At 40.6% G+C, this 72,089-nt stretch overlaps 1 long non-coding RNA gene across 1 annotated transcript; it reads right to left on the reverse strand.

The window, feature by feature from the left end:
* Positions 1–10,581: 10,581 nt before the first annotated feature.
* Positions 10,582–34,542, reverse strand: LOC134142280 (uncharacterized). Its single transcript, XR_009958812.1, has 4 exons — positions 34,439–34,542; positions 32,571–32,729; positions 30,764–30,929; positions 10,582–11,151 (listed from the first exon to the last, which is right to left on the reverse strand). It is a non-coding gene; the product is annotated as an uncharacterized LOC134142280 (long non-coding RNA).
* Between the last annotated feature and the right edge of the window lie 37,547 nt (positions 34,543–72,089).

Raw genomic sequence — 72,089 nt, forward strand, 5'->3', positions numbered from 1 at the left:
ATCCCTCTCCACTACTTGCTGGGACCAGCTAATAGGAACAGAGTTCATTGAATTACCAGGCCACAGACTTACATAACAAGCTAGCAATTGTGAAGTACTTCAATGACAAGTCATTGAATTAACTTCTGTTGCTTACATAAGAGAGGCTGTGTCCAACAAACATTGGAGGAGGAACATAGGCTTTACTAATTTCATGGGTATTTGTTTGGGAAGGAGGGAATCTTTCAAATTTGTTCTTTTTTCTCTGCATCTTGATAAAATACCTAGGAATGCACAACATCTGATTCTGAGCATGTTTACCTCAATTTAATATCCTTAGAGCTCCATAACTGGTGTCAGTAAGTCCTCGTACAAGCAAGATGTGACTCAGACACTTGACTTTACATGTGTTGCCTGAGAGAAGACAGGCACCTTGTACTTAAAAAAAATATTAAAATAAATAAAAATAAATAAATCGTCTACACAGAAGTTGCCTCAAGCTGGAGCCCTCTTCAAGGCTCATGTTTAAGGCAGAATTGAGCAATTGGAGAAAGAAAATAAGCCCCCAAATACAGAGGCAACATCCCACAGGACTTCTTAACAGAAAGTGTCCTTCAAGAGTCTCAGCAACTGTTGGACAAATACTGATACTCTCACTTCAAAAGGAGATTCTGACCTGAACAACAGCAGCCTAGTTACTGAAGAAGAAAAATACTGATATCACTTCATAGAAATGCTTGACCTGAGAGGTCAGTCTGAGGGAGAGAGAGAGGGCTGAATAAAAACAGGTGAGGCAGAAGGATATGGTAGAGGATGATGGGGGGGGGGGGGGGGGAAGCAAGGCTATGGGGTGTGAGGATAGAGCTGGTCAAAGAATGAAGTGGAAGGAGGCATGGTAAGTCTGCTTTTATAGCCTTGTTTATGGGCAAAGCAGCTACACCTGCAAAGGAAACAATTTTGCTCCTCAGTGAATGGTTAGAGGAGCACAAGACACAGTAGGTACACTTGAGAGGAGCTATTAAATACACCCATGTGGAAAGAAAAGGAACACTATGTTGACAGATCATAGATTAATTTAGTTTTAAGCCCAAAAGAAACAAATGCTCTGCTTTCCTAGGTATTGGGAGACTACCGCATTTCATCTGCTTGCTCATTTATGGAGCCTTCAAGACCCTTGTCTTCATCCTAGCTAAATTTTCATTACTTTTTATGGCTCTCTCTATTGTAGCCTTTAAGGCAGAGAGGAATGTATCTGCTGGGTCCTGCAAATTAATAGACAAGAGAGAAAGAGCCTGTAGTCCAAAGCGGAAAGAATAACTTTTATCAAGGCTGGGGGCTGCCCTGAAAGAGATACTTGAAGTGGACTGCTTCACAGCTGCTACAAATCAAGGCATTCTCAGGTCTCACAAGGCTTGACAAATAGAACTGGGGAATAATCAGATTTTTTATGTTTCGTCACCAAACAAAGTATTGCTGGAAAAAATATTTTAGGGGGTTTGAGCTAATAATTGACAGAGGGGAGGAACCCTAAACAAATTTTAGACCAATAAGAAATATTTGGTTCTGTTATGAAGTAATCCAATAGTTTCTAAATCTTCTTTTAAACTTTTTTTTACATGTTGACTTTAATATAAAATATGATTTCAAAATAAGAAATAAAATATTTGCATTTGCTTATGTCAAAACACATTTTTTAATCAAATTTGAAAGATGCCCACTTCCTTTGACTGAAACTATTACCTAAATTGGACTCAGGTTCAAAGATACCTTGTATTTCCCCTGCGAACTTCAAGTCTCAGTGAAATTTCCTTTTTTTCTTACATAATTTACCTCATTCTACTGAAGAAAGCAAGAGTGTTGATGCCATTTGCGTACACATTTTGTTATGCATAGTCAGCACTTTACTTTTCGTAACCACTCCTCTCTGTACTACTATAACATTCATTGCATTGTTTCTTTTATTAAAGTGTTAATAAATTACAGGACTGACAAGGATTTTAAGATCTTTTTCCTCCCCATCTACCTGGCCTAATTCAGGATCGATTCCAGCTGGTTTATTCCTACAGATGTTTCTCTAATTTGTTCTTTAAGACCTTCAGCAGTCCTCCAAGGAGAACACCATCCCAAGCAATACACTCGAGTGATTCGCTGCCTTCTGACGAGAGAGGATTTTTCTCACTGCTTTCTGGGATCATTCCTCCTGTTGTTTAAGCCTATGACTTTGGTCTGTCATGAACATGGAGAAACATATCATTCACTTCCTTCCTGCATCATCCTTTTATTTACCTTCAGTCTTTTCTTCTCTAGGATAAACAACATCTCCTCTGTCTCCATGGTCATGTTTTCTAGACTTCTAATGTTATCTCTTGTCTCTGAATTTCCTCAAGTTGATCTACATCTTGTTTGGCATTGGATGTCCAAAATAACCCATAGGACTACGGAAAAGCCTCCAGCTGAGGCTTTATCAATGTTGAGCTGTGGGAAAGAATTACTGCACATATTTTACAGGCAATGCTTGTTTTTATACATCCCCCATGCTGTTCGCCTTTTTTTGCAACGTTATGACACTGTTGACTCATGTTCATATTATGCTCCATTGCAATCCCAGATCCCTGCTAGCCTGCCAGCGTTACCTACCTAATATTTGGGAAACTGATCATTGCTGCCTAAGGAATTAATCATTTTACTCATTCCTACTGAATAGCACCCTATTTTTTTCCAGACCATTTCTCTTGTCAAAATCATTTTAAACTCCCCTTCTGCCTTCCCAAACATTCACAGATACTCTCAGCTCAATGTCATCTGCACTCTTAACAAATAAACTGTATTCCATCATCCAATCGTTAATGAAGACATTGAACAGCACAGGAAGCAGGAACAGGTACCCACAGAACTTCACTCCTATATCCTTCCATTTTCTCAGTAAACCATTGATAACTACTCTTTGAGTACAATTTTCTCACATGTTGAATTGCTTGTCCACTCTGACTTTCAGAATCACCATTTTCCAGAAAGTAGTCTTCTGCTCTGAGAGTATCTCCCTATTTTTTGTTTTTTCCACATAGTCTTTTATTAAAACATGCTTTATTTTAAGAGATGCGGTTTATCAAGCATCTCCATCAGTACTTCTCTACCTTTTTGAATCAAAGTCTGATTTCATTTTTAGGGGAAAAAATATCCACCAAATTTCTTGTGAGGGGCTGGAATACTGTTTTTCCTGCTCAACCAAGTTAAAATTAGGATAAGATTCAGATTTTCAGCTATTTTTCATCTTTTTCATTGTTTTCTAGCATGACAGGAATATTTGTATGTGGGAAGGTTGTTTTCCTTGAAGAAAAACAAAATCTTAATTGTCCTTTGCAGTTTTGTCTGAAAGTTTCATCTTCCCTTTCAGATCACTGATGAAAATACTGGATAACACTGGGATTAGATTTGATCCTCCCAGAAGATTTCATCTCCCCTTCCTCTTCTTCTTCCAGAAATCCTTCACTTGTAAAAATATCCTAATTCGTAAGTGTTCTTTACAAAGCTGTTTAATCAGTTCTCATTTAGTGTTGAATTGATTCATATTAGATAGAAGATTTTTTTTTTTTTTTTTTGAAATGATCATATTGGACAAGCTAAAGTCATTACAACAGCAATTGCAATCTTTCCACAGTAGCATTTACTAACAAACAATGAACAAATTGCTAACAAAATTTGCAATCTCATCAGCGAACTCAATTGTGTTGGTTCTGCAAGGCTCATTTCTGCTAAACCATGTTTACTGACATTAAATCGGTTTCCTCCTCTAATTTTTAATTATTTGACTGCTGGTTCTGCTTCTTTTATTTTGTTTTGCCCAGTGTGGTGTCAAACTAACCCACCTACCATTAACTGGGTCATTTTACTTGCCCTTTCTGAATACTGGCACAACATTAGCTCCTCTGATCTCCTGGAATTTCCTGGGTAGGACAAGATTTATTTGAAACTAACATGAGTTGGCTAGAGATTTCTTCAAACAACCTTTTTAGGACTCTCGGGTACAACTTATCCAGACCTATCCAAAATGTTTATCCCTCACTGAAGTTGTTTAACATCATGCTTAGTTACTAATGGACTGGGAACTCAGTTCATTATTCTCATGTGATATGAGTGCAACATCCCACTTCTTTCTAAATGTAGAAATATTTATCAAACATGTTTGCTTTTTCTACACTGTTGCTAGCAAAAATTTTACTCTGATCTAGTCATTGGCCTATAGCTCTGTGATGGCAGTGCTATGATGTTGTGAAACCCCTGCAGTTCTCAATGCACAAGAAAAATTTTTTAAAAAGTTAATTGTTTTCATTACTGAATATAATTTGTTTCTGCTGGATCCCATCTTCCTGTATTTTCTTCAAGCGCATTTGTAAATGGAAAGGTATTGGGTCCATACTGTCTAAACATACCACCACTTGCTTAGAAGTGACTTCCTCAAATCAGAGCCGGGATCAGTGACGTGGAGAAGTACTGGGCTACTGTTGTCTATAATTGCATCTCATTAATAGATATGCACTCCCACTGATACCCAAGTTCCAGATTGTTTGTGGGTATAACATTCACTGAAAGGGCTAAAATTTTCATCTCTTCAGTCAAACTGACCTCATAAAGAAATGCAAATCCCTCCTATCTTTCAATGACAGAACTGTTCATGCAAGTACTTTTGCAGATGAATGGCTCTTTCCATGTTGCAAGATCTGCAAAACAGGTCTTCTCAAGAATATTGTTCTGTGATGACTCGTGTTTTCCTACAATGAACATTATGAGCCAAACTTAGGCTTTAGGCAAAACGGACAATATGCTGAGGAGAAAAAGAAAGCAGAGACACTAAACTGGACTCCACACATTTAGGACCTTGCCATTAAGGACAAGAACCTGGTGGGTATCATAATACAAAGTTGAGATTTAAGTGAAAAATATTCATGAAACAAAGCTAAAAGGATTTTGCTAAGTAATTTGCAAAATCAGACTAGCTCATATCACATCACTAGCATATGTCCAGGCTGGACATGGCTTGTGCATGGCAATGGATGTAGAAAATGAGAAATAGGGAAGTGTAGCACTTTGACTAGTCTAGGATGGGAGAAATACCTGTCTGGATGACACTCATTGGTTTTATACTTTTCCCAGTATTGGGAGATGTTCTACCCTCAATTACCACCACCTAGCATGCAAGCTGTTTCTTAAACTTCTTGAAGTTCACTAGCTCATGAGACTTTTGAAGGACATGATGTTAGTGAAAGGAGATCAGAATAAAGTATCTCTTACTCCTCCTGTGACCTTGCCTATCCTTATTATTACTTTATGGTCTCTGGAGATTCCTCCAACTCAGGAGAAACTCCAGGTGCTTTCTTAGGGCAAACTGCCAGGTGTTTTGTGCGGTCTGAGCACTATAGGCAGGGCTAAAGATCTCATCCAAAAGCTGGTTATTCTCCATGGGGAAAGGAGGCGGTCTCTCTGGGTTTGGACTTCACATTAAAGCTGATGCTGAAGGCTCACCTGGCTTTGTTCAGCCAGCTGCACTGTTTTTGCAGGTGCAGAGTATGGAGCCCTGAAGGGTGGAAGGGTAAACAGCCAGTTTTGAGCAGGGAAACAAGTGCTTCATAGAGATGGAAGGGTTAAACAAAGTGAATTCTCACAGGGAGAGGGAAAGAAAAAGGAAGCTGTATGCTGTGTAAGTTTCTCTTGGTGTTTTATACATGAATAATGGGTCCCCCTGGGGTTATCTCCTGGGTTTGGAGAAGGATGTTATCTTGTCTAGACATACGATCTGAACATCCCAAAGAGTTGGCGCCTGAATCTCACATGAGACAATGTTTTCCCCACAGACTCCCATGGGATATATCCAAAGATTTCCATTTCAGAAGTACTTGCAGGTACATGAGAGGAGAGAGGAGAAGTGGGAGCAGGAATTCAGACTATCTTCTACTGGTGTCATTGCTTTTTAACGTAAGTGATATCTGGCCTCCTGGATCACTGCAGGCAGAGACTATGAAGTTTTAGTAGCCTCAGAGATGCCTAATACTAGGGAATATGAACAGAATGTCCTCTAGGGAGCCTGGTGCCAGCTTCATATGAGTTCAGTTCATGTTTCAGGTGAGCTTTGGACAAATTTTAAGAGACTTTTGACCAGTTTATGATGTCAGGCAGACAGGATGCAATTCTCAGTGGATCAAGTCTGTCCTAGTGATTCTCAGGATCACTTTTACTAGCAAAATCTGGGGACTGGGAAACCCAGTGTTACCCAGAGAAGATCACTGAATCCTCTGTGCTTCTAACTACTCATTTTTAAAGGTAAAGGGAATCTATTACCCATTTTATTTGAGAACTGCTTACTACTGATTTTGTTTTACTCTCTTTCTGTTAAGCCTACTCCAAAAAAAATGCACAGGAAAAATTTCTTTCTGCTTCACAGATGCATTTGAGGAATGACATTAAAGCAATGTATTGCGATGAATGGAAAAAAAATGCAATGCAATTTCTTGCAGCAGTTTTCCTTCACCTGCATGGTTCAGTGGAAAGACTCAAGGGTGCTGTGAAGCTCAAAGGATTCAAGGGTGATCAGAGAGTGTCTAATGTTGACGCTGACCTTGTTTTACCATTAGCAACTTGTATCCTTTGAGCTGTACCCAGGAGAGAAACACCCTGATACCTGTGGCTGTTGTGTCCTCCTTCAACATGCCACGATTAGAGCTTATTCACAACTAACCGGTTGCTCCATTTTCAAAAGGTTGATTTGATATTTGAAGCAAAACTCTGATGAACTGAGCTAGGAATATACAAGACATTTATGTGTGTGAATAGGTCTCAACATCATGTTTCCCCTCAAACAATTATTTAATGTCAGCTGAAAAATTAGCAGAGAAAAAAAGGGTAGAACAAGGTAGGAAGTCCTCAACTATGAAATCAAGCTTTAGTAATACCAGAAATTTGTCATTCATGATGCTGCAAAAAAGGAAGAGCCAGTGGTTAAGTTTAGGGTCTCTTATGACTTTAGAGATTGGAGTTAATTTCTTGTTCTCTTCATATAGACAGTTGCTCTCTCTCTCATTCATTCTCTCTCTGCCTCAGTTTCCCCAAATGAGTATAACAGCACTTCCATGCCTATATGTTTCCTACTTACATGCCAAAGAGAGGGACCCTTTAAAAAGGTCAACAGAAAGACTGCTAGCCTTTAAAAGAAAAAGAAGGCAGGCAGTTCCTTGTGTTCAGGTCATAGAACCACATCAGAAAGAAGAGTTCAGAAACAAGACAGGATCAGAAGTGAGTTGCTGATACTGAGTTGAGAACAAAATTCCAGCGGGCATGGCAGGATGATGCCACAGGGATATAACAAAGCAATAAGCCTGAGTGAAAGGCAAGATATAACACAGAGTTAGAGTATAATGAGTAAGTCTCAAAAGTGAGGATCCAGGAAGGATACTGTGAAGATGTTAGCCACGTGAGCACATGAAGAATGAGAATGTGCTAAGATATGATGAAAAAATGGCAAAATGCTTGGATATTTCAGTGTGTCTCACTTTCTCTGAAAATAAAACAACTTATACAGCTGAATATCTCCAAAAATCTGGGTCACCGTTTCTATGATTCTCTATACCTCTGCTGACTAAATCAGGAAGTCTATCAGTCATGTGCTTTTGCTGTGGCAACTGCTTTTAGCAAAATAAAGAAAAGCAGCTCTATATGTTTGCACCTGAACAGCCCTCAAGTGCTTTGTCAGCGATGAACTCGGAGTGTGCATTCACATAGCCTGGACTTCATTAAACATAGCTACCACCAGTGATACTGTGAAATGAATTAGTGAGCTCAGCACAGTTCCCACTGAACAGGTGTCCACATAAGAAGGCATTGCATTAAGACAAAATGACCTTCAGGGCAACTAAAAAGTGATCTGGCAAAGGAATTTTCTCTTTTTTTATTGTCTTTTTTTTTGTCTTTTTGCTTTCTTTTGATGGTGAAAATCACTTCATAAACACAAAACCAGATCAAATCCGACCTTCCTTGATTTTTCCCACCTCTTAGGTAGCATTAAGTTCTTCGATCTTCATCAGAAGTAGAGAGACATTATTTCTTTAACAAAGTGTTTCCTCCATTCCACTGAAAACAACAACATTTAAACATTCTTACGAGTCAGCCCTCAGTCTGTTTTTTTTGTGACCAAAGCAGCTCTGTGGGCAGAGGGGTGTTCTCAAGAGCTGATTGTTGAGAAACATTCTGCATTGCTTCCTGCCACGCTGTAAGGATTAGTTTTTTGGTTTACATTAAAGCATTTTTCTTCTATCTATAATATGTATAATTCTTCTAATTTTTTATGTAAACCTTCATATACAATCTTGGCTCTTTGCCTGCCAACCCTTCACAGTTCTGTCAACTTTTTTCTTCTTACAGTTGTAGGCTTACCATCCAGACATCCTTCTGAAAAACAGGTGTACAACAATCTTCCCCAGCTTTTACCTTTCCCCTTCATGAACCATATTTATGAAGGTCAGATCCTTGTGTTTTTGAACTCCATGGACAAAATATCAGGGGAAGGAGTATGCTTGTAACAGTGCCATATGCTACCCGTGCATGAAAGATCCTTTTAGCTTCACATGCCATTCACCTGGCTACTGTGACTGATTCCAAGCAACATATGTAGCTACAGGTACTTCCTTCTTCTTTTCTCTACTTCATCCAGGTTTCTAACCTATAACTGGAACATTTTTCTTTACATCCAATACACTTGTATTTTCTAACAGCATGATAGGGGAAGGATCTCTGACAGTGAAGATGAAAGCACAAACAATCCACAGCTCCCAGAGACAAGGAAACACTTGAGAGGCCTCCTGGGAAAAAACAAAATCAAACATTGTGACCTATCTCTCCCTGTTTTCCCCTTTTATTTTTTCTCTTCCTTCTTTGCTTGATTGCAATGAAAGAGTAAAACATTACATTGCAAGAAGATTCCTTCCTGCCATGATTCTTGGAGATTTTACAGCACAAGTGCAGATTGGTTTTAAGTAAGGGAAAAAGACAGCAGGATGAGGCTGTTTTGCAGGAGTGGGTTTTCTTAATCTGTTTATGTTTACAAATGCAGTCCCTGGAGAAGCTGTTCACTAAACCCATGGCCTCAGTCTAACTTTAGACTTTGCAAAGATATTGAATTTCCTGTCTTTGTTCCAAGAGGGTTTATTACTGAATGGCTATTTTACTCCTGCATTGCTGGATTAGTTTCTAAATTTGCCAATTAGCACTTGCCAATTAGTGCTGTCATATAGCCCACAAAACCTGAAAGCTTGCTCGTTCAGCTGGAAAATGAGCACCTTCATACTTTGCAAAGATGTCTTCCCACATCTTCCATCCCTTCTAGGTTCTCTGGCTTTTTGTTTACATTTTAACTTTGTGAATGGTCAAAATCTTGGCTAATTTGATTTATTTATTAGAAAAATAAAAACAACAACAAATGGTTCTTCCTGGTGAGAATACAAACCAATGCCCTGGAGGTCAAGTTCAAAATAGATTTATCAGAAAGCAGTGTGAGTAGCCATGTTCCCGTGCCAGCCATGCCCAGTGCATGTATTAATGCATATGTCAACCTCTGTGTGGAGCCATCTCTCCCATCCAAGCCCACATGACTGTAAAGTCAGTGCTTCACAGCTCAGGAGCACTTTGAGGAAGACTTTCCGCTCGAGTTCATGAAGGGAGATCATCTGTCTAATTGACCCCGTTCCCAAGCAGTGTTGTTTTTTTAAGTGTGTAGCTCATACTGGGAAACAGGAAACTGGACAGGTATCAAATTAAACTGATAGAAGACTGATTCAAAACAAAAAGAAGTGGTTCCTCTCATAGCAGGTAATTTAGCTATGGGACTCCTTGTCTCAGGAAAAGGTGACTGGATCAGTCTACGAGAAAAAAAAAAAAAAAAAAAAAAGAACTGTGGAAAACCATTAAATACAAAGTCATCCATCTGGCCACAGGCTGCAACAACAGTCTGAGGAAAGAGTGAGGAATGGGTTGCCTTCTCCTCATACTCTTCTCTAGTCATCCTCTGATGTCCAGTCTTAGAGTAGACCTACTGTGGATGGGACAGTCGTTTTTCTGAGAAGTTGTTTGGCCTGAGCGGCTATGATTGCTCTTCTGTTCACGACGTGTTCACTGGAACGACAGATCCTGTCTCCAAACATCAACAGCAGCAATTCCAACCCTACACAACACAAATCCTCTAATCAATTTTCACCCAGCAGACAAAGATGGAGGTGGAAGTAGCTGTAGCAGTAGCATCCCTGCAGTGCTTCTGCTGCACGTCAGTGACCTAGGAGAAAAGCTTGTCCGGCACAGACCTTTGTCTGCAGGAGGGTGAACTTCTGTTCAGGCGGATGGTTAAATGCATTAAAGCGTACAAGCATGAATGTTCCAGAAACGGTTTCCAGAGCACAATGTTTACTACCTCTTTTTTTTCTTTAGATAGTTCTGCCTGAACAATCACTGTAAAGGCATAAAACAAGAAGCACTCTAGATTAGAAGAATGAAAAAAGAAAACTTAATTTTGAACAAATGAGGCAAGGCAGAGCAGAGGGTTTTTTCATGCTTTGACAGAGTGACAGTAGTGTTCACAGTAGTAGTCTTTTAGACCAAATCCTCATCCCTAAACATTGCAGATGACACTGTTATAAAGCATAGACCCAGCTGCAATGCTGACATTCACTATCAGTTTATTCAAGTGTGATATGGAGTTATTACAAGAAAGGGCTCTGAACCTGCAGAACTTGAAACAAGATTTTACTCCAAAGCTAAAATATCCCCAGTGGGCCAGGAAGTTTCAGTTTAGCATTCTGGTTCAGCCCCCCTATTAAAACAAGCCCAAACCTGGGAAATTCTAATCTTGATTGAAATCTAAAGATGACCTTTATTTTTACTTTTTTGCAAAGGTGGCTGGATCTGGGTGTCCTGGCTCTGAATCACCCTGTTACTTCCTTTGCCTTGACAGGCAGTTTGTCCTTTCCAAGGTGGGCTGAACGCTTGTCCTCCAAGCGAACAATCCAGAGAGCTGGGTCACCGTGTTTATTGTGCAGCAAAGCAGTGTTAGTCATTGTGCTGGAGATGGATGGAATGTCTCAGTGAGAAGGAAATCAAGGCGCCAGATCTAATATTAAGTGGGGAGGGGCTTTCCCACTGGAAAAAAAAAAGTAAAGAAAAAAGAGAGAATATTAATATTTAAAAAATGTACTTGGCAGGTATTTCTCTGCATCCCCTTCACTGTTATTGCTGATCTGCGTGTGTGAATAACTTACTTTTTCTCCCTTGGGCCTGGTGTGTCTTTCTGCTGAGTTCTGCACTGAAGTTTGAATTCTAGATGGGCCCAAGCCCAACCCCACCACCCCCAAGCTCTGAAAACAGATTCTGCTCTTGTGTTTCAGGCTCCATCTCTTGCTATAATCCTGGGCTAATGAATTCACCATCTACAGTCATCACACCCGTGCCTGGAGCTCCCTCCTTTGCTCAACATGCCAGACACATGCTCCTTCTCCTTTTCACAGCCTTCCAACCGTAAAGCCCACACAGGCAAAAGAATGTCAGTAAAACCATTGTCACCTACACTCTGGCCCTGTGCTTAGGCTGGGAGGGCTGAGGGGGTTGTGTTGTGCAGACTAGTATATTGAAACAACATCGCTGGAGGAGAGATGACCACAACACCTCTCCATGGCACAGGATTCCCCTTGCTGACATCCTTGCCAGCCTGCAGCTAGAATAGCGAGCAGGACTAGGACACGGAGGGTGTGATCAGGTCTCTCATATGCCCCAGAATCTCAGATTACTTTAGCGTCGCCTGGTGGCTATTGCTAGCCAGTAACATTTAAAGATAATTTTGGGCAGGAAAAAAGAATCTAGGGTTAGGACTGAAGATTGCAATGCTGTCTCTTGAAATATATAACATGTTTCCGAAGTATAACTGAAAACTAGGTTTAAATAAAAAATCTACACCATCTTCCTGTTTCAGAATCAAACTTTTTCCAATGTGTTCCTGCACATGATCATCTAGGCAAAGCAAGAAAACACATGCCACACCAAAGCTCCTTGGAGCTTTGTAAATAGACTCCAGCAGTAATGTGAACTTTTATAGTAATGGAGACAATCACATCATTACAGAGTGATCACTATAGTATCATTAAAATATACTGGGTCTTTAGTAGACTACTGATAGGAGAATTAAAAGGTAGCCATTTTATGGGTGAGGGAAATGAGACAGAGAAAAGGACTGTCTTTCCAGCACCTCACAGCTTGTGCAAGCACAGGCAGAAGCTAAGCAGCAGGTGACGAAAGCCTTTCCAAGAGTTTCTCCTCATCCCAAATCAGCTAGAAGGTGATGGGCTCAATTTGAAGCTGGCAAAATATCACAAGGCTGGGAAAGTTCATGAAGATAACGGATGGCTGGCCACCCTGCCAGGACCACTGTAGCCTGCTGCCAGTCCACCTTTCACCAGAGGTGGAAGAGCCTTACAGGAGATGAGTCCTGGTTGCCTCTCCTCAGAGATGATGGACTTGAGCTGTGAAGAAGAAACTTTTTTTCTTCTAAACATTGTCATTTTGCTCTTTGCTGATCTAACTCTGTTTTTTATTGGCACACCTAGAAAAGACCTATTTCCTTCCCAGCCTTGAGTCTTGAACCCTATGGTGTCTTTTTGGCACAGGATGTCCAAAGAGAGTGAAAAGAGCTCTGCTATTTTATGTTACCTCTTAATCTGGCTTTTTTCTGCATCTCATGGTACCAGTCTCCATAGGAGTCCCTGATACTGTCAAGGCCAAACCTTCCTCTATTGGTAAGCCAAGTCCTCACAGAGGTGAAATGCCTGAAGACTGGCAAGTTGGTATCTCCTATGACCAAAGGAAGAGGTGAGTAACAGCCTAAAAAATTGGGCCACATAGAGCTGCATTTACAAAAGTGGGCATAGAGTTTGACTGCAATGTCATAATCTCTTATTGCATTGCAGTAAACTAGCAATGTGCTAACAACAATTAAAGAGGAGACACTCATAGAAACATCCTCTCTTTGCTAGGGACAATTGCCATTCAACAGGGCTGTGTATAAAACATCAGAAACTGGAGTGCTTATGAGGCCCACCATCTCAACAACTTCCCCCTTGGTATGAAAATTTAGAAGGGTCTCCAGAGGGGCCCCTCTACAATATTGCACTTATAATCCTTCATGCAGTCACAGCTCTGCTGCCTGGATCCTCTGAATGTACTGTTCACTGCTAGGCCACCAGTTCAGCTCTTCTCCAGGCCAGAGTGAGTCAAACTTCTCCTAGCCAAAATGAAAATGAACTGAAATCACAGCCTAGTTCTGAGAGGACAGATATTCATTACCTCAAATGGCCTGCAGACTGTCAGGCCAAGGAAGCTGATTTCCCCAGCTTTCAGCCTGAAACATGCAGAAAGTTCCCATTGTTTTGCTCTGCAAATAAAATCAGCAAAATCTGCAGGATTTGGGAGTAAGTTGCACAAGAGACCAAATGTGCTGTGCCTAACAACAAAACGCACAAAGCTCTAGCCAGCCCTTTTGTGCACATGTAAAGGAGATCCGCTGCTTCCACAGTCATCCTTGCTCTAGCATCCCTCAGGTAAAAAAGGGAGCTGCTTCCAGAAGCTGGAACACTATGGGGTTAGGCAGGGTCATTGTGGGTTGCGTGCTAACATTTGGAAACCTGAGAGGATGAAAACCCTCCAGGGACCTCACCCATCTCAGGAGCCCTGCACCAGGCTTAACTAGCATCCTATGACATCCTTATCTAAGTCTGGACTGAGACTCTATGAAAGAGCAGAGAGAGGAGGTGCTGGGACCAAAAACTATTTTGAAAAAATCTCTGTAAATAGTATGAAGCAAAATAATCAGAAATGGAAAAAAAGGACCTATACAGACTGCTTTTCCTAGTTCTAGCATTGTAGTACCTAGTTCCCTTCCAAGGAACATATACACACATTTTTATTTACATATTTAATTTTACATGATGTTTACTTGTTTGTTTAAATAGTTAGATGGCCGGCTGTCCTGCCTTGCTTGTTGATAGCAATTCAAAAGACTGCCAACATCAAATGTCTTTCCAAGTCTGCTCTTGCAGTTGACAAGGTTTCAGAGAATGCCTTACCCAATGCATGTATGTTTGCATCTGTTTCTCATGCCTTTCCAAAATAGAATTCCATTCATTTCTGTCTTTGATCAGGAGGAGGGTACAAAGGGAGAGAAAGAATAAAATAAAAATATGCCTTCAAAACCACTCAAAAATAGCACTTCAGCTTTTGACTTGTCCTTAGAGCTGCATGTGTGTTTTGGAAAGGGAGAGACAATTGCTGAGGCTTTGGAAAAGGTCAGTAATAAAAAATAAATCTTGCAGATCCCATCAGCTGCCAACTCCTGCTTTGTAGCTTCCTCCATTAAAAGAAAAAGGAGAAGGAGGAGGGACTGCAAATCAACTCTGAAACTTTGGAAGGAATAGCAACAACAATAATCATAATATTGTCCCGCTCTTATACAGTGTGTTGTGTCAGCAGATCACAAAACAGGCTTGCAAAGGAGCTTCCAAAATAATTACACTGTTTTTCCAGAGGAGGAAACATCTTGGCACAGTCTCACCAGCCTGGTGGCAGAGACAGGAATAAAACGATAATCTTTGAAGGCTGAAGGCACATCTGAGCCAGGACACAGTGTCATGTTTGCCACTTCTAACCCTGACTAACAGAAATACAGGAAAATTACTGAGCAGGGGGCAAGATTAGCAGAAAATGAATCCATTGTTACTATAAACAGTTTGTGGGGAAAGGTTGAGAAATTGATAGGAAACGTAATAGCATGGGCACATGACAGCTATAAAGCTGTCTGGTAAAGCGCCTCTTTCTCTTACTTTAGAATCAGGTACTGTTGTGCTAGGCTCTGTGCAAACCAACAACAGACAAGGCAGTCCCTGATCCAGAAATGCTGCAGAAATTATTTCAGAATAAGGAAGTAATACAATGAAGGGTATATTAGATGTATCTTATGCCATTTAATACCCAGTCATACAGAGAAATGTTATGCAACCATACAGTGATCCATATCTTCATCAGAAAGTTTAGAAGATACGATGATACCATGAATGTGGTTGAGTCATCAACCACAGAAACCATCAGAAAATTGAAGAGGCTGGAGAGAAAAGGAGGCAGAAAGGATTTGAAGACACTGTGAAATGGTAGAACGAAGACTTCCATCCATATATTAACAAATTAAAAAACCTGATAAATTTTATAAATCTTGAAGGGCCCAAGGAATGTACCACTGCCAAGAAAAAGGCCAGAAGATGCATCCTGCTGGCCACAAATCTTTCACCTGTTTGAGAAGACTGTGGGGATTGCCAGGGCTTCTTCCACTGAGTAAAAAACACAGCTGTGCATTGCTGTATCAGTGAACTGTTGACCACAAATCAGTGTAGGTGACAGCAATCCTGGCTATGTTTAGCATTGTTCACCATTACCAGACGAGCTCAAAACTTATGTGCTGTTGAGATTTTAATGAAACTGAGTGATCAGGGATTTTAATATATCCGGTTTTGATAAATGCAAAATAATGCATATAGGGGGGGAAATTACTATCCAGATGAGCTATAATTTACCTATTTCCACTCACAAAGAGATCTTGGAACCATGACGGATGGTTCTCTACATATGTCAGCTCATTGCTCAGTGGTAGTAAGAGAGATCAGCAGAACATCATTAATTATTAGGAATGCATCTGACAACAGACCAGAGAAAGTAGTTTCACCATAGTATAAAATGAGGGTGTGCCCACCTCTTGAAAATCAACTGAAGTTCTGGTCCCACCCGACTAAAAAAAAGATACTGTAAAGCTGGTAAAGCCATGGTACTACAGTTTTGCCAGGAGGCATTGAATATACTAGAAAGCTTTGACTTGAAAAAGAGACGATTGAGGGAAATATGATAGAGCCCTACAGGATTATGAATGATGCAAAGCAGGTGAATAGGAAACATACAGTAATTACTTCTCATAATAAAGTTAGCAGAACCCCCAGTGAAGTTAACAGGCAGAATATTAAAATTGAACACAAAAGTACCCTTTTGCACAGTCTATATTTAAATAAAAAGTCATTGCCATGGAGTATTGTGGAAACTAAAATTATACAGCGGCTCAAAATGTGATTAGTCCATTAGTGATATGTCTTTTAGTGTCTGTGAAGTACAAGAACTTGGAGAATAACTTCTGGTCCAGAACAACTGTAAATCACAAGGTAGGCCGTGAGAAGACACTAAAAGAAAGAACACCTTATGCCTACTTTGTCTCCTATACTCGTTTCTCAGGCATCCCCTGTATTCCATTGCCAGACACAGGGTACTGGGCTAGATGTGGTCCTCTGATTTGATTTTATACGATGGTTGCTCTGTTTTGTGTTAAATGTATGCTGTTGGTTCCAGGTGGCACCTTGGCAAGAACACAAGGCCTATGCAAAGTTATGTCAGAACAAAAGTATTAATGCACATGACCCACATTATTTGCATTATTTACTTATCCAAGAAAAAAAGCTCTCTCTCTTTTTTTTTTAAGTTCATCAACTTGCCATTAGTTAGCTTTACGTTTTGTCAGAAACCAGAATTGTTGATAGCATATCAGAGACCTCTTGGAGTTATATTTTGCATCCAAAAGGAAGTTTGCTTCAGAAAGTGGGCTCTTAGAGTTAATATGGTGGCTAGTCAGCAGTGGAAGATGTGGAAATGGTATGATATGGAAATGCTTTCAATTAAAACCCACTTTTGCTTACAGCTCACTTTAATTTTAAGTTGATGTTTCCTATCCAGCACTCATTCTGGAAGGTACTAGCTAGTTGGAAATGTGTAATGAAAATAAATTTACCCTAATTTTAAATACACAAGTTATTGTTTTTATTTCTAATCTATGCAATTGTAAAAGTCCTGTGATCATACAGCTAGAACGAATGTAAGATGTTATATTGTCCACTTCTGTTTTGTGTGCTGAAAGCTAGGTGTGAAATGACCATTCAAAATCTGGTTCCCTTGCTTATCCTGGCCATTTTTTAAAACTGTCTTTGACCTAATCTATCTGTTACTATTAAAAGAATTAATAATGAACCAGTGCAGTAGAATATGTTTTGCAGTCACAGTCACAAGGATGCTTGGGGAACATGTATATCTATCTAAAGCCGCACATCCAGCTTGCAGGATGTTTCAGGTTCATGCTTTTGCAGAGAAAGGCGGTCAACACTGTTGGAACTGCAAAATTCTTCTTGCTTATGGTCTAATCCAGGAAATCTGGAAATCTATGCAAAGATTTTCCTTGCCTGCATGATGCTTTGAATTAAGTTCTTTTGCTCACTCATGCTAGTTCAAGATCTCAGTCTCTAGAGATACCACCTAGACAGAGGTGAAGAAAGGAACTTGTTAGCCTCAGGAAAACTGAGAAAGATGAATAGTTGTTCCACGGCAACGATTCAGCAAAGAATCTTTGTTTCTTCTTATCTACTTAAATACCTACAAAATTAAAAACAAATAATTAGAATTCCAGCAATCAAGAACGTGATCTCCCTTATTGCTGGAGGTGCTTCCCTGCTGTTGATGTAATTAGCAAGCTAGAGGTGAGCTTTTGGCTTTGGAAGCCTCACAGATTTTTAATGGTGACAACTGAGGGGACAGTTCAGTGTTTTCCATGACTGGACATGCATCATGATTTTATTGTGCTTTTCTCTGACCTACTGCCTTTTTTTGCAAATGGAAACAGCAAAGGAAACAGGAGATGCAATGAATGTTACCAGAGGAACCTTCAGTTTGGGAGCTAGACTTTGGAGCCAATGACCTCATAAAGCTGACATTGCATTAAGTATGGTACAAACGCATATTGACAGAGAAACAGAGAAACGCACATGTCTCAGACTTTCCAGTCTCGAGTTTTGGAACCACTCCCCTTCTTCTCCATTCCTGGAAGTTCCCCTAATGGAGCAGCTGAACTAGTAATCTGAGAACGACAAGACCAATTCTCCTAAATCTGAATATGAACCAGGAAGCTTCTGTCCAGTAAGAAAAGATCAGCCAAGAATAATCAATCTTTTGCTCTCTTTGGCCAAGGGAAGCTTCTGTGATAGATGGTGAGGAAATAGCACATGCTGTTTATGACTGTACTAGTTATAGGGCAGAAGCCATCTGGGCAACTCACATGGTCTTTACGCCCAATGGCTCTGTGCCATTACCTCAATGCCAGGCAGTCACGTCTGTGTTCCAGGCCATCCTCTGAGCAGTGTGTCTCATGGCTCAATAGGAGTTATGCCATTCTCATGTGTGCGCTGGCTGGTAGTTTAGCAGCTGCTTCTCTCTTATCAGTCATGCTTGGATGCTACACATCAGCTAGTTTATTGTTTCCAAGTTCATTTCTCCCTTCCTCATGCTGTTTCTTTCTTATCCATTGGAATATTTTGCCTCATGAAAGCAGGGGTTGCATGTCTTAGTGCTTGGATTTTGCAGTGTGCTGCATTCCCTCCTTGATGAATCATTCAAATCCAGCCTCGGTTATGAATAAATGTAATCAGATAAGCGTTTTTCAGTTGCTTTAGAATTGGTGCCTCAGTGAGATTGAAGCATGAACAATGCTATCAGAATGAACTAGACCCTTCAGACCAAGGCATAAGTACAAATTTAAGTGACTCTGCATGTGTTTTACTGAGTACTGTTGCTGTTCTTGCTGTGAGGAATAACAGAGGCCTCTAAGCCCCATATCTGTACGAATACTGATACTAAGATGGATAAAAGGCTACCCATCTTCCCATCTGCCCCTGGGGAGAATTTCTTGATGAAGGTTCTGCCAGAAACGACTGACTATAACCTACCTAATTTAGCGGTAGAAAAGAAGTGTCAAGGGAAAGTGGCATACTAGATCAAGTTCATTTGACGTATAACCCTATTGACAGTACACCAGGGAAGGAGTTTGGCCCATTTTTTCTTTTGTAGCTTCAGCTGATAGGAAGGGTGAATTCATGCTGAGGTATCTTTCAATCTGAGGGGGACAATCCAGTGAGAAGCAAGTTGGCTAGTTAGAGGAAACCAGAGTGTGCTGCAAAGAAAAAGAAGTAGTTGGACAGAGTCTGAACCCTAGGTTAGTGTGAGGAGTGGACCAAGGCCCTTAACAGCAGGCACATACTCACCCTTAACTGTTTCAGAGTGGTCTGTGATCCTAGTGTTCACATATATAAAATATTGTTGAATCCAATGGCTATTCCAAACTGTCCCAACCTTGTGAAGGCTTTTGGTCCCCATGAAGAGTTCCTTATGCCATGGGAGTGGTTGCTGGACAGGTAATTAATTCTATTTGACGAAGTTAGTCTGCTGCTCTAGATATGGCCACTCATCAAGCTCCATAAGCTCTACTCTAGACCTTCTCCCTCATTCAGTCCCATACTTTGGGGTACAGGCTTATTTGGGCCTGTTCTCACGGCACTAATTCAAGCCATGCCCTCCAGGTCAGGCACCCAGCCTGATGCCAACCAAATGACCAGAAATCCCTCCAGTCTGAATTCCTGTCTACAGCCACTACATCAGTCTTTAAGGACATTCACTATGCCCAGCCCAGCTGCCTCTGCATTTCTCACTACTCTTTTGGCAACTGATGTTGGATAAACAAGCCCACCCCAGAATCCACTCTAGAGGTGGCCTGAGATCATGTACACCAAAGGCAGATGGAATTTCTGGGCTATATGAGCTTAGGCTACACTTCTGCAGTCATAGGCTATCTATCAATGAAAGCATGGGTATCTAGACGTGGATCAGAAGAGAGCACCAGTGCTCAACCCACTCCTTGGCCTAGGCTCCCTGGAGAAAGTATTGATGCAACTCCACTTCTTCCAGTGGCATCTTATGATCCTCCTCCATTATACCTCTGTTCTTTGCCAGCTGGGAGGGCCTCATGCTGATTGTCAAATGATCCATTACAACTCTGGCAGAGTGGCAATTGACCTTGTTGTTGTATTCTGGATGGTGGTCTGACAGGCAAGGAGGAGATATATATGCTAAAACTGAAGCAGAACAATGAGTGTTTGTGTGTAAAGTTTACATTTGCACAGCTGAACTTTAAGTAGAATATAGCTTCAGATCCTCTCTTTTTTCCCCTCTTTCTCTGCAAACATTGTTTCTTCTATTTTTCCTGCTATGTCTTCTTTAACATCCTAAAGCAAGTAGGTTTGGATTTAACATGAGGGTGTGGACGTAGCTGGTGCCTTTGATCCCCTACCCATCCCTTCTTTTCCCCTCCTCAAAAATCAAAGCTGGGAGTTTCAAATGAAAAACTGCAGAGCACAGGTCCTGATCTGTTAGCGTTTGGGTTCAGATCAAACTTGTCCAAAGCTGTAGATGCAGCTGGAGATTGCTGGTGGTTTCAGCCACTTTTTTTTTCTTCCTCTCTGAGATCACTAGTTTGAAGCTGTTTGGAGGATACAGTACAGCTCTGAAACACCTGCGCTTAGCAATAATTAAAAAAATATATTTATTCAAGCCATTTATAATAAAGCACAGACAAAAATCAGCAGAGGGGTGTGTAAAAGCTCGCACTGAGCTGCAGTTTGCCTCCTGTCTGTTTGACTTCTGCTAAAGTAGGTATTTTTTGCCCAGTTTACAAAACAATAGATCATCAGGGAGAAAGCTCATGTGCTGTTTCAGCTGAATTAATAGTTGGTATTACATTAAAAGACAATGTGAAACCAGCAAACTTTGGAGAACAGCTTTGATGACAGTGAAAGACAAAACTTAGAAGGCATCAATGTCATGAGAAGCAAGAGACAGGAAGAAGGATTTATTCATGCTAGCCTCTGTCCTGCAGGGAAATTAGTCAGTTCCCTGAGGCTGCATCATCACAAAATTTCGTTAACTTCCTGTGCTATTAAAGGGCTTTCAGTCAGAGGACCAATTTTGAAGTCCTCAGGCATCACTCCTGTGCAAGACTTCACTGACACATTTTCTATAGGTGTATGTTTCTTGTGTGTCCATGATAGATGTAAATGCACAGCTACAAGCATAGAGTCCAGATTTACAGGGCACAAAATGGAGGCATCTCTTTGGTGAGGCAGGGGAAGAGATTCCTCAAGGACATCTCAGACCCTGGGCTTCCAGGTGGAGCTGGATTTGCAAAAGACAGCTCAGTGGCAGCAAGCAAGCCAGCCTCCCCACTCGAACTCCCCTCTGGAGGGTGTGTTCAAAGCCCTCAACCAGCCCAGCAGCCTCTGTGCTTCTCACTCCTGTTCTGTTTTCATTCATTATTTCAGGTGTGCAAATTAAACCACAAGAGGAGGGAGAGAGGTCCCTGCCAGCAGGGAAATTAATTAGGATTTGGGAGATAATGGTTCAAATCAGAACTTTCTTCGGTGATCTTCCTTGTAACCTCAGGCAAAACACTTTGGACAACATCCAGGCTCTACGTCACTGTGATTATGGCAGGACTGGGTAGATACAAATGGTATTTGTGTAGAACAGAGCAGCAGAAATTGGAGTTCAGGATTGACGGACAAGATCTCTACACAGTCACCTGGCACAGGCCAGCGTAGTGCTTCAGATAAACACCTATATGAGGTGATCTGAACACTGCCACCTCCGCTCCATTAACGCTCCTTTAACAGCCACTAACTGAAACATGCTACTCTTGGAAGATCACACTTGCATCCTGGATGCAGGTGTGAGTCTGAAATGTGGCAAGTCTCAGTTGCTTTGCCTGCCCCAGGCAATGCAGTTGGCACTTAATAAACAAACAAATACATGTGGGGGTGTGATTAAAGGAACTGCTGGCATGAATTTGGGAAGTGTGACTGCATGGCAAAAAATGTAGGGGAGTTTTAAAATCATTTTAAGAAATTATGGATAAAGGTCACTCTCCCCCATCACTCTCAGGTGTCCTGTATTAGTCCTGATTTGTGCAGGAGTAAAGATAGCAAATATGTGTACAATAGACGTGTATAAATGATTATAAGAAAGTCTTTTAGGGGGCTTGTTTCAAAAATAGGTATTTGGAATTTCTACCACTATGGCTACTAGGATGACATTCTGATTTGCTGAAATGAAACACTGAAATGTTGAAAACCAAATTATGAGAAACTGTTTTATTTTTTTCTGTCCTGGGTCTGATGCATTCTTACTGTCATTGTTTTTGAGTCCCTGCCAATAGGGCATAATATAATATAACTAGAATCTCTCTGATGTTTGTGCTTTATCCCTTCCCCTAGTGCATACGGTGCAAAGTTTTGTCTGAGTGGTTTTGTTTTTCTCTGTGTTTTTTTTTTTTTTTGGGGGGGGGTCTTTGTTTTTGGGAGAGAGATGAGTACGTTGGTTGTTTGAAAAGGGAATGTCACAAGCAATGTTCATCATGATTAATAGGTGGATAGGCAGAGCTCAAATAACTATCTCTAAAGAGATCTCCTAATTCAGACTATTCTCTAGTAGGGCTACATGCCTCCTGTGATGTCCTGGCCATAAGTGGTACCCCAAGCTATCCAAAATCCAAGTAACACCCGTTTGTTTTACAGAAGACTGGAGCAGGGGAAGGAAAAACAGCATTAGTTTTGTATGGCCTTTGACACTCCATGATGACTGTGTTTGCAGTATCACTGAGAAATGACTATCAGCAGATGATACATTTTTGGCTTTTGAGAAATGATTTCCTGAGATTCTACTCCAAAAATCATTGCTGTTGGCTTAGCTATAAACATTGTCTCATGGAGACAGATGCGCCTACTTGGATGCCGCAAGAGTCTCATTTAACATCTTCGTTAGTCTCTGGAAATGGAAATAAGCAGGCACTTGATTAAATGTATAAGCAGCAATAATTTGGGAGGAGTCCCCAAAACAACCATGACAGAAAGGTAGAAGAAAGGCAATTTGGGGAGTATAATTTTTGAGTAAATGGTATAAAGGAAGGATGCAGTCTAGTTCTGTTAATTGGTACCCATACAAAAGGGAAGTAACATGAAGAATCAATGGGATTTGCTTCCCATTTAGATTTAGAAATCAGATAAAGGGAAAACAGCCAAGGGCTGGTGGAAAATGTTGGTTTACGGTATGATTTAGCAACAAGATCGGTCACTGGGAATGATGGGCTGACTGTTAAAAGTGATCAAGTCTCTGAAAGAAAGATAGGGGCAGGATCACAGAATTCAAAAAAAATGTCTTTAAATGATGAAAGAGCTCGAATGTATGATAAAACCATGGAAAAGACAGAAAAAAGTCTGTGGGTAACCAGAGAAGAGAGATAAAACACCCAAAGTGCAGAAAATTGGAAGTGATTTGCTATGAATGATGTAAGGAAACATAAGCAAAGGAGAAATTTGGAGCCAAGTTTTTCCTGACAGTAAGATCTGTGGCACTATTGTGAATTCTTTTAATAGAGTACTGGGAAACCTAGCATTTGGGGCTGCCAGACCCCATCCTGAGACACATATCAACACACCAAATAGTCCTCTAAGAGCAAAGAAGCGGACAGATACCCAGTGTTGTATCTTTAACTTCTGTGACTTCTTATCTGTATGGGGCAGCCTCTGTTTCTTTGAACAACTTGCAGAAGATCTTTCCTTCTCACTCCATTCTGCAGTAAGGAAGGGCCGTATCTTGCTAAGGACAACTAGCTATTCGCACACAGCCGTCTCCCCCACTGTGATGAATCTAGTTCCTATTGGCCTTACCTAACAACGGCTTGTCCACAATATTAACCTTTTTAGCCACACCTCTGACGTGGTTGACTATACCTTCTAGTATGGCTAACAACATACTAGACTGAAAGCTCTCATCAAAGTTTCAATTCATGCATTTGTATGATTTATGGCTAGAGGACATCATGATAATCATGTCTGTTGTACTGCACAACAGAGGCCAATTCATTTCCCCCATTAATCTTAGCCTATATTCCCTGTTTGAGCCAACTCATATTTTTATGCGCTAAATAAATACATAGTAGATGCAGCCTTGCAAAGTGCCTGAAAAGGCTATTAGGTAGGTAGTGTTCAGAATCGCCAGAATCAGGGCATTAATATTTTCCTGAGCTCTTGTATATAAACGCTGGGCTTTGTGCTGTCTTTCTGTCAAGGACATGCAATAAACTCAGATTTGGCTTGAGAGACATTAGATAAATAGCAAGCCATTTCCTCCTGAATATCTCTATTTCTTGCTTATGTGTGTGTGTCACTGTGAGTGTGTGAGCATGCATTTTATTTTGCTGGGTTTTTTTCTCTTTAAACTTTCAGAACTCTTCCCCTACTCCTATTTTCCTTTTGGACAGAGGCTCTACATCTCAGTCACTTGTTTTATAAGGCAATGCATCATCTCTTCTCATTGCCATTAATTAGCCAGCGTAATATTTTCCACGTGAAGTCACAGGACTTGAAATGAACATATTTCAGCATCAATTAGATCTCTGCTCATGTGAGGGCCCAGCTGCACTTTAAATACTATTTATATAATGGTAATGAGCCAGTCATCACTATTGCTGGCTTCCAGCAGGTTTTGTACAGTGCCTACTTGAATGTGATTAGAAGTGTGTGGCTCTTCACTTCCCCCCCCCTTTTTTTTCCTTCCCAGAAAGTATGTCGAATAAAACTGACTGGTTTTTAAAGGCCTAAAAAGAGCTGGCAGCAGAAAATCGGATGTTATTCTTGGTGTCTGTTATATTTTCTTCTATTTTCTTTGGAAAATGTACCCATCAAAGGCAGGAGTTCCTTTTAATATTCCGTAGCCCATTTCCCCCCGCCTCTTCTTCTTTTTTTTTTTTTTTTTTTTTTTTGGGGGGGGGGGGAAGGGCTGGGGGTGGTTTGTATTTGGCATCTTTCCTCTCATATACACATTGTTTTAAGGAAAAAAAAAACTTTAAGATATCTATACAACTACCATTGGTAAATGATATTATCAGAGAGATACAAACAGAAAAATGAGGCTAGAGAAACTCTGGCAGTGCTCAGTGAGGATTAGGTAAAATCCACAAGGATAAAACAAGACCTGACCCAGATCCCAAGGTCTGTACTCAGCCACAGTAAGTCTGGGAGTCTAGAAAAGTTTAGTTTCTTTTGAAAGAAAACTCTGTGTTGTGATGCATGCAGAAACCCTGCCTGGTGCAGCTGGAAGTGAGTGTGATCATAACTAGATAACGTAATCAGACCAACCCTCATAGTCTGTACTTGCATCCTGCAGACTTGCAAAATATCCTCTGCAGAGTTATCATGACAGTCCTGTCTCTTCTCTCCCCCTCTCTCTAACAAATATAGAGTTTGCCCTCAGCATGATAATCTCATGCCTCCCAGGCATTCCCAAGCAGGAACAGCATTACCAGCTACCTCATCCTTCCTTTCATGGCACAGGAGAAATACCTATTCTGCAAGCCTGTGTCACTGTGCAGACAAACAGCTGATTAAAGGAAAGGCAAGTTACACACTCTCCATGTATGCTTTTCATGTATGTACAGCAAAATTCCTGCTCCCAGTTATCTAACAAGGAGTTCTACAAACCCAGCCCAGTTTCCAGGGAAGTTTACCTCCAGGGTCCCTTTTCTATGAAATGATAATGCCATGACCCTGGTGAATCACAGCATAGAGGCAGGTTGAACAGTCAGAGAGCAGAAGCTCAGAGTAGTCCCCTGCACAACTCTGAAGTTTAGGCAAGCATGGTGATGAGATCATGATCTCAGCCGTTCCTGCTGCTGGTTGGATCCTAGGAGTCCTACATTAAAAGGCATCTTGACAATCTCCTGCAAGTCATTTGCTCTTAGACAGGCCACAAAAGCTGCTTGCTCCTATGGTAGATGCTGTAAAGCCTTTCATAGAAAGGAATATGGGCCTTGATAGGAAGGAACCTGGTCATCTTTTCTGATAAATGTCATCATATGTAGATGGTCTAGTTGGAGTTTGCACACAAAAAACAAGTCCTGTCATCCCTGAGTAGATGTGATGGGAAAGAGGTGGGTGTGCCATGCACTGCCTGCCCTTGAAGTTTCCCTTTGGGAATATCAGCAGGGTCTCGAGACCCCACCTCAAAGGTAAATTCCTGCAGGCAAGTAAATGGGGGTTGGTCACCATTTTGTCACCAAAGCTATTCAGGTGCCTTTTTAGCAGAGGAGTAGTTATGTTTGCCAGATCAGATCTGGAATTCATTCTCACTGGTTAGGCTCCAAACACGAAAAATATGTATTTTTATTCTCCTCTGATTGAAGCAGGCCTCAAGAAAATCTGCTGTCAGGTCTCATTCAGCGTCTTGTGCAGAGGCAGGCAGGCATAAAGGCCAAGAAGAAATATCATCTAAATGTGGCCTCCCAACATCTTGTTGGTTATTTCCTACAAGTGTTTCATTTATCTGTAGTGAAAACAAATAAACAAACAAAAGTGCTTCCTAAATCCCAGCTGTCAGCCATCGAAATCAGAGTGGACGTTTCGGGCTCGGAGAAGCCAATGACACTCGGTTTCCTCATTTTTTTGGATTGCACGTATTTTTCTTTTCATTTTTATCCAGCTTCCCTAATTGCAGTAAAGACTGCTTTTTAGCAGCGGTGAGGTTTAAAGGCTGAGGCATACAATGAATATGAAAGTTACAATACAGCAAAGGAAGATTAAAACCTGGGGGTGGGGGAGAAAATCTCAGCTCATAATGTATTGGAAATAGCTGCTGGCTGTGATTCCCACAGCAGGGAATGAAGTCTGTGCTATTTTATCAGGTTACATTTCCTAAACTGCAATTTCAGCTTAATCTGTTCTCAAGATTTTAATGACCAAATTTACAACACCAAGAGTATCAAACTCCTCTTCCTCATCCTCCTTGTCTCCCGGCCCAGTTCCCAGGTCTTGGCAAAAACCACAAAGGCCAATGTGAGATATGGAAAAAGAACATCTCTGAAACAAAGAGACCCAGTATAAATCCTCAGAAAGCATCAATGAGCTTTAGAAAGAGCAAGAGTTGTTTTATTCCAGCTCTAACTGATCCATTTTCTGGACAGTCATTTGTGCTAGTGAAACCAACACACATTACTGACAGAGAACAGTGCTGGTGACTGTCTCCATACTCTGCAAAAGCAGAAAAACATAGGGCAGCAAGAGGAAAAAAAAATCTGGCAACCTTCTTGTGATTCTACTGAGAGGAAAAAAGTTGGAAAAAAAAGCCTGTAGTTTGGGATGGGTTTGACCTATGTCCAAAGTCTCATGATGTGGACTGAGCTCTATCAAAGTTTATGTGAATAGAAAATTCTTTCTCATCAGACCCCCTCCAGCCCTCTGTGTGCCTCTTTCAGAGAAACACAAGTGTCTCAAGTGTCTTGAACTGGAAGGACTATTTGATTGACTATATCCAGCTTCTGGAAGGAAGTACAACCAAAGATTTCCCAACAGCTGTAAGAAATCTGACATTCTACCAATAATCTACAAGGCTCAGTGAGCTGAAGGAAACCTCATGACATTCAAGAAAAAAAGAAGTTGAATCTTGCATCTGGGATAGAATAGCCCTGTGCAACAATGGTGCTGGGTGCTGACGAGCTAGAGCAGCTCTGCAGAAAAGGATCTGAGGCTCCAGGTGGTCAAGCAGTTGAACAGGAGCTAGCAATGTGTGCTTGAGCAATGAAAGCTAACCACCTACTGGGTTGCATGGGAAGGAATGCTAGTAGGTCAAGGGATGCGATTACCCACCTCTACGTAGTATTGTCTTCAGTTTTGGGGTCCACAGTGCATGAGAAATATTGAGAAACTGGAGAGAAAAACACTAAGATGGTTGGGAGCTGAAGCACATAAAGTACAAGACAAAGCACAGCAAGCTGGGTTTGTTTGGCCTGGAGAGGGGAAGGGAATCAAAATGATGTTTTCAGATGTCTAATGGAGTATCACAGAGAAGACAGAGCCAGACACTCCTCAAAGAGGCATAGCAAAAGGACAAGAAGCGATGGGCCCACTCTGCCCCTTGGTAAATTCTGACTGTAAATCAAGAACAAAATCCATACAACAAAAGTGTCAAAGTACTGGGAGAGGTTCCCAGAGAAGCTGTGGGATCTCCATCCCTGAAGATACTGAAGATTAGACTGGACAAGGCTCTGAACAGACTTTGAAGTTGGCCATCCTTTGAGTTAGGGATGTTGGACAAGATGACCTCCAGAGGTCCCTTCCAATCTAAATTTTATGATTCTTTAATTTTCATTATAGCTCTAAGTTTGCAAGCCTGACACATACTCCAAGTAAAATGATAACATGACATGGGCTCAGCTAATAAACAGTTACATTAGGAAATATAAGTTAAGCCAGTTAATGCAGTTTTATGGAAAACAGTTCCTGTCAAAATGACTAGATATCTTTATTTGATAAAATTACCAGTTTGGTGGCCAAGGATAATTCTGGTGATGTAACACACTTCTGTAAGGCAGAAGTCCTTCTACAGAAAGGCAGCTGACTTTGCCCTGCAGGATGTTTTAATTAAGAAACTAGAAAGACGCAAAATGCATTTGGCCTGCATTCAGCAGTTCAGAAATGGCTGACTTGTGGAACTCAAATTGAATGAGAAAACAGAGAATTTCTGTGAAGAGAAAGCATTTCTGGAAAGTCCAGCTGACATCCATTTCTGTACTGTTGCTCTTTAAGGATCTCAGTGACCTGGAAGGAATTGTAGCATCAGTACAATTTTTTCATAATACATACAGATTTAATAGGGAAAGGAAGTGACTGGGGAAACAGAAGATAGTAAATAATGAAGCCTGGTCATTGATACAGATTGGCTTGGGTCAGCCAGTAAGCTCAGTGCAAGAAAACATGATGCATTTTAATGCATCCAGCTGTAAAGTCATCCATCTAGGAACAAAGAATGCAATGGGGCTTATGCACGGGATAGGGAACACAACAGCTGCAATTTTGGAGATGATTTAAGGTCTCAGTGGATACAGTGTTAAGAAGGGTGAATGCTATTTCTGGAAGTATAAACAAGATATACTGAAAAGAAGCTGGAATGGTAATAGACAACTGTATTCATCATTGGTGTGACTACTGCTGAAATGCAACATTCATGTTTGGCGCTAGCAATTCAAGCAGCACATTGATAACTTGCAGAGGGTTCACAGCAGAGCTGCTTGATTAGTTTACTGGAAAACATCCTTCTGAAGGAAATAATTAAGATTAGTGCATCAAGAGAATCTCAGAATCCTAAAGAAGAGGTGGCACCATCCCTCAGCGTCATCCTCACCTGTTCCTCACCCACAGAGGGATTAGTGTTAGCCATATAACTTCTGACATATGTTATCTCATCTACTCTTAAAAAATCTTTATTTCTGGAGACATCACAAATTGTTGATATTTAGGCAATCTCTTCCAGGGATGAATTATCCCTATTATTAGAAATCCCAGAATGTCTAACCGATATTCCTCATGTTAGATATTAATACATAAAAAGAAACTGCACTGTAGATAGGAATAATCTGTGCTCTTTGTTGCTGAGGCAAAACAAGAAATCACGGCTTGAAGACAGCTATCCAGTGTCCCCTCAGACTTCTCTTCTTTAGACTAAAGATTTCTATTTGCTCACTCTTTTCCCCATAAATCTTAGTTTTGAAGTCCTGACAGTCCTCACCGCTCATCTCTGGACTCTAAACATTTTCTACTTCTTGGAAGTGTGGTGCCCCATAGGGGACACAGTTCTCTATGTGAGGCCTTATTGCTGCTGAGCAGAGCAGAATTTTTATTCCACACATTTTGAAGGTAATAATCCTGTCTATCCAGTCTAATATAATGCTTGCATTTTTCACAGTGATCTGCCATTGACATGTAGTGACTAAAGACTATGGTGTCATCTCCATCCATAGAAACAGCTAAATCAGGAATGAACACTCCCCCCACACAACAAGTGACATTATTTAGTTCAATTTAGAATTATGTCTTAAATTAGAATGTGTCAAATTAAAATAACCTGTTAAATGGGAAAGGACAACAGCAACCTGTCATGGCCATAAAAATGAGAAATCTCTTTACACCCATGAACTTATAGAACAATCTCTCATTACTCCAAAAGCATGGTCAAGATAACTCTCATTTGCTTACTCAGTGGCAACACTCGAAGTCTCAGGGCTGGTGTATTTCTAATCCATGAACAAGAGGAAGAGTGTAAAAGAATCACGACATAGTTCACACAGCTCCTGAGCAATTGGATAAAGAAGCAATGGCCAAACAGCCCTCTGCTGAACTGGTCTTTAATGTACTTTTCACTAGGAAATCTTTTACTCTATACTTTTTTTGCTTCTTGGCCCTAGGTGACTTACAAAGCAGAATGGAAAATTCTTATGATGAGGAGAAATAAACTAAGGTTTTTCTGCTTCCAGCTGTCCACCCAAAAGTACAACTTAGGGACAGGAAAGGGATGATATCATGAAACTGAAAGCTTGATATTTCTAAATACATGGAAAGGAAGGAAAAAAGTTGTTATTTTATCTGATCCAAGTGCATGGTGCAGGCTCAAAAGCCAGAAACCAAATAAAAAGAAAAATAAAATCACATTTCTAACTTGAAGGAAAAAAAAATCTTTTTTTCCCCCCTCTTTCTCTTAATCCTGTCAGGAAATTGGGACAAGATGGAGCCTCTCTCTCCTATCCTGCTCCTACAACACTTTTATCTGTCTAACAATCTCTGCTGGAGCTGTTCAGCCTATGAGGTTGCTTCCTAAGGGGCATAGGCACTCCCATTTTTTTTAAGTGCAAAGGAGGGGGCTTTCTCCTGATCTTACTATTTGATGTACAAATGTGTCACCCCACACAAAGGCACACACATACCTGCTTCGATCAGCAGATTCTGCCTCCCCGTTGCATGCCTCTCATGTGGGAGAGCTAACAGAGTATCTCAGAAACACACCTTGGTTCTTCCCCTGCTGCAGTCCCAGCAGTGCCAGCATGGAAATCAGACGGACTGGAGAGAGTAAACACTATTTTGGCAGGAATTCTGTGGGGAGAAAATGTGGTCAAGGTGAGGGAGGGAGGACTGTCTGTCTGTCTGTGTCACTGATCCCGAAGAGGACCATGGACATCAGGAAGGTTGTTCAGCACTTCCTTCTGTGGAAATCTACTTGCAACACTGCCCAGTTTTCATCACCGGTGTTGAAATTCCCTGTGGAAGTCTTGCCTCAGGCTTATTACCTACTCACATGTGTATCTGTGTATGTGCAAACATAAATGTATATTTATACATATATATGTGTATGTGTTGGTCAAAACAGCTTAGCTATTTGCAAGGCAGGAGCTCAATGGAATAAATGCATGCACTCATTGCACTGATTTGCAATGTGTCAAGGACGCAGTGGCAACTGCCCTTTTCAAAGGCCTGACTTTCCATGCTGCTCATCAGGCATTTGAGACATAGAGGCTGAGACAGCTATTTTGTCAAAAGCCGTGTCATTTGCTATACCTGTGAATAGCTGCCCAAATTGGTTACATTATTTTAACAGAAAAACAGGACTTTGTGAATGCTCTGTCAAGATTTCTTAGATTTTATGGCATAAAATCTCCATGGAGACCTCCCTGAGGTCAGGTCTCTCACATTTTCTAGGATCACCACACTTTTCATGTGCCATCACCACCAGCTGATGGAATGTTTCGCTCCCCTCCCCTACAATTCCTATCCACAGCTGAACCGCACATGTGCCATCTTTTCGGGGAGATGCAATACAGACTCATGCAATACAGACTCAGCTGGTCTGCAGGGAATGCACTGCAGACCAGCACTCAAACGTGATTGTGCCATGGAAAATATCATGAAGCAAAGAGGATTTGGTTATCATCTAGTCAATAAGGCCCAATAAAGGATAAAAGGACAAGAATAACTACTGGTATTGAGCTGTTCTTATATTATCATGGTGTACCTTCAGGCTGGCCATTCCTCAAATGTTAAGGTGACTCTTAAGGCCCCTCTTACTACAGCTGATGTGTTCATAGAGAAGGGCTGTCATTTTTCCAGTGTAGAATCTAAGAACAATTCCTCTGGTTTAATTTCTACCAGCCTCAAGTAATAAAATCTTAGCTCTTCTAAGCTTATTGGAAATAAAAAATGTAGTCATAGTGGGCGAATTAAGCAGCTATTAAATAGCTTGGGTTAGTCTTTCAGAGCACTGGTTTATACTTATAAAATCCAGATTCACTGCTGAAATACTATATTGGATTATTTCCTTTTGGCCTAAAATCTCCCTTGGTAACGCACAGTGTGAGCATTCTTCATTTTTAGTGATGAGGCAGGAAGACTGCAGTCCACCATACACAGGGTTTAAGAAAAGGTGTAATGGTCCAGTAGCGCACAGAGAAGGTGTACTCTTGCCTTAGTGACCTGGAGGGAAAATCCAAGGCAAGTTGAGATCTTCACCCAAGCTAAGTTTGAAATTCCAAGCCTGAAAATCCACCTGCTCATTCACATGAAATCAAATGTACTCCACAGGTGTCAACAGATGTCATAAAGCTTTCTCCCCCCCAAAAAAGTCATAGGTAAAAGTACCATCTGTGTTAGGATGTAAGGCTTGGATCACATCTTGCTTGAGTTTAGAGATTTGTTCAAACTTGAGCAGCTACAGAGTGGAGAGAGAGGAACGTCACTCACCAAAACCAGCATCCAGGAGCAGGGCTGCTTCAACAGTAGCGCAGGAGAGCACAGGACAGTGAAAGTAGACCAGAACAGCTACTTCAACAAAAAACACCTTCAGACTAGCTCAGATTTTCAGATATTCCTTTAAAATAGGACTGACAGGCATCTGAACTCCTGTAGACAAAAAACCATCTTTATGGTTAATTTAAATCTATTTTTGGAATATTTCTGCACACTACAATTCCCAGTGCATCAACGTGACTAGCTGAAACTCTGATTGCTGGACTCTGTAAAAATTGGCTTCTCTAAATCTCCGTTTGCTTAACTAAATTACTATGAGTTTGCCATCATCTTTAGGAAGAAGGCAATGAAAACAGCTCAAAGCATCCCAGAAGCTGGGCTGTTTGCTGAGTATATACCACTGCCCCGGCAGATTGCAATCACCTGGCTCTGCCTAGCTGCTGCTAACAATGCATCTTCTTTCCAGGCCCTAGTGAGTAAGAGGGCTGTGTTCCCTAGTTTCTCATGATCTCCAGAAAATTGATTGCTCTACTACAAAGCATTCCTGATGTTTGTTCCAGACTGCAAGTTTTTGTGTTTGACTCTATCCTCCCATCTTAAATTCACCAGGAAAAGCTTCAGTCACTGCAAATCACAAATGCTTGTTTTAACAAACCCTACTGCCTGTAGATGAGGCCAGAGATACTGACTGTTGCTTAAACAATGCACAAAGGATTTAAGTTCCTTGCTAAACAATCCACTACCTCCCCCCCCCCCAAAAAAGTCATACCTTTCCCATATGTGTGTTATGTGTTTCATATAATTTATTGCACACATGGTAAAAATATATCTGACAATATATAAAATGCAATTTTTAAAAGAAGAAGAAAAAAAAGAACTGATCCATTGTTCTACTTCTTAAAATATGGGATACCACAATATATATGTTAAAATTATAAGAATATGTTGAAAATATTTTATGTCATTCCATGTAATATATTTGAAATATCATGACAGCTGCTATGTGCTGTAATATGTTCCACATTGTCTGATATATTCTAAATGTCTGTGTAATACATTTTATGAAATACATGGCAAATGAAAAAATGCACCAAAAATTCTCCCTTTGCTTGAACTGAGCAAATATAATAAATAAGTATACATTCATGAAAGAGAAAAGACTTGGTTATTCCTAATACCTTTTATGTTCCTATTCATTGACATATAGGTAAACGAGCTTTTATTTATAGCAAACAAGAGTTTCATAGAAACCATGAATTTGACCTGGCACACAAAATATTCAGTTCCTGGTTTGAAGTGATCAAATGTGGAGTGTACATAATACCCAGTGATTTACACAACTTAATGAAAACAGAAAATAGAATGAAATTAGACAATCAGTCTCACTTGCAGCAGCCACTTTACAAATGTTTCACTGAAGCCATAAAACTGCTTCATGAAAATCATCCTTCACACAAATGCCACAAAAGAGCACCCCTCGCCCCAAAACCTAAGGTATTGTTACCAATTGCCTGATACATTGTTGTGCTGAAGAGCTTAGAATATTATGTTCCATTCCAAAGCAAAAATAGAAAACCATAAGATTGAGAGGCAGAAAAGATTTATTAGCTTCCTTTTCTTCTCTTTCCTAGCAGCCCAATCAGGATGATTCCCCATTGCACAAGCACTGAAAAAACTCCTGATGTTGTTACGCTTGCAGTGCTGTACAGTATGAGGGGAGCAAGGAGAACCAGCTCCAGACATAAAAAAAAGCTGTATCAGAGGAAAGAAGCAGCATGTTCTCTGTGTCCACTGAGGATAAGAGAAATCAGGAGCTTACGTTGCCACAGACAAGGTATAAGCTAGATATTAGGAAAACTTACGGGAGTCAGGATATCAAAGCTCTTGAAGAGACTGCCTGGGGATTTGTGGTACCTCTTTTGTTGGAGTTTTCACACGCCAGTTAGAAGACCATCTGTCAGCTGGACTGATGCAGGGGAATAGGCTGAGATATCATTGAAGCCTCCTCTCCTTCCACTCTATTCAGTGACAAAGTCATTATCAAAATTCAATGATTTCTATGTCAGGAGAATATCTTAGGCAGCTTGATAAGCCAAAGGTCATTTACATAGCCATAGTTTCAGGATAGGCATGTTATCGTTTCTGCTGTAGCCAGGCATGACCCAGAAATGGCGCAGGCTGTAAAAGGAGATAAACCACTCTGGCTGAGAGAAAAGACAATTTTATGGCTCGTATACTCGGCCAAAATTCAGGCAATCTTGACCCAGTACACTCATTTGATCACTCCTTGCTTGCTTACTTGTTTGATTTTTAAAACAGAGATCCCATGTGTCACTGCTCCCAGCCTTTACTTAGCTCAACTATCAAGCAGCAGAATTTTTCTTTACAATGCTGATGCGCAGCAGCTGGCACAATGGGGCTCTAGCTGACTGGCTGATCAAATATCCCATTGGAAAACAGTTCTCCATTAGATCGTTCTTACATTCAAGCTTTGTCACAGCCCCAGGCTTCCTGGATATTTTTTCTAGGAACGTCTGTTAGGCTGAAAATCAGCTACTCAGGTAGCAAGTTATCAATAGTTAAACTCCTAAACAGATAGTTAGTTAGTGCTCCTAAACAGATAATTCTTTGTTGTTGCTTGGAATACGCTGCTGCTTCTTTGGCTAACAACATCCCCTGTATGTGTGGAGATACTGGCACCTACATCTCTGTAATCAAAGTTTGAAAGAGTGCCCTATAATGTCTTTGTGCCTCAGTTTTCTTACGCAGGACAAGAAAGAAGAATGACTATGATTCAAGGGGTGAGGTGAATTTGTAGGAACACTTGTTCTTTCAAGTCCCAAGACAGAACAATTAGTCACTTAAGACTAATTGTCAGAATTAGTCACTTAAGTGCAAAATGCTCTAAATATCTGAAAAAGACTAACATCCCAACTCTTTTTTTGAAATGCAAGCAAAATCTAGTGCTGAATTTTGGCCAGATTTAACACTTCTATGTGCTTATGTTTCATGGAAAGTAACAGGGTTTATGCACATGTTTAAGTGCTTTGCAAGATAGAGGTGGACTTATGTACATGTGGTGATATTTTGTTGATAGCCTTTTCCTGTATGTGTAAGGGTAGAATAGTCAGGGTTAAGAAACTATGAACCAATTCACATTTCAGGGCCTGGAATATACTTATCTGTCCAGTGAGTCATGATTTCCTCACTGTTAGCTATTAATAACCCTTGGAGGAACTTTTCAAGCTGATAACCATTTCCTATCATTTTTGGCATTTTGAGCATGATCTTCCCCCCCCCCCCCCCCATTTCTCCCAGTCTCCTAAAGGCAGCCACATTCCCAGAACCCTTGTGGAGTAAAGAGATTGCTTCCTGCCCTTCCAGTCCTCTTTCTTCCTCCACCCTTTCCAGACCAATAAAAAGACTTTAAATTATTGAGATCATCTTTTCTTTTGTGGTTCTTTTTTGTTTTGTTTTGTTTTTAATGCGGTCAGATACTTAGTACTTTCCCAGTTTCTGGCCCAGACTTTTGTCTTCTTCTCAGTAGAGGAGGTATAACAAGAACCAGTGAACTCTAAATGTCTGAGGCCACCAATAGCCCTTGAAACAATGCATATTTAATGCTCTCCTTAAGGACAGGAGTTCAAACACTGGCTGATAAGCAAGTCGCCCCTCTAGCTTATTCAGGTGTTGATTTTGTTTGTTATTGTATTCCTCTTGCCTCCTTATCTCAAAAAGGAATGTGCAGCACTTGGAAGGATCGGTCTATGAACAGGGTAAAATCAAGGGTGACTTCACTTTGCTAGTCACTTCTAAGCTAAGCAGGAAATATGAGGACTGGGATAATCCTCAAGACTCTTTGTCCCTGTTCAGGGTAAGTCTGCTTCCTGAAGCTAACAGTTTTTTCTGTAAGGGGAATTTTAGCTTGTAGACATGATCAGAGAGTAAGCAAATATCTCCACTATTCTGTGCAGCCTTTGAGAAAGACAGTAGTTTATCATTTGTCTAGAACAAAGATGGGGAACATGTTAGCACAGGTACCCCCTCAAAGATGAAAACAGGGGAGAAGAAGATGTAGAGGGGTTAGCAGGATAGATTCCACCTCACAGATGCATAAGAGAAAGAATAGGAAAGAGACAGGGAAGCCCCAAGATGAAATCGTTTCCAGATACGGCCCTTGCCCTGATGCAGCCAGTTTCCTGCTGCCTCTCGAACAGAACATCTCAGCTTCTCAGAGCTCATTAGGATCTAAAAGAGGGTCAGAGATAATAACTGTGTGCCTTAAATCTTGTCCATCTTACAGGCTTCTTGTCTCAAGCAATCAAAGGCGGCCTATGCTGGCATGGCCCAGTAATTAGCCAGCTGGACTTCCAGCTGGTTTGCAGGCACATGGTAGGTTAAACAATAAATAAATCAGATTAGGCTGAAAGCTGTTAAGCAAGAGTGGTCCTGGCATTCAAAGCCATTTCTTCAAAGTATTGCAGAGCAGTACTCAGATTTTATTTTCCAAAGCCTGTTATCATGGGTATGGCTACATGGTACTTTGCAGACAGACACAAGATCAATTTGGCTGGGCTTTGAGTAGGAGTTACAGATTGGCTCTAAACCAGGAGCAATATAACCTCTTGAGACGCCAGGTATATGAGCTCTGGTTGGTTTGTGGCTGGTACAAAAAGACGGAGCAAACTGCTATCTTTTGCGGAAGGAGTTTTTTCTTGCATGACCTGGGGGAAATACTTGTGCTCTCTTGTAAGCCTCATAGCCTCCATCCAAATGAAGTGTACCAGCTCTAACTGCTTAGCGGACTCTCCTGTGTCAACTGGAAGAGAGTGTTTCATCAGGTGCTCAAGGTCAATGCATGAAAAAATATAGGCTGTTTCTTTATTAAAATCAAAGAGTCACTGCAGTTTATTTGTAATGAGGAGAGAGAAAGTAAGATAAAACAGGCTTTTTAATAAATAAAATATATGTTGCCTCTTTCTCTGGGATCTAGGGATTTAGGAGTAAATGGACTGCAAGCTTTGTCTGCATTCCAATGGAGTTGACTCCGCTGTTCACACTCAGAAATGGCCCTGCCCTTCCTGGAGCAAATGTTTCATTCTGGAGAAAAGCCCCAAACCACCTCCACCCTCTCCAACACTTCCTCCCGAATTCTCTGCCTATGATCCCTTATTTTTGTGTCTTCCATTACAGTGAGGAAGGACTCAGAGATATCCCAGACAGGTACATCAGTGAGTCACAAAAGACAAAGTAAAATCCATTGAGTTACAGGAGCTTTTTTTTTTTTAAAAAAAAAAAATCCATTGTATACAAAGAAACTATTGGTATTCCGGAGTTAGATTAACTGGAAAGGGAGCACTTTATTTCTGACAATACTTAGGAAAATCTAAGTCATAGCAAATGTCTTTTTACCCCAGATGAATTTCCGTGGGAAAGTCTTGCTACATAATTTTCACTGTGATGACATCTACAGGTCTCAGTTCTAAACTCCTTATGCTCAGTGCTGTATAAACATAGCTGAGAAAGCTGGTCCCTGGCCACAGAGCATATAATGTCATAATGCAGGAGAAGAACGGATGAGGAACAGTGATGTAATGGGGACTCTTGGCAACCCACCTGAGGTATCACCCCTGCTTCCTTTCTAAGCCTTCTTGGAGAAGCAACAAAAAATTTAGAAAAGGAACTTGATGATATACATTGTCTGTCTCCTTCCTGACAAAGTCAGTCAAGGATTGTTTCTGTAGCAGTCAAGACGCTGTTGGTCTTACCCCAAATAGTCCAGTTTTCCTCAGAGAACAACCTGTCTTTTCGGTGCGGGCAAATTCTCGCCAAAATGACTAATTCTCAGCAAGGTTAAATGACAGTATTATAAAGCATGATTTTTTCAAAGCCCATGGTACAGGCAGCTTCCAATCAATTCCATTTCTTCCTTCATACCTCCAGGCTGTATCTTCTCTTTGGGGCAAAAACACAAAGATAGGTCAAAATCAAAACATGCAGTTCTTTTTCCCCAGGGAAAGGGCATACGTTACAGTTAAAGGATTGCCTGTGGAAGCACTTTCCAACATTTCCAGGCTGTTTTGTCTCGTGGAGTGCAGGGGTGTACATTGCCTGTTCATAGTACCTCACTGGCCAGGCACATTGCTTTAGTTAAGACCTGCTCTACTCAGTGGGATAAAAATCCCCCTAAAATTATTTTCAGATGGAAATAATGGGTTCTCTTTAACTATCCCTTCTCTCTCCCTCCCCCATCACCCTTGAGGAATATTCATCATGGGTTGCATCTAGAGATGGTCAAAAATTGTTACGTTTTTATCTTTTTGGAAATTTGACAGAAATCCCAACCCCAAGACGTGTTTCTCACATAAAAAAGTCCATCATTTTTTTTTCCTTCAAAAAACAAACCAAATAATTTACTCAGAGGAGGGAAGGTCAGAGCTCAATAGCTTAGAGAGCCCTGTCTGTGCAAGTATGGCTGTAGTCTTTCCCCTTTCTTCCCCAACAAGTGCAAGAAAGGTTTGCTGTCAGCAGGGACGTGCTCAAAGGCAACAAATGAACAGGCCAGTCTGACGTAGTTTGTACTTGGCAGCTGGGAAGTTGGTGCCTTACTTGGTTTTGCTGCTCTGATAACTAGTGACAGTTCGGGATCCCACCCTTCCTTCTTATCATCAGTTGATTCTGCACTTATCTGGCTGTGTTCAGAATGGCTCCTTAAACTATCTTTACCAATGATAGATCTAGCAGGGGATGATGGAGATATTTTATGGGTTTGGCAGTAAGAGCTGGGGTGGTGCTAAATCTCCTCTTACTTTGCTGACCCCAAAAATCAAAACTGGTGAAGCATGCATTTACAAATCTCTTAATTAGCCAATGCTGACATATCACATTACAAGTGTTAAGAGGAAGATGTTAAATAAGGTTGTTTTTCATCTACTGAAGCAAGAGAGACAATGCTCAAAATTTCAATTTACCCTGGCTCTAAGACATTAAGTTAAACTCCCAGGGATACATGAGAAACACATCTAGCTATATAACCCTCTCTGTATATCTTTATAGATTATTTAAAACCTATGACATAATCTTACACTGTTCTAATCTCAGTTTGTTACCCCAAGTCCTTGAAGCAAAAGAACTAACTTTAGACGGCATGCAGTACTTTCAAGAAGAAACATTTGCTGTCCAAGCAATTGGGCCAGAGATTAAGGACAGATAAGCCAGTAATGTCTTATCAGATCAGTTCTTTCTCATTTCCCACATCATCTTTTCCCCTGATCCCCAACTCAAACTGAAAATTAATCTCTGATCTAGATTTGTTCCAGGCAAGAATGAGATGAATTCAGTTCCAGCTGACACTAGACCAGTTTGGGGCATCAGACAGCAGGAGTGGTATACAATATAGCTGCCTTGCAAAATCTATCTCTCTTTTTCATAATTTTCTCAGTCTTCTCATTTCTGCCTTCTTTTGGGGGTAATGAACAGGGAAAAAGTTTCAGTACTTTCTAACTAAGCCTCCAATCATGAGGGGAGATAGGGAGATAGGAAACTCTTCGGAAGTAGGAGTAATTAACTATTGCATTGTTACTGTGTCATGCTACATGGATAAGCTGGATCAGATGCAGAAACAGCAAATCTCATGTTTTACTCAAAAAGAAAGCTGATAGGTACTGCACTAGAACTTGAAACTCACTATTTCCTTATAGTGGTAACAGAGCCTCACCTTTGTGATCTTAGAACAGTTCAGAAACCTTAGACTCTGGACTACAGAAGGACGTGACAGCTGACTCACACAGGTAAAAACCCAGATAAAATGAGCAGTTGGACTCACCCTAGCCCACACAGGAAGCTAGGGGCATAATCCAGTCTTACTGAGGTTATGTTTTAACCACTAGACTACCGTCAGACCATCTTTTTTAATCTCATCTCTTTCTACATGTGTTACCCTATGGATATCCTCAGAATTATTCCCTGGAATTATTACTCTCTATGGCCTCTTTCCCAACTAATCTCCAATTTGGCTCCTCCAACCATGGTCCTACAACCACAATAAGTTCCCACTCAGCTTGGCTGAAATCACAAATGTGAGGAGGCAGTTTTCAATCTCCTTCATCTCTCAGAAAACTTCAGGACAAAATTCTAAGCTATGTTGAGTTGATGGCTCCAGTGGCTTCCACACTGGTATTTTCCCTCCCAGCACATAATGAACATCTGCATCACAGCATAGCATGTATAGCAAGAGAATTTAAGGAGTTCCTTGTCATAATCCACCGACTACAGGCATTTAAAATCTCTAAGGACTGTTGATGACCATGGACAGAACTCATTAGTAGGAAGCAGAAGCAGTGACTGGCTCTGCATGAACTTGACGTTCCTTCTACAACTTGGAACTTTGTAATTTCTACTAAAATTAAATGAACTCCTTCTTTCCCCAATTTCTTATTCTTCTTTTTCCTTTTAAGATAAAATAATATTTGGAAAATTTGTCAATAACACAGCTTCTTCTCAGGGGCTCTTGGCATTTTCCTAGCCTGCAATGGAATAATACACCATCGTTTTGACCTGGTTAGTAAGAAAAATAAGTAAATAATTATCACCAAAACAAGCATGTGTCCTCCTATCTGTGCTGCTCCAGTAACCCTTGGATGAGAACAAAACCCTCCTTGTTCTGTGTCATCTGACCAGTCATCTCCCTTTGCCTCAATCTCCCTTGAACGCGTATGTAACATGGCTCTATTCGAAACCTCATCAGCCTAAACAAGATTAATGTTTGCATGGGGGTAAAAAGCTGACTCGGAACAATATGAGCTTTGAGACCCCTGCCTTGTGTCTGTTCTAGAGATGGGTGCAGGAGACATTTGGTACATTATTCCTTTATTTATTTATTTATTTATTATTATTTGAATGTCTCGGTTCTTCTGAAGTAAGAGTTGGCTGCAGGCCCACAGCCAGATGGAACTGAACTGCTTTCTAAGAAAAACATGAACAAGAAAATTGCATTCTGATGTTGTAATTTCTTCATAGGGGTATTTATTTCCAGTGCTCTTTTCCCTCTCACTCCTCCCCCACCTCTGGAATTTGGTGTACAAAAGTCAAAGAAGCTATCAAACTTAAGTTGTTGTTGCTGTTTGGTTCGCATCTGTTTTTAATCTTAAAGATTTAGGGCAGTCATCTTTAGAAAGGGAATTCCATATTGGATATGAAAGTGGTGGCAGATTGTATCATGGTACTCTGCTCCAGTGAGGAAGAGGAGAAATCAGAAATCAGTCTTTTGGGTGTTTCTATTCTCACAGCCTCACAGTCCTAATGCTACTGGTGAGCCTGCTTATGAGTTCTGCATGTGCTGCTAGGACGGATCAGGATCCATTAACTCATTTCATCTATATGAAAACTAATAAAGAGCCATCAAGTGGTAACTTTGTGTCATTACCAATCCGGGCTAAATTAGAAGTGGATGTTGAAGGCTCTATATGGAGTTTTTAGATCCTTTGGATCCAATCCCAATTTAGTGTAGGAGGGGCCACCTCTCCTTAAGCCAACAGGACTACTTTGAATTACACCTTCTAAATATTGTACCCGAAGGGCCTGTTCTTCCTGATCAGCAAATAGATTTTAAAAGCCCAAACAAACCACCTTTGTTTTCTCAGAGAAAACTGTTCCTCCTTCTGACTGAAAAATCTCAAAAACTACCAAATGTCATGCTATTCAGTTCCCTGAGCATAAAACTGGACTGGGGAGGGATGAGGTTGTATTAGCATTTGGTTTTTCCAGAACATATACCTAAAAGCATTTTATTCATGTTCAATTTGGAGACCTGTCTTCTCTCCAGCAACTGTAGAGAAAAAACATGAGGATCAAATGTCTCTGATCTTGTCATTTTTTGCAACAGAAAATGACCATAAAATATATGTTCATTTTTTGACATTGCTTGAAAGAGGGTAAAAAAAGTACTGCCTTTAAATTATGCTTTATCAAAGCTTACTTCAAAATTTTAGTGTGTGTCCTGGGTCAGTATGACCAATAAATCCTTGACGTTAAAAAAAAACATTCTTTCAGACATCTTTGCCTCTCTCTCAATAGTGTGAAGGAAAGATTAGAGATTCAATTGATTTATCTGATTTCCTTCATCCTCCATAGAGAATGAGGAGGAACAACTTTGGCCCTAAAAGCAATACATTTTATTTATGACCACTACAAAGTGTTTTCTGACTATCTCAGGGAGAAGGAACAGAGACATCATGTAGCAGTGAATTTCTTTGCAAAAAGAATAAACCAATTTAGCTTGGTATTCTTCTGCAGTTTTTCATAGAACCAAGATGGTCAAAGTTACCAGCTGAACTGAAGAGGTAATGGATCACCACGGCTTACAAAATATTACAAGTAGAGTAAAGGTATTTTATTCACTGAAAAAAAAAGTGACGCACTGACAACCTCATTCTCTCACAGATTAGCCGGCTGATCTCTGATTACTCAAATATTCTGTAAAAAAGAGTTGATAATGTCCTGTTGGCAGCTTCAGAAGAAATGGGTCTAAACACTCGTCCCTTATAGATTTTGTCAGAGTTCAGAGACTGCAGCATATCCAGCCTCAGAGGATGCTGCAGCCTCAGCAGGCTGCCCTTTCCCAAATTCCTGCTTCTCCTTCCTAGTCACCAGGATGTAGCAATGAAAGTATAAGAATTGACTGTAGGTTTTTTCTAGGGTTTGTTTCAGGCATGACGTATTTGCTATTGCAGAGCATATGACCCCGAGGATTGGTCTGTGCCACTGCTGTCAACCTCTGTGCTAGAGTATGACAATAGCTTCTGTAAACATGTTGGAGAGAAGGTGCCTTGTCAAAGGAGAACTGGAGGTATTCATTCCATAAAGGTCCCTCCTTTCCAAAGGTCACCTTTTGCATACCATTTGTTTCTAATCTCTTGGTTGCTGGTTTAGAAACAAACAAGTGCCAGAAAAGAATAAGGAGATGGAGTGGTTTGAAGGTGAAAGGACAGAATGATCTCATACACCTGGAGTTAATAACAGTTTCTGGTGCTAAGAGTTAATTTCTGGGTTGTGGTTCATCCAAGTGGTTTCTGTAGAAAGGAGAGACATATGATGTATTTGTGTACCATCTGAGCACCCAATACATTCAGGGTAAATACAGCTGAGAAGGCACTTTCTCATAGATCTGCTTGAAGTAGCATTTGTGATTTTTTTCCACCGTTGGCCAAGTAACATTATTACTTTTTGCCAAACTCCTTGTCAAAGCCTTAACTCTTCTGATCTAGCAGAACTCTGGAAAAGCTCCATAATGCTGCTATATAATATGCCCCTAACTTACCTTGGAGGAGCCATTTTTAAAAAACAATGATTTCCTGTGATTGGTCTCTCTTCTGAGGCTATCAGAAAGTGAATAAATCAATATTAATTATGAAGGTGATTTTTGCAACATGGATGTCTTCCCTACAGCTTTTTTAGCTTCTGCCCGTTTAGGAGGAAAGTCAAATGGATGGTGAAGAAATGGGATTATTATGAAATGAAAGGGGAACAGAGGAAGAAGCTTGTGTAGAGTAGCAGGACACAGAGTTACCTATGTGCATACTGTCCTCAGTTACAAATACAAAAACACACCAGCAAGAACACAAAATACTCTTTCTCAATTTTATTTCCTCTAGTTCCTCTAAATGAGAGGCTATAACCCCCTCTCCCTGCTTTGTTTTGCTATCTGATATGACTGAGGCTTTGGGAGAGAAAAATAACTTTTCTTTGAGGTATTTTTTAGGGATGCATAAGCAGTCATAGGACGAGTGATGCTCCTTTTCCAACAAAGAGCTTGTCCCAGTGTCTCCAGCTTAGGGAAAATAATTCATAAAAAACAAAAACAGGAGCTAAAAGCCCACAACATTGTTAATGAAACTTTTTCTCTAGGTAGCTTGAATAAACTCAGGCATCCTCAGGATTCAGCTTAATCTTCTCTGCCTAAGAAGGAATATAAAGCAGATTTCAGCAGCATCTTATTGGATAGTAAGAGAAAAGTTTGGAAAGCAAGTGTGTTCGTCCTTGGCTTATGCCAGCAGCAAGCAGTTAGAACAGTGATGATCTTGTCTAGGTATATCTTGTTATCTTAATTTATGTCCATGTGCCAGCAAGAGATTAATAGTACTAGAAGGAAATATTATGTCTTCATATTACTCTTGAAGAGTGTCAGACATAAGCATAAGGCATTAGGGAGAGCCATGATTAAGACTACTGTTCATCCCCCAGAAGCAACAACACTTGATAAAGATATTGATATATACAGAAACACTCGAGGACATAGATTTCATTAGGTCTCATCCATTTGTGCCTGATAGGAAGGAGCTGAACAACTTCTGCATCCCACGAAGCTGTAGCTGGAACCTGGAGATTTGATACAGACCAAGTGACAAAATGGAAGTGTACCATCACATGGTGACAATGTGACATTTTGTTCCAAGGAGATCACATGCAATTACACATAAAAATAGATGGACCTGCTTATATACCATGGACTTACGCAAATATCAGTGGACTTTGGAGTAACTAAAAGTTCTCCTCTAGAACTGCTATCAAAACAAAGGAAAACTGCTTCCAGAACAATTTAAAGTTTGCAGGTTTTCTGAGTTAGAGAAGAAATATTTCTATGCTTATAATCTAAAGTAGAGAGCACAAAAGCCAGTATATGAATCTGACTAATAAACCAGGATTGAAATGCACCAAATAAAGTGCTTTCCTTTCAATCTCTAAATCAGGTAAGATACAAGAGAAAAACCCATTTTGTGAAAATGAGTACAAATGTAATAGATGGTTTAAATTATTTCCCTGTTCTTGTAGAGTTGTACTAAAACATGAAAGGATTTTTCAATAAAGGATGTTCATTTATAGTACCCCCTTTTAAGGACACTTGTTCACACAGGAATATTGACAGCTCTCAGCTCTACTCAAACCCACTCGTATGTTTATTTCACTTTAACTGCTCTTTGCAGGAGTACCTTTTGCTCTCAGTACCACAGCCAATAGCAAAATTGAGAGCAATCCAACTTGATTTTCACTAAGATAAAAATAGTCAAGTGGGAATCATTTTATTTGAGACTAATGTCCTCTGGATGGCAGTGCCAGGTCTAAGCTCTAGAATCGCTTACAGAAGAATGAAACAAGAGAGACAAATAACAATGAGAGATCTTTGTTCCCGTTGACCTGCACCACTCCCCATGTTCCAAATGTGAGTTGTCCATGAGTCCAGGACCTAAGTGAAAAGAAATGAAAATCACATAAATTTGTTAAATCTGCTCAAAGGGCTTGCTTTCAGTTTTCAGTATGACATTACAATTTCATATCAGGGCTCGGGAAAGCTTCTGCAATTGACTTGAGTTCATTTAAGAAAAATTCAGCTCCAGAAACGGGGTTATACAATTTTGGGGACTCATTGTTTTGGCAGAACCTTGTGCACTATAATTTTCTTTGACAACACCAAAGGACAACACAAATCTATCAGCCAGCGGATTGTTTCAGTGTCTACAAAGCTGAAAAGAAAAGATTCAGAACAGTGGTTTGCAGTTTCTGCCTCATCTGTCAGTTCCATACAACTCTCACATCAATGCATTTGCTTTCTTTCTCTGTGGGTGAGGTGCTGGACATTTAGTGCTAAGATTGCTATGACTTCCTAACCACATAATGCATGAAAATGTAACATTGGAAGCTATTGCCCAGAGGCAGTCAGATGATTTTGACAAGGATGAATTCACAACATCAGACAGAAACTAAATTGAAGGCAGCCATTTGCCAGCTTTTCTCTCTTCTCCATCCTTTTTGACCAGCTGTGCTATTGATCCAGCCTCACTGGAGCTGTCCACAGCTGCATTTTCCACATAGCCTTTACCTGAATAATACTTATGATATGCTTTGGGACCAGTGCTTACCAGAGGGAGTCATTTGGCTGACTGTGCATGGTAGATCTCTGGACCATGACAGGTGTATTCAACACAGGATGACTTTATTACCAGGAGTGATTTACTACTAACACGTTGTGTGTGACTGTTTAATGAATCAGTCTCAAGATCTACTTTTTGTTGCACAAGTGCAACCTTGTGGATCAAACACTTGGAAATCTTTCAGGGATAGTGAACATTTCTTGTTATATGCAGGGCATAGCTGATATTATGAGCCTTGACCTGTGGTCTAAGGGCAATTGTGGAGTGCAAATGTTCAGTAATACCCATTTGTCTGGGTTACATTTTTTAATTTCCCTGATACCCTTTTATGGTCAATAACCATCCAGTTGTTTCAGGATGCTTTGCAGACATCGATGCTCACTTTGAAAATGGCAACCTACAATGGCTGTTTTTCTATAGACAGAAAAACTCAAGGAGCAGCACATCTGCCTCCAGAAACAAAGCAGTCATTCAAAGTGCTCCCCAAAAGGGGTAATATACTATCAGCCCTCCAGACACTATTGGATTGGTGCTGAAGAGAATATTTTCGATAACCCCAGTACCAACCCCAAAACTTTCAGCAAATAAGGCTATTGAGACAGAGATTGCAGATGTAAATGATCCTCCTGAATAATATACTCAAAATTCACTGCAATATAAAAAGAAATAACAGTATGCTCAGCTATCACATTTTACCCTAGATTGGAACCTGTCCAGAAAATCAGGAAACTACAATCTTTGCTAGCAGATGATCATTTGAGAGAAACTGTCCTCGAAGTTCCCTTCCGAACTTTCCAAATTGCCCTTGCCTCACCAAATTCTTACTAAAAGTAAAATTTCTCATGGCAAACATATTCCAAGTGGAGCAGAACCATGCTAAAGCAATAGATTTAAATCTTGCTAACACATGTCAATACCCAATATAATAAGCATCCTGTTCCCATTCAAAAGAAACCATCAAAGCTTTGCATCATACATGTGCTCATTCCAGAACATGATCTATTCTATACAAAGCACCAAATGCCCTGCTGGAAAGTATGTGGGTGAGATATAGCAACCACTATGCACCACAACATATTCACACAGATACTCTATGAAAGACAGAAACACCTGATGGGAGAACGTTTCTAACAAAATAACTGCTCTCTGTTTGACTTCTTAGTCTTGATCTTCAAAGACATTCCACAAAACATCTTCAAAAGATGAGCTTTGTATGTCAAATTCTTAATCCAACTTCATCCTAAAAATCATAGACGCAATAGAATTGTTGGTTTTATGTCACAGTTTTCCTCACACTAACGCAGAGGCACTTGCCATCTGTCTCTTACCTCACAGAACTTATCATTTTTGCTAGTATATTCTGTTCCACAGGTACAAAATATCAAGCTGATGAACACAAATCAATTCAAATTGCAAAGCAAGCTTCTCCCACATTTATTAGCTAGAAGTTTACTTCTTCAGTTTCAGGCCTAAGAAATCCTTTGTCTTTGCTTGCTTTTTCTTATCAGCTGCTCTACTCAGGAATGTCATCTCACCCTACAAATCTTGCCTTGCTTATTTACTTAGTTATAGTGTTATTGTAGCTGTAATGGTCTTGCCTCGCTGTCTGTACAAATAAAATGTAGACAGCTAATAGACTCAAGTCTTCTGTTTCTACACAAAACCAATGTATTTTGTGTAGGCAGTTCATATTCTCACAGAAGGAGGCTGGTTCAATCCTTCACATCCTTCATGGGCCGGCTAACAAGAATGCCAATTTCCCCAGAAAATTTCCCCTCCAATTTGTTAATGCTTTCCAAGAGAATAGGCAAGGAGAGATCCCTGCTGCTAGTAACCAAGGTCTAGATTTAAGTAAGAGAAGAAGTGAGCTTGCAGTTTCACTCACAGCCTTCAGCCATTCTCCGTCGTAAAGTAATACTGCTTGATTAACACTAATGTTGGTGAATAGATCACTTTCATTTTCTTGCTGTTCCCATTCCCTGTTATTTGACATTAGCTCAAACTTACTGCAGTCCTAACAGGCCGAAGGAGGGGAATATAACAAACCACAGTGACAGTGATCCATTTATCAACATGCAGAAAGAGCAAACAAGACTGAGAGCACTTCTTTCAAACTGCATTTTGGCTGCACTAATGGGTGATTACCCTTCAAAGACTGAAAGCACCAATATGACTAGATATTGGAAAAAGACAGTTTTAACTTATGTCATTCAGTAATGTAATCAGAGATCAATCTGCATGTGTGTGGGAATTATTATGAGATAATTCTTAGAAGCTAGCTAATCTATCACTGCTTTTTAGAACTCAACTCAGTCTAAACCTTGCTGGAAATTATTAAGATGAACACTTTAATGCTCCAGGTTTCTCCACTCACAGACATAGAAATCCCTACATCAGGAAATACTGACAGTCCACCTCTCCTAATACCCTTGCTTTGAGAAAATACTGACAGTCCATCTCTCCTAATACCCTTGCCTTGAGTGGTGCAGGCAAGTTGATTCAAAGGAAGAAATAAACTTCCTGGTATAAGACTAACTACGCAAAATAAAACTTCCTGATCCAGTCCGTTATACGAGTTGTGTACCCTGCAGCAAGGGGCCATGGCTCCCTTACCATTTTCTTAAAGCATATGATGTGAAGTTTAGAGTTCTAGACTGTAAAAGTTGTCTTTTCTTCTGCTTGGGCCAACTGAGACACTGAGAGGTTTTCAGTGTGAAAGACAGAGCAATTTCAAGCCCCTGGGAACATCATGGATGTAATCACCTTACAAGGATACCTGAATCATTGGCTATTTCAGATGCTTTTTAAACCTACAGCATGGGTGGCTGCTAATGAGGGCAGCTACTTTTGAAAAACAGAATCTTGAAAAGGTTGATCAGTCCATGATCTGACCAGTCACATATCCTCGAAGAGGTTCCTTAGAAGATTAGGGAATAGCTTTGAATCTACATATTTTATACAACTTGCAGGCATGAACTTCTCTCTGATGTGGAATCATACATCTCCCTTTTACAAGGATAAGAAGTATTATTCCCATTTTACAGCTCGGTGAAATGAGAATGAAAAGATCATTTGCCCCAGGGAATCAAAAATTTCCAGCTAAACATAATTTGTCACATTGAGTTGCAGAAATTAGTGTTTTCTCTTCAGGTTTTGCAAGATGACAGACTCCTACATTCAGTAAAGCAGAGAGAACAATTTATTCTTCATCCATTGCCTGTGATAAAGATAACCATTCAAGCAGAGCCTTCTGCAATATAGAGAGGGACTTCATGCATCCAAGGCCTTTGCCTCCAGCAGGTGCAACACAGACTGCTAGTGAGAGTAGGAAGGGTTAAAGCAGCACTTGGTTCTGGAAGATGTACAGGAACTGGAGAAGCTGGAGGAATTTACTGGATCTTGGAGTGCATGAATTTAATAACTTAAATTATCCCATTCTACCTAGAAAGGCTATGGCCTGAACTACGCATGCAAGAGAAGAGTGAAGAGCCAAGTTACCGCAGGCTCAAGTGCACAAAGGTGCACTAGGGAATTGTAGCTGATCTCGGGGAAGTGAACTAAGTTTTTCCTAAGCCTCAATTCACTCCTGAGAAGGAAACATCTGAAAAATCTTCCACATGGAAACAAAGCTTTTTCTCCTATTGCTGCAAAGGGGAAGAGAAAAGGGTGGACGATTGTTTTCTACCTATCCCTTTCTTTTGCTTTGCACGTTCATGCGATTTCAGTTTCATTTGGCCCAAAGGCACTGCCTATGATGAAATAAAGATATTTTCCCCTTTCCTGCACAGTGTAATGAGTGACATAATGTTGTTCAGAGAAACTCAGTGAAGCAGCAAGATTTTCACAGTATTATTAGTTAGCATTTAGAAATTTTCTCCTGAGGGTAGGGGAAAAAAACAAAAACAAAAAAAAAAACAAAAAAAAACAAAAACAAAAAACAAAACAAAAAACAAACACAGGAATAGTTCCTCACTTGAAAGAGACAAGAAAATATAAAGTGATAGAACAACTAAATCAATTTTGTTTTTTGTTAATTACTGTCAAAGCTTTTAGGGTTAAAAGAGGTTTAGAGGCCTTTGTATCCAGCCTCTTTCTAAACTCATGCTCAGCTAATCCATGTCAGCTGCATCTTCCCTTGCCAATACAGAGGTGAGCCTGAGGAATTTCTACATGTTACTTATTTAGCTATTACCTTTTATGGGTCTCTCTGTCCCCCACTGACTCTCTGGCTGCAGACTGTTTGGCAAGAGGAAAATCTCAAGCAATCCTGTTCTGAAAGCTTTAAAACTTAGGCAGAGAGAAAGAGAGTCTGACAAGAGAAGCAGACACCTGTGAAGTCTGTGCTTGGACTTAGGCTGCTACTTTCACGGCTGCTGCTTTACACAGGGTATTATTTCTGTGTAAAGCAGTGCGTGCATATCTTACTGGAATTTGAGAATCCACTGATTCATTTTTTTTACGTGACTTTAAATTCTCACCTGCATGTTTGTTAAAAGTCTGATGAGTGGGCAATCAAGAAAATCCCATTTTTTCATGCAGTTGTCAAAGCCAAAAACAGAGGAAAATTCTGATCTTGTGGGGAGGCTGGTATGAGCTGATGAGGCATAGCCATAAATGGAGGAGAACTAGGCTCCCACAAGGGCACAGGGAGTAATGATTCTCCATATAGAGGCAGAGGGATGACACGGATAGCTAATGGACAAGGGACGAATCACAAAACTAAGGCAGGAGCTATGTGGACAAGCCCAGAATGAAGATTCTGTGAGGGAAGTAACTGGAGGAGGTGATTCGGTTAGTCAGCACAGAATAGAGAAAGTCCAAAATCAATTTTTTTAAATGCCTCAAATACCTGGCTACGGTTGGAGCATTTGTAGACTCAGTATACAGCCTTCATACTTGTGGCATAGTCCCTGTGCTGGGTTATGCTTCTTCTCAAAGCCAATGCATACTCATGGGTTCTGGACGAGTTTGCAAGGTTACTACAAAGTTGTTACTGTAGGACTGTCGTGCTGTGAATGCCTCTTTGTCAGTGTTTATTAGCCTTGGTCAAGAAGCATTCATCAATCCGGGAACAACAAGGAATATTTAAATTTAATGACAACAATGAACATACTAAGGAGGGGATTACAACTCCAAGAACTTGATTTTTTACATTTTAATTACTTTTTATTTTTCTACCTTGCAAAAGAAGGCTTTGGACCAATGGAAAGGGCAAAAAAGGCATCGGGTTGTAGGAAAGCTGCACATGGCAGAAGGGGAAGGAAAAGCTTCCTAGAGATCCAACTTGGAAGGAGGAAATAGTAGACAGGGTTATTTTGTTAGGGAGACCTTGACTTAACTATGAGACAAGCAAAGCCCACAGAAGAAACCACAGGAGACTGACAACAGATAAATAAGCAGAGGAAGACCTTGAATGGAATCAGGAACTACCAGGAAAGACACTGTTCAGGAAGTTAATTCTCATAGAAATGTTAAGCAGTTGATAGTGTTTTATCTTTAAAAGTAAAGAGAAAAGCTAAATTATTAATAGAAAGGTAAAAAATCACCCCATAGCTTCACTAGCAAGGTGTATTTCACATATTTTTGGGGGAAAGGGGCTGAAGACATAGAATGGATCTCAGAGCCATAATGAATAGACTTATGATATAAAATCCCAGGATAATTTGAGAAACACATTGTCATTACCAGGCAAGGGCCCTAAAACAGAGGAAGTACTGGAGACTGCTCAGACTGCAGAGGCTTAAAGCCTAAGGGTGCTTCTTCATAAGGATGCCCCATCAGCAGGCTAGGAGGGACTCTACAGGAAGCTTCTGCAGAACTAAGATACTTCCACTCTCTCTTGTCTGGTTTCAAAGGAGGCCATCTCATGGCTCTCCTTGCCAGTGCTGACTGCAAGAGAAACACACCTTACATCAGATCTGGGGTTTTTCTAAGCAATTTACAATTCCAGCTATTTCAGTATTTTAGCACAAATTGCCTGAGGTGTGAAGTTCTTCTACAGCACAGTGACTCATGTGGGTTACAATCAACACATCCTTCAGGTAGGCCAAAAAAAGACGTGTGTTTTCTTCATTGACAACAGCTTGTCAACACAACTGATGCCTTAGTTACCAATCTCTGCACAGAGGCATGGAGAGAATAGACCAGAAATTGAAAATGAAGAGGCCAGTCTGTTTGGATCTGAGATGTGATGCATGTCCTCGGTAAACAGATTCCGAATATATATCTCCAAGGAAGTCACAATACATATTTCCCTTCCCCCTGTGAGCACCCCCTGACACTTACACACTTCCCTAACAGGAAAGAGAGTGTCTTAAAAAGTCTGGGATGAAGCAAGTGGAAAGAATAAAGATGATGCTCACTGCTCTTTCTATTTCCATGTTGAGAAGCAAGGGCAAATGATCTGTTTAGTACAACACTCATTGATCTGATACCATAGCAGCATACAACCAGAAATGACTGCATTGCTCTTGACTTTGTATTTTGATTCTATTTGCTCAGAGAAGGACCTGCTGGCTATTTCTGTTTTTCCTGGAGGCGCCAACCAGCGAGGAAATTCAAATGTGTGGAAGCACACCCAAGAACTGACGATCACTTGAAGCAGAGATTGGCTATAGAACTGGAGGTTTGGTTTGGCCAAACCTCATCAATCAGACTTTGTTTTTGCCAAACCAAACCTCACACCAGAAATGGTTTTGGAGCCAGCTTCCATTTTCTTGAAGCCACCAAAGTCCTGGGGTTGTTCAAAGGTCTCTATATCACCAATCTGCAATCTAAACCTTTTTTATGGAACGTATTTTATCCAGATTTTGTTTCGATATGCCAACAAATGGTGAGAGGCCAAAGTTGTCTCTAAGTTTTTCAGTGTTCCCCAGCTCTGGACATGCCCCAGATACTTCAGGAATAGCCTCTCAAGTGGTGGTTTGGCCCTCATAGGCACAGGCGGTTCTGGGAGGAAGAGAGTCTCATGTTCATAGAAAATAAGATTAAGAAACAAAAATATTGAGCAAATGGCATTGAATCTGGAAAAACATGCTCAAGTTGGGGTGAAAATTCCAGTTCTTTTTAAATGAGCTAATTTGTTCTTTCCTGTACATCAAATATGGGAAGAAAAGGGGAAAGAGAGAATAAAAGCAAAACAAAACAAAAAACTTTGCTTTTTAATCTGACAGCTGCTCCTTCTGGAAAAAGGATGTTTTTATGCTTAAAATCTAAGCCAGGGACATATGAGGGCTGGGTTCACTGATGTGCCAAAAAGTCCCTGCATTACCTCGGACAAGTCACTTAGCCCTTCCCAGGTCCCTTTGCCTATGTTGGGGCTAAGAAGACTTCCCTTTCCAGCATGTCTGCTCTTCCTGCAGACTCTTTGGAACAAGGCCTAACTCTTCCTATATGTTTGGGCAACAAATAGCAGAAAATGTGGCTACTCTTTTAATTGGAGCTTAGAAGTGAGTCTGTGATCCAAGTCATGTTAAGATCCATTATAAATTCTGCAAAATCCAAGTCTGGACTAGAGTTTTCAACCCAGGCCAATCCTAGACAGCAGGGGATTATATCAGGCTTTAGATGTCACTGTCCCCTAAGAGGCTTTACCACTCTCTGCCTTGAGCTGTGTTGCCAGTTTAGGCTATTGTCAGAAAGCCCTTGTTCACACTTGCAGGATATATAGTTTAAGAAAGCCCACAGGTAGCCCCAGGTTATTTTGCATTCAGAATACACAAAATCCATGAAATTTGAAAGGGATTACCTTCCAAGCACCACTGTGATTTCAGATGAGGTGCAGGTCAAGCTTTTACCTGGAAAGCCTTTACAAAAAAGTTGGGTTTTTTGTCTTTTTTGTTTTGTTTTGTTTTTTGGCAGGGGGAACACTTGAGCATGAATTGGGGAGACCACACACATGCAGCAGTTTCTCACCGCCTGTGATCTGACATGCCGCTTAACCCTTGTGGTTTACAACTAGTAATCACCACATTGCTCACTGAATCTCTGCTCACACTTGGGAAAAAAATCCCCAGGGAATTCCCCAGCTGGTGAGCTCTCACCCATCAAAACTCAGGTGAAAGACTGGAGTATAGTGTTTTGGGAATGAGCAGACTTCAGGTGGGAAAACAGAAGATCCACCCCTTCACTGAACCAGAAGCCCTGTGTTTTCCAGGGCTGAATTCCAAAGTAAGCACAGCCTGAAGCAAGAAGCAGTAAGGACATCAGGAAAAAGCCAGCCAAGCTTCATAGCCACTGACAGCTTTAACAATTCAGGAGCAAGGAACTGAAGATGAGACAGGATCGTTTCAGTCATCACAGTCAGCCCTCATGGAGCACAGACAATCCAGGGAAGAAGCTTATTCTAGGAGTATCCCCTGACCAAATACTGTGCACAGTCACATCCCAGTATCCTCTAACAAAGACCTGTAATTAAAGGCCAAAAGACACAGATTGCATCAAGCCACACACAGAGAGAAGGAGTGATCACAAAGATCACCAGCCATTCCTGCAAGAGCAGAGAATGTATCATGTAATTGTTATTTAAAAGCAGGTGAGTCTGCAGCTGGTTCTGTGGGCTGTGCTATATTTGCTCACTGTTGATGCTCACATTATTGGTATCCCCTTATCCAAAGCCAATATGGATGTTCCTTCAAATGGAAGTTGAAATAAGTATGGGGAGATTCTCCAAAATTTTCTCCTTGTAAGATCTCTCAGGACCGCTAGTCCAGAAGTGTTCATTGTTTCCCAAGCTGTTACACACCCCTAAGAGAGATGCATGACAGCTTAGGCCTGCTGGCCAGTAGTGTTCACAGATAAGATTTACACAGTCCTTGGAGGCAAAAATATCCTCATGATGGTTAATGTAGAAGGAACTGTCATTGATGGTTTTAGTTACAGCCACAAGTGATTCAGTCATGCGTATATAAGGTGAATACCAAGACTCTGTCTGCTCTGTGTCAGATCAAGGGAAAACACAAAAGTCCACTCCAATCTCTTAACAGGAGTTAGCTGGTCAACATCTGCAACAGTAGATTGGCTCTCAAGCCTTGGAGATGCTTAGAGGCTCGATAAGTAGCTTGCAGTCAATAAAAGCAATTTTTTCCTTTTACTCCCTCAGTATTTCCTCTTCTGTGTGTCTACTCAGTGAAGCAAGATTTGCAAGGGGAGACCACATCTTTATTGAGACCAACTAACATAGCTGGAAAAAATCCAGAAATGTTTCGAGGCCTTCCAGCCCTTTTTCAGAGTCTCCTGTGCAGTGGACCAACATTAGTTCTTCAAAGATGCTAAACAGCGATAACATGGTGACTGCACTGCACTCTGTGGAGATGTGAGGATCACACACTGACGTCAGCCAGAGGTGTCTGGGATTGGAATATGATCCTTTTTTCCTCCCTGGCTGGTTTTACTTTGGTTGGCTAAACTGGCAATAGCTCAGGGCTGTTACTGTAAGATCACTCAGCAGTTAATCTTTTATTTGCAAAGCTGTTCCTTCCCACAGAAGTAAACACCCACCTTATCACACATGCCATGGCAAAGGATGTTGTCCAGTTCCCCACCTGCTGTCCTTCCTCTAATTAGTGGCCTCCCATTTGCTGCCATTCCCTCCCACCCTCTGTCAGAACACTCTGCACTTCAGCTGCCCTGCCAGTGACGCTCATGGATGTTGCATGGTCTCACCACCTCGGCTTTTATCAGGAAACAGCCTGTTCCCTCCGGGGATGGGAACACACTGAGCAGACAAGCAGTTTGTCTCAGCCCCTTTCTCCACAGTAGTGCGGTGCCTGGGCACCCTTTGGAGCCTGGTGAAGCTCTGAGGTGCCTTTAATGAAACCATGGGTGATTCCTGCTGGAGGTGGAAAGAAAGCAGTGGAAGAGAGAGTTAAGCCTTCTAGTTAATACTCTAAGCCTTTCCTTGTCACAAGCAAGTCTGTTGTTCATGTTCCTTTGTACTACATCTCCTCTATCAAGCCCTTTTTCACCTCCCTCTGTAAAGTCTCCAAGGGCATCCTCAAAGGACCCTGCTCATGATAGGAATGCATCTGACTTGATCATAATTCTTCTTTCCTGCTGATGAAAATCTAGGCCCTGTAATGGTCTGCTTCTCTTTTTTTTTAATATGGTGGTTTTATTAGTGAGGGCCAGATCCAATGGCTGTATAAAGCCATGTAAAACCCTTTGAAATCACTTCCTGTTTAGATCCTGTGAAAACACAGAACACTCTGTGATGTTGTTTCCTTCCCCCTTGAGTGCTGCAGAATATACAGTGGGCAGATTATTTGTTTTGAATAACTCCCTTCGACAATGAAATCCAGAGATATATGTTATCTGGGTATCTGCCCCCAAAATTGCAATGCAAAGAGCCTCAGTAGAGTCAGCACTGAGTAACATCCCAGAGATTTTTCACGCGCAACAGAGTCAGAGTTCATCATTAGACTGTGTCTAGCTTGAGGCAGGGATGATCATTTAATCCTGTATATAACCTCAAAAAGCTAGCATAATAGCTCCTATGCTTTTCAACTGTGTCTCCAAGGGGCTACCACAATATTAAGTGTATTGACTAATTCCTATTTGCTTATGTTCAATGCTTCAACCATAAAGAAATAAAGAATGGAGTCCTATCTAACATTATGTCCTAGTAGCACTTTTCATCTGTAGATATACCAACGCTTTAAAATAAAGTGGGTGGGTTCGGGGAATGGGAAACCTCAGAGTGAAAATGAGATGGAGAACAATTCAAGTATTTCCAGATGAGAACTAGTCTGTGGCAGAGCTGGAAACAGGTCTTACACTGACCTTTTTGCATTAAACCCCACCTGACCTCAGCAGTAATGCTGCGGTTGAAAGGTGTAGAACTTAAGTCCTCACAGCCTCTGTCAGGAAGTAAGAAGAAATGAGCAAGACTTATTTTCTCCCGAAATTTTAATGGATATGCACCCCATTTCCTTCCCAGTACTCAGTTCCTCCCTGAAGCCCAGGAAGGAGTTTTTCTGTGTGCTCTCTCTCCCTTACTCCTCATATCATCTTTATCTCATCTCATCTCTGTGTCCAGGCAATATGGACACAATCAAATATTTTTCTCCAGAGTGTACCAGAGTCATTTTAACCTTTTATTGACACTTCTGGTTAATTGTTTGCATGTCATCTTGTTTTTCTAGGACAGACAGCTGAGGCTATGAGACAGCTGAGAGGGGTTACAGATTCCCTGCCATTATGCATGGCTCTAAAGATCTTCAGGACTAGTATAGGTGTTTTCTCCAGCATTGTCTCTCACCAAAAGCCTCAATTTCCCATATTGCCTTTTGGATTTCCCTCCTTTCTCATGTTCCCTCTCTGCTTCAAAGCCCTGCTCAGATTGTTGATTGTACCTTTGTACACTTGTCCTCTCTCTCATATCCCTCCTTCCTTCCAAATTCACCCCAGCACAGAGAAACACAGTGTTCATATCCTAAGTGGTGGAATTGGTGGAATCCTATCCCTGGCTCCTTCAAATCACCCACAGGACCTTCTGGTGCAGCTGATGACCAGATGATACCATCACCATTACTGTCCTAGATGACAAAGAGAACAAGGGTGTGACTTACAGCATGTTATTTGCTCAGTGTTGCTGTCCATGGGACAGCAAAGACTAGGAACTACTAGTCTCAATAGATGAGTATTTAGCTTGTAGTAGCAACACAGACTGCAGTAAGGAGTGGCATAAAGTTTCATCTCCTTCTCCAAGTATATTCCCACCTAGGATTGAGCTGTTAAACTACTATCTACCTTACTCTGTGCCGTGCTGTATTCATAACACATTCCTACCTCCTAGAAATATTAGTTATGTATTTTGCACAGTCATAATCTGTAAGTCATGTAAATAAAAGACCACTGTATTTCATTTGGCTGTTCTCATATCAAAACCAACAGCATGTTTCACAAGCGGTTTTTGTTATGGAATAAATATCAAGAGTTAATTTGAAGACATTGGATTAGATAGGTTACAGCAGGGTATGAATTCCTCTGCTATTTGCAAGAGCTCTTCTAAATACAACATACATCACAAGGCAAACAGCAGTACCACCTCTGTCTGATTTTTCCAGGTTTTGAGAGATTACGTCTCACTGTGCAATTTAGCAGCTTTCACTGTAAACATTCATTGTCTTTCTACAGCATAGAGAAAGCCTCTCGCAGGTAGTCAGTACAACACTACCAGAGCTAGCAGTGCTCTCTGCAGTAACCCTGCCAAAGTAAACAGCAGTCAAATACTTCCCAGAAACACCTTCATGTCTTATGAATACAAATAAAGTGTCTTGGAAAATGGACACTCAGGAAAAAACAAATAAATGAACCACTGTGATCAGAAAAGCTCAGACCGCTTATGGGTGAAATTGCTTTGTCAGTGTTTTAAGAATTGACTGTGACTTGTTTCGGTATTAGGATTTCTGTGCCATTATGATCTTCCAGAAATAAGAAACAGAATAGTATGCAAAGAAAGGATTTACAGCCCTATGCCTTTAGTTTTGTACTAGTTTCTTGAATAGTTTTTTTTCTTCTGTCCTATGATTACAGGAATTTATTGCTTATGAAACAGAAGGCCTGGTTCCAAGTAGCCAAAGTCAGTTATGAGGCTGATAAAACACTAGCTTGTCTTCGCAGCATCTCTGGTACCTTCCAAACCCCTCACTGAGCTGGCTCCAGTGTATCCTTCACAACGAAGGGAAACCTCAAAGCCAACACATGAGGCTACCATTGCCACAGATATGTTTCAGTCAGTACTGGCAACACCACCCTAGAGAAACTCGGCAGTGCTGGTTTGCAGAGACATCAATCCTCGTGTCCTATGCCCGAGTACAGCTGATGCTGATGGTATTATCTTTTGTTCTGTTCTTCAGCCTCTGCTGATCCCAAACCCTTCCAGCTTCATTTCACAGTGTTGACATTTGAACCCGCAAACAGAAAAATGAATGGAAGTAAGTGGTCTCCTTATCACCCAGACATTGAACTAAAATGAGTAATGAAATCCAACAGCAAAATACTCTTCAGACAGCTTGTTTTCCATTACAAATTTCACACACACAGGCAAAACCTCTTGCTCTTTGAAAATGAGCCTAGTTTACAAAGAGGCAGTTTACTAAAAAGAGTAATACAGCCACTAACCCCATTCTCCTGCGCCCTTCAGAATATGAAATTAACCATTTAACAGAGGTAAATGTATTCTTAAAGCATGGAGACTATTTTAACCAATAATTAATCCGTTGCAAAAATCCCTTCTCAAAAAAACCCAGGCTGCCCCATTTCAATTGGTGAGCTGAGCTATGTCAATGGATTTATGAAGTGACGTCAGTCTCAAGGCTCAAGTGGCAACTTTTATATTTTCATGGATTGTTTAATAAGCTGCTCACTTCCCTCCTCTAACCCAAACTTTATTAAAACGAGATAGATGCACTCAAGTGGTTTTCCAGAGAAGACAGGCTATTTAGACTTGATACTGAAAAGTGATTCCCCATGGTAAGGAAATGAAGAACTGCAAAGTGCTTAGAGAGACATATTTAATGCCTTAAACTCTTACATTACGTTAACAACTAGCATGATCTTGGCTTTAAAAAAATAAAGAAATAAATGGATTCTCAGGCTCCCCTATTTCAATAATCCCCCAATAGAAACTCAGCTGCAGCTTGACTCTTTTATTATTATTATTATTATTATTGGTCCCCAGAAGATGGGGGGGTGATATTTGTTTTAATTATTTATTTTAATGAGATAATGCAGTGGCTACAAGGTAACAAGGAGTTTTATAGGGTCATGTCTGGAAGAAAAACTTTACCATCACAAGTGCAGATGGGTGTGCAGAGTAACAACATGAGGAAAAAGCAAAACACTGCAAGGAGATTGTTGTTCCCATAAGGGGAGCAGCTGTGGTGGTCAGAGAGGGAGAAATGACAGGCAGTCCCAGAGATAAAAAAAAATGCAGGCAAAAGAAGGGGAGGGGGACAGTGGTGGGCATGACTTGCAGAAGAGCAGACTGAACAGGAATAGCTAAATTTCTTTTCTCATTCCTATTGTAAATTCTTTCATTCCCGATCCTTTCTTGAATGACCCTGACTGTGGGGAATGACAACTGAATTCCAGCCTTGCAGAGACATGTCCGTTACAGGTGTTCTAGATGTGCACCTTGTATGCCTGTGCTCCGTACAGCATAACTTGGCATCAGCTGCATGAACAGCCCCTACCAGGCTCATCCACTCATAACTGGCTCAGCTGCTGGGAAGCAAGACTAGGAGGCCTGCAGAGGTTTCTTTGTTCCTGGGCTCAGCAAAGCACAGGAAATGTGTGAGCATGCCCTTCATCAGCTATGGACATTCTGTCCCAGCACATCTAGGGGCATGTTTGGCTTCCATATGCAGAGGGAGACAGTCCTTCAGAGCACATGCTTTCACAGCCTCCAAGCAGATGTTCATGCTCTGATGCATCCAAAGCTTGCTCAACTTTCCCTGCCATGGCACCTATGGAGAGCTGAGCCCTTGCCTGAACTTTAGAGAGTCAGAAGAAAGAGTGCAGTTCTTCCTGGCGGAAGGGTCTGGGAGCTCAGGGAAAGCAGAGGGCACATAGGCTTTTACAGGCACATCCTACCCTTGTTACTGGCCAGTATCCTGCATTAGCCACATGATGACACCTAAGTGGGCCCTTGAAGGCTGGACTGCCACCAGAACTACACTTTTCATGTAACCAGCAGAGGAAAAGTCCCACCTGTGAGATGTCTCCTCTCCTGCCTGTGTATGCTTACTCATGCAATCGTGACAAGGTGGAAGAGTCAAACAAATAGCAAGATGTGGACTGGCCCAAAAAAATGACCTAAGCTCTAGAAAACATGATCTGTCAAAGCACTCAGTTCACTTAGCCTAGGACAAAAGAAGACAGAAGACTGGGGATTGCCATAAAAAGTAGCTGCAAACAGGAAGTAAAAAGAGTTTTCTTCAGGCCTCTAGAAGCATTGTCAATTTAGGTTAAATATGAAATAAGAAAAAATCTTAGTGCCAGGTGCTCAGGGGGAAGACTTTACTGAGGAAGGGGCTGAAATATCACTGAAGCACAGATGAGACTGGTATCTGTCAGGAACAAGCTAGGGAGAAAAAATCTGACCACAAGCCAATGAGATACACTGCACAGCTTCTTTAGGTCCCTGTCAGCTTTTTTCCTATTTGATTCTTAGAGTATGAAGTTGCTTAGCAGTGCCCTGAACAAAAGCAAGGTGCAACAGAGCCTTTAGCTTTGTATCGAACCCTTTCCTGCTTTGAAGCATCCATGGACAAGTTCAGGAGCACTGGAGTGAATTATCCAAGGCACAAACCTGGAGAGTACTCTTACAACAGAAGAGGATACTTTGATAAAGAGTTTGTATAGTATGGAGATAATATCAGTCACCTTTGCCTGACTTAGATTTGGGGAAAGGCTCTCACCCTTTATTTCTGATTGTGACATGTCTGAACATTTTCCTTACTGTAAGTACAATCCACCCTTCTAGAAAAGCCTGACAGAGACAGAACATGGGAGACTTGTTCCAACTTGTTCTGTTTACCTTGCTCAATTTGAGAAAATATTCAGAGATCCAAGCGGAATATAGAAAAGGCAACACAGCCTTTAGAGTTATGCTCACCCACAGATACTAATCCAGAAGGTGCACAGGGAGTTCATAAATAAATAACAACAGGCTTCATACTTAGCATAGATAGAGATTTCATACTGGGAGTGAAAACATAAGCAAGTAGGCATAAAAGTTGAAGTCAACAAGGGCTTAAATCAACTAAAGAGTTATGAATTTTGAAATCAGAAGGGCGCCTATGAGCTGTTATCTGAACTCCTCTATGTACAGGCCAAAGAATTCAAATCAAGCTTTTAGCATTTGGCCAGTAAGCTCTATTGAAACTATGGCAGAATTTTTAAGAAGACATTCATAAAAGATTCCAAGTTTGGGAAATCCCACCACAAGCCCAGGGAATTTGTTACAATGATTAATCACCTTCCATTGTTTAAAAAAAAATAATAATCTTAAATTTATTTCTAGACTAAATTTGTGTCAAATTTACTCCCAGCTGCTAAATCTCATCAAGTCTTTTCTGCTAGAACAGGATTATTCTAAGTCAGTTGTGGTCAGAAAAGCACTCAACAGCCTAACGGGGCTATAAAAAGTAAAAACTTAGATAAAGCTAAAGAGGAAAGTATCACATCTTATACAGTCCACTTGCTGCTCTCCTTCTGGCTTCAAGCTGCCCCTGCTGACTTGACCAGCTGGGAGAAATACAATGTATGGCAGAGGGGAAGTTGACCAGAATGGTTTATGAATGAGAATTGTTTTAAGGATACTTTATATGATGAGCTCTAACTGAACAGCTTTGTGCAGTTATACTCGTTTAGTCTTAGTTCTTCACGTCCAGCAGGGTTCCTTTTTTTTTTTTTTTTTGGGGGGGGGGGGGGGGGGCAAAACATCACCACAGTGTTCTATAGCTTTACAATAACCATTTTCCAGTGACTCCTTACTTGAATGCAGCCGATACCACTTTCCATAATCTCTTTACTGGTCTGATGAGATGCTGGGAATCCCCTGCTCAATGGGGAAGTGAGCAGCAGACCACGGTCTGGAAAGAGGGTTTCTGAGACTTCTCTGGAGAGAGGCCCTGCAGCAGTCCCTGAGGCAGCATGGGGAAGTCCCAAGATGAACTTGGTAGCCCTGAGGCTTCCATGGGGAAACCAGAGATGGCAAACTATGAAAAGTTAAGCTATTTATTAATTTAATTCTTTTTTTTTTCTCTTCACTTCTTTGGTTTGAATAAAATAAAACTTTACCCTGGGAAGGCTGTCTGGAGACTGGGCTACCAAGGTCAGCACTCAAGCGGAGCAAAATAAATATAACCTGAATCATCTCACATTATTACAGCAATTCTTACTTGTGCCACAGTCCTTTACCAGGCCAGAAGAGGAGTGGAGATGTGCACAGCTCTGCATTGAGAATGACAAGGGCTAGATTTGAACAAAGCAGAGGGGGGAAATGACCATTTAGCTGCAGCAACATCATTGTCAGATGCCCCTTTTTTGGGATGGTGCCATCATCTCTTAGACATAATTCCCTTGAAAGCACTTATTGATGAAAAAGAGGCAAGAAATGACAGTTGGGTGTAGAATACCATGATGGAAGGGCAGCTATAATGATCATGCTAATAGCATGCATGCTAAGAGCTATTAGAACATTCACATGTTAAACAAAAGTAAATCTGTGTTATCAAAGCCAATGGAGTTCAGAAAGGGCAAGTGATAGGTTGTATTATACTCTGGACACCTCAGAATTATTTTCAGTGGCACGGTCTTTACTTTTAGAAGTGCAGCAGCATTTTCCCAGCACAGAAGACATCTAGGCCCATGCCTGTGTTCAGAGGCGAGTATGTTCTGAGCACTCATGCAATGCTGGAGCAGTTTTCCTGTGGGGAGATGTCCATACATACATCCATCTGTCTGTTCCTCTCAGAGAATCAGCTGATTCCCCTGAACTACTAATTCTTTCTCTCATCAGGAGGCAAAGGAAGTAGGAATGAAGCAAGAAGGCTAGAAGAGAAGACTGAAGGTATTGGCTAGTCAGTATTTAGGGAGGATCCTACAAGTAACCAAGACAAGAGATTATGTTAATATTTTCATTAACAAATACAAGTGTTGGGAAGTGGAACAGTTTTTCTTTTAGATCATATGGAAAATTAATTTCTCTAGGAGACACATGGGATATGAAACTAACATGAGAGATCTATTTTGTTCCATAATTTGGAGTGTATTTGAATATGCAGTTTTGGACTGTGGTGATCCCTGCCAATGACACTTGAGTCAGAACAGACTTTACTTGATCTATGCCTCCCAAAGCATAGCTCTCTGCAAAGGCTATGAACAGTCATACTCTGACTTGTAAATGGAACAAATTTCCCTTGACATCATGAAAAAAGAAGAAATAGGGACTTTAGCCTGCCTGCCCCACTATGTCATTTTAACAGAGTCACTTTCAAAAGCATGAACACCCACTCAAAATTAGTACAAATGTTTCCTTCATCAGGGTGCTCTGACACTAATGGCTAAACCATATTTCCATGGTGCACATCCAGCATTCTTACCGCACGGTTCTCCTGTCACTAACAACAGCCGATGCATTTAAATGAACAATTGGCAATAAATAAAAATGACAAGAGCAAATTACAAAAGTGGGAGCTGTGGCCTGGGGAATATTCGCAAGCCAGAGAAGCATTATAGTCCTTTCCTCTTTAGGTCACTAGTATCGACTAACACTCTGTTTGTCAAGCTAGGCTGACTCTTTCTTGTCTTTGGGCCTGAGGACCCTATAGAACACCAGGGCTCATAGCCAGTAGGAGATCCTCCTCCCCTTTCTGTGGGTTGGTGTTTATTTCTTTCCTAAAAGTCTACTGCTCACTCACATACTTTTTTCCTCACAGTTTTCTCATCTGACCTAATTTGAAATAAATGCAATGATCTTCCGTGCAATCAGTTCTTGACTTTTCTGCTTAAGCAATGTGGTGGTGCAGTGCAGTGTACGTAGTTGTATGGTAATATTTTTAATTGGTGGTGTTTGACCTTATACATTCATAAAACTGTAATATCTTCCAATACTACATCAGCATAAAGTCCAAGAGAACTTTCCATTCTGTCCTTCACAGCTCCATGCAAAAGCCATCCAAAACAGAAGTGATTTGAGTGTCGTCATTATGAAAGCTTTTAGCCTCTCATGTTTGCCTTTAGTATTGAGGTATGTGGAACAGCAGAGCAGATGTTTCTGTGAACTATTTTGGACTCAGTTTCTATAAAAAGGTTTGCTGCTCCAGGCCCGAACAAGAACCTAAACATTCCCAGCTATTCCTCCATTGCATCCAACAGTTCTCAAAAAAAAGCAAATAATCTTGATCAACCCAAGATAACTGGCTTTTATCTGCATGTGCCAGGATCAATCTTTCTTCTCTCTTTATCTTTGGGAAGGAAACTATATTGAGATAGTCTGTCTGCACTTCCACCTTTCACAGGTATAGGGGACAAAATATCAATACACGCCATGCCAGGGATAAACTGAGCAGTCCCTATTCGAATCTACAAGGCCATCTCATAATCTTTCTTCAGGGTCATTCCTGTAAGTCTCTCTTGCCCCAATGCATACATAAACAGAGGAATATTTAGGGGGCTGAAACACTGAGATGATTATCTATAGTAAGGACCAATATTATCCTTGCATCCTCTCTTTTTGGGGGGCCAGTTATCTCTTATAGCAGTTGGTAAGGTTTTGGATGTAAGTTATGGACTGATTTCTTTCACTTTCTCAGAAAAAAAAATAATAAAATAAAGCAAACAAAAAGCTCCATGGAGATCTGAGGAGCCCTATTCACTGATCTGCCAGTGACAATGACATGACTGGTGGTAGATGATAAGAATAAGCTACTAAGATCCAGACGCACACAGAGGCATGTAAGTACCTTGCTGCTATTCAGATGCTTACATCAAAAATTATTAAGTGGCTAATGCTAGTCAGAAAAGTCTTAAGAAAGATTTTAATGAAACTTGATATCTGGAGACAGACAGCTAAATCAGTGCTCTGCATCATAGAACAAAAGACTAAAAATCAAGACCCAGGCTTAATGTCTCAATGAGAAACATAACAGTATTTGGCATATATGCAGTTGATGCAGTGACTTCTTAAGATTGCACTGGAGATCAGCTTTTCATTCTTATTGCTATGTAAATTACTTGACTGCTACATGCTATTAAAGCAGTACTGAGGTCACTATAACTTATCAAACTTTGACATGGCATTTCAAGGACGTTAAACGATTTTTTCTAAAATTCTCCCATTAATATATCTTTCACCACAAAAGAGTTAAAATTTGAGTTTTAATTATACCACATGCCTCTAAACCCTTCAAGAGAAGAGTTAAAATCTACTATTTAATAAGGAAGTGAAGGGGGAAAGATAAACAGTTAGTTGGTAATAATACCTCCATGCATCGACACCTACCTCAGTACATTAGTTCCTGTTAAGGGCAATAAGTCTTTATAGTGGGTTAGCTCACCTCAGAGAGATGCCTTTGAGGCCTCAATGGAAACTGTAAAGGGAAAATTGTACCAAGAAGCATCGAAAGAGTCTACAGTATACCTGTGTCTTGGAGTTCTAGCATGGCTTGTACAAATCTTCCCTGACTCCTTTCCTTTCAGGGAAAATTTACAAGGAAGGATCAAGTTTGGACACATTTATTATCACACGTTGAAAGCGAACTCACTAAGCAAGAAACAGAAAGAAAGAACGACTAATTTGCTCTCAAAGACTTTTGATTAGAACAGATATTTTCAATTATGTGTGATTGTTTTATTTGAATATTAGATGGGTCAAAATCATATAATCTGTCAGTCAAAACAGGTCTTCATCTCACATCTGGAAAAGGAAAAACAAACAATAAAATGGAAGGTGCTGTTCTCAGTTACAGTCCTATAGGCAAATAATAATTATTGCTTTTACTATTATTAAAAGAGAAACCTCAGAACAATCCACATAAGTGATATGTTAGAAACCATAATATGTGAACTTAAGCTTAGACATCAATAGCCTACATTTCCTAAATTAAATATTCAGAAAGAACTGCCTGTGTTCTCTTTTCCACATTGTTTTGGGAAAAAAAAAAAAAAAAAAAAAAAAAAAGAAGAAGAAGAAGAAAAGAAAGAAAGAAAAAAGAAGACTCTGGACACGGGATATTCAACTTGTGGAAAATTTTGTTTCCACTGAAATTTTTAGCATTTCTTTTAAAAATACTGCACCTCTCCCCTCCCCCAATCCAAGCTCAAGTAATTGTTTTCAAAAACCAAAACAATTTCTAGTTTTGTCTTTTAATTCTTTCTCTTTCTCTCTTTTTAAAGTTGAAGGAACAAGTGCTTCTACTAGAAATTTACTTTGAAATTGTCTTTTTTTGGCAGCTGTTAAAACCTAGTTTTTTGATTATACCTAATATGTGATTTTTCCCAACTCCTGAGCCATGGCTCTTCAATGTTTCATAAAGAACTTTACTGATAATCTTCAGATTTCTAGGTTGTAACTTAATTTCAGCTTTGCCCCTGATCAGGCCCTAAAATAATAGGATTTGACTGCTGGCATTCAGAGGAGGTGCCAGCTTAAGGAAACAAACTTCTGCTGTATTGTATAGAAAGAGTGAAAGCTGGCAAAAGTTATAGGCTAGCAAGCACGCAGCAGAGATGAGTTCTAGCACAGAACTCTAAAGGAGAGGGACTTTTAAGTCATTTTAATACCACTTAAAAATTTAGTATTTCAACCATTGGAGTCTTGCATGGCTCCAAGAGTGTTCAGCCAACCCATATGTTCAACGGACAATTTTTAAGAGATCTACAAAAGATAGCCAAGAAAAACTAGCCATCAGATTTTAAGGAGCTATCAAGAAGCCTGTACTACCAAGAGAAAATCTGCATGCTCCACAAACTCCTAAGGCTGCAAAGGTAAGTGTAAGGCTCTTGTGTAAGAGTGGAAGAAGCAGCATGGCCACCCAGAGCCACATCAGTGACAATTTTGTAGAGCAAAAGCCTTCTGCTCCTTCCTCCTCCATGTTCCTGCAGCACAGACTTCTCTGAACTGCTGTCAGAAAGACAGCACTCTTGCTATGAAATATTTCCCTCACACTGTGACAAAGCATCTGCTGAGCAACCTCTCCAAATCTTGGGTCTGGCAATGCAAATCAGACAACCTCATTTAGCAGGCTGGGAATCCTATGTCAAGTGTTTGCTCAGCTCTTATCTCCCTGGAACGAACAAAACAGCCGTTTTACAGTGAGTTACCAGTGGATTATGCAGGTTGAGGCTCTGGGTACACCCATTCTTCATGTCACAAAGTCCAGCTAAGAATTGCAGCCTGGTGGAAAAGAAAACAAAATCAAACACTCCACCATTTAATGAAACTCAAAAGTTTCAGTATGCCCACCCACAACGAGGCCAATCTAAACTTGTTTGACTTCAGGATTGATGTTGGCCTTACACACAATGAGTAGGTAAACTTGGCATCCTGCTGCTTTTCAAAAGCTTAGGGCAAGCCAGCTGGATATTCTTGTTGCAAGACAATGCAGCCTCTTTGAACTAATCTATTGGAGCAGAGGTCACCTTGATGTGTAAGCGCCCCTTCTCTATCTTTCAGAGGTGCTCTGTCCAGAGCTGGAGTGGAGGGAATTTTTTTGATCATGTACTGTATCCTACAGCAGAACATGGGCTGTGTTCAGCTTCTCTACTGCTTCTGTCAAGCCCACAAACTTAACTGTTTTGTTAGGTACTAAACTCTATAGAGATACTAAGTGATAGAGAATTTACCACACCTTCTGTCATATAGTTCCTTTATCAAACTCTCTAAGAAAATAAATGTAAAGAAATTTCACTTTAATGTTCATAGACTTCTGACTTCTATGTCTGAGACTGGATCTGGTAATTTCTTCATCTGTGCAGTTACATATCCAAATTTCTGCCTACACAGCTGTTTATTGGCAGTGCTCAAGGTACCCTTTAATCTTTTCTTTCACAAAATAAGTAAGTTTATCTAGCTCCTATTATCTGGTGGCAAGGCCTTTCCATACGTGAAACTCATACCAACTTTAAACTGTTAGTGCAACGGCCAATACCTTCAGAAATTAGGCCAGTCATATGTAAGATGCTCCTAATGGTTTAAAACTTGCCAGATTTAAATAATGACATAGAATAAAATTGCTTAGCCATGTAGATTCCTGAGGCAAAGTTTGTAGGAAGCGGTAAGGGTTTTAATTAGACTAACTGATATAGCTGGAAAATAACAGATACGTGCTTTTGGACACATGAGCTCTTTGTCAGGTCTATATACAAGTAAAACACTTCAGGCTAGATACAGGTTGGGAACAAGTTGCTTTGAGTTTTACTTTATTATGCTAATCAGCCAATGTGAGGGAAAGGTGTGCTTTGTGTCGTAATTCCTCAGCTCATTACAAGGGAAAGAGCTCTTAAATTCCAATATGCTTAGGACATATTTTATTTTACATTTTGCTCATCATTCAGCCTAATAAAGAAAACACTCAGGAAGTGTAACTGAAGTTCCAAAGCTCAGTGGATGCCTATTGCAATGCGCAGTGTCGGGCTGCAGGTACTGCGTTTGGGAATGTGGACATCTTCAGTGATTACAAATAATCTCTTTCTCTTCTCGTGACAAAGCTGTATTCACCGGAAATGAAAGCAGTACCAGGGAAACTGTTCCACCACATATCGGTTTTATGATAACCTAAATAGACAAGCCTAAATTCACTTTATTGGCTTAACTTAGACTGATTTTAAAGAAACATAACCTCTAAATTTGAAGGGCAGGAAGACTCATTAGATCGTCTGCTCTGACTTCCTGCAAAGGACTGCACTTTGTATGCTTTAATAAAAGCCAACTGTACAGAGCAGGTGCTCTATGCCTGACCCCTTCATTTCTCAGTCAGTTCTGAAGCCGCCTGTTGTTTTCCACGTTTGCTTAAATATTTGCATGCTTTAATGCTATACAATATGCAGACAACGTCCTGATCTGAACTCCTTCATGGAGCCAGTATCAGAAAAGCAAATATTTATACAAATGGTAGTGATAGTTAGTGTAAATAATGAGGCAATAACAACTGAGCAGAGAGATATTTCCTGGAGGTTTAATGCCCAGCCAGAAGGAACTGATCTTGGTCGGTTACTAAATGTCTTGCCATTGGCTATAAATAGATCATTGCTGCTGTTGTTATATAATGAAAATGAAAAACTCACTATATACTTAGAGCTCTTTGGCATATGGCTTTGTTTCTGGGTTGCAATTACCACATACATTATGGAGAATAAACGTTTGCAAGATGCCAGCCCTAGGCGGCTGGAACATTTCTTCAAAATCCACCATTTCATGTCAAAATTTCTCACAGGTTCATAGGCCTCCTGCTCTGAATGACCTGATGCTTTCTTGAAAACAGGAAAGAGAAGGCTGATGAAAGGACTTTGTCCTGAGGTCCCATTTCTGTCTCTCTGAATAATGGCAGGACCTAAGAGTTACCTGGCAACATTAAGGGAACATTTGATTATCCCAGGGAAATACAGTATCCCATTGCTGTGATACTGATGGGCAAACCACATAAGATTCAAAGATGAGTTTGAAAAGCAAACACTTAAAAGCTTGGACATTTCTTTGAATCTAGTTTGGAGAAGTCTTTTGTCCTTCTGCCAGAAAAACTGTTTCACTTTTTTTCTTAGTGTCTTGACTGTTGCTTTGGTCTCTTTTTTTTTTTTCCTCCAGTCCCTACTCAATCTTTCTGGTCACAGGAAACAATGAAAACAACAATAACCGAAAAAGTTATTTGTAAAACAGTAACAGACTCTCAACAGTTTTAAAGCCCTGTCACATTGCTGGACTCAGTACATTCATGTGTACCACTCACGAAACAGTCTTTGAAAGCCTGATAACTTCAAGTTCATTTGGATCAAGTCTGGGCAGGGCTCTTGCAGTTTGATTTAAACCAATACCCAACATCACAGTTTGGAAGGCAAAGAGTTCTTTTTTTTAATCACAGCTTCCTCTCTTTAGCACTACACCATCTCAGGATCTGTATTATAATCAGGAAACTCTGACAATATTTCTTGTCCTTTATTTTTTCCCAGAGCTGCTCTGTCTGTGTCCAGAGCTGATGGGCATAGGCAGAAGAGACAGAAAAGAAACGCAGACAACACTTATCTCTCAACAGTAAGTCAACTGTTCTCAGTTTAGGTTCAGGATGGCACAGCTGAGCCCTTGGAAACATATGTATATACATACCCTGCAGGGACAGAGAGATTTGTCATTTTTCTTGAAGGCTGGAATATATTTGGAAGCTATAAGACTGTAGCTATCCTATATCAAAAGCCGTTTCATAACAAAACACCATAGTGGCCCATTTATAGAAACAACATACTGTGCTCTAGCTGCTGTGGGTAAAAACCAAATACACTCCCCGCCTTCCTAAAACAACACAAACAACATGACCTTCCCCCAGAAGGGCCGTTTCCATAAGAGAAATAAAATTAAAGAGAAAAACATTGTCCTGGAGAAGGAAGTCAGGGACACAGAAGCAATGTTTCCATCCCAAAGTTGTCACGTGACAGAGCGGTGAACAGGAGAAAGCAGCAACCAGTGGGAATACTTTGCGGCTATGCAATTTGCTAAACTGAGGTGGACACAAGGACGAAGTTTGATGGAGAACAGGCATTTATTTTAGAAAGGAAATTTGAATCCCATTGGAATAGCTGTAGTGGAATGAATCCAGTCAGGAGGAGGAGAACAGGGGTCATAAATAACAGCAATCTCAGGTCAAGCAGCAAGGGACTGCTGCAAAATCCATTCGAATAGCAGAAAGAGGCTTCCAAAATGATGTAGCTATGAGCCTACAAGGACCTGAGGCTCCCAGGACCACCAAGGATGTCAGAGTGTACCTATATGAACTTACTCTCACAATAACAATTGACTCCCAGCTCCTGCTTTTGCTGTTCTCATTTGACCTGTGGCTGCCAGTGGTATCCATACCTGTCTTTCCTAGTTGTC

The sequence above is a fragment of the Rhea pennata genome, chromosome 6 (genome assembly GCF_028389875.1).
Source record: "Rhea pennata isolate bPtePen1 chromosome 6, bPtePen1.pri, whole genome shotgun sequence".
Classification (NCBI taxonomy): Eukaryota; Metazoa; Chordata; class Aves; order Rheiformes; family Rheidae; genus Rhea; species Rhea pennata.